Genomic DNA, 62880 nt, shown 5'->3' on the forward strand with positions numbered 1-62880 from the left:
AGCCTAGTGGTTAAAGCGTTCGCTCGTCACGCCGTAGACCCGGGTTCGATTCCCGACCTGGGTACAATGTATGAAGCCCATTTCTGGTGTCCCCCGCCGTGATATTGCTGGAATATTGCTAAAAGCAGCGTAAACTCACTCACTCACTCACTCACTCACTCACTCACTCACTCACTCACTCACTCACTCACTCACTCACTCACTCACTCACTCACTCACTCACTCACTCACTCACTCACTCACTCACTCACTCACTCACTCACTCACTCACTCACTCACTCACTCACTCACTCACTCACTCACTCACTCACTCACTCACTCACTCACTCACTCACTCACTCACTCACTCACTCACTCACTCACTCACTCACTCACTCACTCACTCACTCACTCACTCACTCACTCACTCACTCACTCACTCACTCACTCACTCACTCACTCACTCACTCACTCACTCACTCACTCACTCACTCACTCACTCACTCACTCACTCACTCACTCACTCACTCACTCACTCACTCACTCACTCACTCACTCACTCACTCACTCACTCACTCACTCACTCACTCACTCACTCACTCACTCACTCACTCACTCACTCACTCACTCACTCACTCACTCACTCACTCACTCACTCACTCACTCACTCACTCACTCACTCACTCACTCACTCACTCACTCACTCACTCACTCACTCACTCACTCACTCACTCACTCACTCACTCACTCACTCACTCACTCACTCACTCACTCACTCACTCACTCACTCACTCACTCACTCACTCACTCACTCACTCACTCACACCAGCGTGGTACTGTCAGAAGAAGAATCGCTGCAGCAGCCTATTCCACTGGGTGGCCACCCACATCTATTCCAGGTACATCATGCCATGTTAGAAGTAAAGACAACAGCTTCAGCTTTCAACTACATTTTAGAAGTGTGATTAATGATAACATATTGTTTCCTTCAGCAGATGGAAACAGTCAATGGATGTTTGCATTCACATCGAAATCGAAATCGAAATCAAGGGCTACCATTCCCCAGGATGTGATTCGCATACTCGTCTCTTCCATGGGCAGGAGATGTCAGGCAACTCCGATTCCAACGGCGGACACACGTGTTTTTGATGATAGCTGACATTCACCTTGGACTTTTCCTATGTACCGATAACTGAGATGACTACAATCACCAAGTGTTCTCTCCACAACATTTTGCTCCTTGTACGGCTCCTCACACAAATCTGGCTTTGCGTTTCTCTTTTTAAGAGTATATATAATGCTTTATTGTATCTCTGAATCAGAAAATGTACAATTGTGTAATACAATTTCTTCTTTTCGAACACTAGTACTACGATGTGGTAACATCATCTAGGACTACTGACGTTTTACTACGTTAAAGTTTTCATTAGACCAGAACAGACGTTGAGTGGCAAAAGATCTTGTGTACATAAAGGAGTTTAAAGCACAAATATCTGGACTCCTGAACTCCTGAATTGGACTCCTATGCTTATACACCTGAAGAAATCCATTGTTTATATATATATATATATATATATATATATATATATATATAAGAATGCATGAAGGCGTTTAAGCTTTTAGCGTTTGAAGGCAGAAAGCTATATATATATATATATATATATATAAGAATGCATGAAGGCGTTTAAGCTTTTAGCGTTTGAAGGCAGAAAACCAAGGTGACGCAGGCCGCCGATTTTTGTGAATCCCACAAGGACTTTGTGGTGCTGACACCGATTTTTGTGAATCCCACAAGGACTTTGTGGTGCTGACAACCAATAAGTGCACACGGAATGAATTTGGATTATTTTCCATACCCAGCCGAAGAGAAAATTGCCGCGCCTTGAAGAGTTCCATCTGACTAATAATCCAACAGAAAGGCCTGATATACAATAAATTACTTAAATTAAATGAAGTAGTGTGATTGAGTAACTGAATGTTGTTTTGTGAAGAAGACAGTATCACAATTACATCATTGCAGCTTGCAAATAATCGTTAGTGGGCCAGACAAGCTAATAGGCAATGAGCGACGAGGACGCAGAATAAGAGACATGTGCGGCTGTTCCTTCTTAAAGACGGTCATTGATTCGACTAAATGTCCTTTTAGGCTTGATAAATGATTTTAATCAGTGTGCATTTTAAATTATTGAACATTAATTTGGATTCCCGTATGACTTTGAACATCTGGGGTATCCGTTAAGACTTTGGTTTATTAGATGCATAAGCAACAAATACAGAATATAACAAATGTTAAATAGCAAACCATAGCATGACCAATCGGTTGCTCTGTAATGTCAAAATGTATCATGACCTCTTTACAAACGTATTAGCATTAGTAAAAGATCTCCAACTGGATATTAACATGCAACATACAACACTGTAAATGAGAATTTCTTATGTACGGGGCTGTTAGTTGTTGTAATCCTCTTGGATCTGAGATTTTCGGTTACTTTGGTGCTCAGGCATATAGGTAAAGGAACCCCTTCACCCCTCCTTGGGTATCAGTCTACACAACAGCATCCTCTACAACAGCAGCAGCAGCAGGTCTGGACCAAAGGGTAATTTTCCATATGATGTCTTCATACTGCACACTTGTCTGTTGTTGTCATGTTTACAATATGTCATCAATCATAAAGGCTTCAAATGTGTGCTGAATTTTGGGTTACAACACCGAAGGTTTGGTCATTTGTTTCTGTTTTTTTAAGAGTGTGTTTAATTGAGACACAAACATGTAAGAATATGTGAGAAGCCCATACCTGGTGTACCCCGCCGTGATATTGCTGGAATATTGCTAAAAGCGGCGTAAACCAAACTCACTTACTCACTCACTCACCTGCACCAGCGTGGTACTGTCAGAAGAAGAATCGCAAACGGAGCAAAGTGAATTGCAGCAGCCTATTCCACTGGGTGGCCACGCATATCTATTCCAGGTGCATCATGCCATGTTAGAAGTAAAGACAAAAGCTTCAGCTTTCAACTACAAAAGTGCAACTATTGATATTTATGCTATTTTCATATTATGGCGGCTAGGAATATTCTGGGAAAATATTTCCCCGAGGTTATAATGTAAAGTAAATTATTTTTCGTGAGGCCTTCTGAGTGTCCTACACAGAATATGCTGTGTTGGGCTCCTAACACATGCACATAAAGATGGTATGTCCAGAAGCAGTGACAGATTTAATACACTGCGTCTGACAAAATTCCCAGCCCCCACACACAATATGATGCGAGGTGAGGTGAAATGTGGTTTAACGTCGCGTCCAAGATTATTGCACTTATATAGCGACGTGCATGCACACGTGTGTGTGTGTGGCTGATTGTACTAGTCCGGACTAATGCCGATTTATAGTGCTAGCTCACTGAGATACCTTGCCGCAAATTAATATAAATACCCCACTCAGACGCAGTATACTGACTCGGAGCCGACCAGTCCTTGTTTTAGCCCCTTTATGCCGAGCGCGAGACAGGGTCACAACAAGTACCATCTTTTAACGTCTTTCTGGTATGACGCGGCCGGGGATCGAATCCCGGACCATCCGCTCTCCAGTCGGACGCACTACCACTAGACCACGGAGGCGGTCACACACAATATGAAATGGTCGGACCTTTAACAAGAAACACTGTGTGTTTGGTGGATGCAGATTATAGTCCCATTTAATCCCGTGTTCTGCGGTGTTCAGTGGCTTAGATGAGGAACGTAACTGCGAAAGCAGACTATCCGGCAACGAGGCAGATAACATATTCACGTCAAAAAGCCTGTAGATCCAATTATGCGACTATGTCGCTCAGGTCTTAAACTAAATAAATGATGCTAAACTTAATTATATCCAATATAAAGCCCTTAAATTAGCATTGTGAACTAGGCCTGGTACCTCCGCATTCTCTTTGGCATAATCTCCATCCGCCGCCGTCGGCACCAAGCACTCTAACTTACTGGGCTGGGGCCAAATACAAGTCCATCTACCAAGCAATACAAACCAAATATCAAAACATCAACAAATCCACACTTTTAAAAATCAACCTCAATCCAACACAATGAAAACGGTAATTTTTGCAATATCCCAGAAGACCTTCACCACATTTTTATCCTTTGCTCCCTATACTCTTCACAGAAACAAACTTTATACAACTCTCTACCTTCAAACCTAAAACACAATCTTTCACTCCTTTTCAACCCTCAAAATCCCCCGTCTGTCTTCTCAGCTATATTCAAATCATAAAGAGTGCAAACATACCACAAAGACTTTAGACCCTTCCAAACAAGGCCTTCTCAAACGACTTTGCGCATTTCGGATGGAGATCGAAATTCCCAGCTCGGATTGTCTTGTATATGCCCCTATTAACTATCAGCTTAACTGATATATTTTATTTATATGCCCCTATTAACTATCAGCTTAACTGATATACTTTATTTGTATGCCCCTATTTACTATCAGCTTAACTAATATATGTTATTTATATGTCCCTATTAACTATCAACTTAACTGATATACTTTATTTATATGCCCCTATTAACTATCAGCTTAACTGATATATTTTATTTATATGCCCTATTAACTATCACCTTAACTGATATACTTATCCCCCCTCAGCTAGATATTTTATATTTATTTGTAATAGACCACGTTTATTTAAAAACCCTTTTTTTGCCTCCAGAATGTATCTGTTATTTCTGTAATTATTCCTATCAGGTATTTTGGGGACAGGTTATTCTATATTATACCTACTTTATATTTTTAATAGTTCCATCTGCCCCCGTCCACGAAATTTGGAACACCAGATGTGGACGTAAAAACCCCAATTGATGATGATGATGATAATGATCAAGGATTGTTATTTGTAACATAATGTTGTGAAAGATGAGTATCAATTTTTGCTTGTTTGTAATTTTTACCAACATCTATGATGTAAATATATTCCACAAAATACCACCTTTTCCCGACATTACATAGGTTTGATATGTTAATGTCATCAAATAATGTACCCATAGAACAATCTTTAGCTTCCACTTATTAACGATTTTTGTATGTGAATTGATGTATTGTGAATGCTCTCTCTCTCACTCTCTCTGTCCCCTCTCTCTCTCTCTCTCTTTCTCTCCTATTCTTCCTCTATCACTCTCTCTTTCTCTCCAGCTATCTATCTCTCAATCGCTATGTTACTCTGTAAAGCACTATGACCCTGTGGCCTACACAACGAAATGAAAAAGGATTGATTGATTGATAGGTAAATTAAATGAATCCATGTACTATAAGAATGAAATGTGCCTTTTGACTGTTAGGTAGCTTCACCGAAATCATTTTGGCATTCATAAAAATACATTTGCAGTCCAATCACCTGTTTTCCTTCAAGTTTTCTTTTAAAAAAATTAGATTTACAAAACAAAAATAATGTTACCGTACGAGTGTGGCCTTGACTTTTAGCATGGCTTTAAGAATGTACTTTAAGAAAAAGGCAATAGCTTATAACGAAACCTTGCAATCGCCTACCTGTGTGTGACATCTGTTGTTCCACTGGTGGCCATGACATAATGTTGGTATAACACGTTTATTCTCCGTGATCTAGGGGAAAGAGTGTCGGCCTAGAGAACGGACGGTCGGTAGTTCGATCCCCGGCCGCGTCACTGTAAAAGACGTTGGAAGGTGGTACACCCACCCACCCACCCACACACACACCCACACACACACACACACACACACACACACACACACACACACACACACACACACACATACATCACACACATACATCACACACACATCACACACACACATCACACACACACACACACTCTTCCACCTACACTCACTCACACACACACACACACACACACACACACACTGCATACACACACCCATCCACCAAGAAAACGAGTTACGACCACACCTATAATGCGAGGCAACATTGCAATTCATTTAAGCTTGTTCGCTGCAGTACTGCATCTGTCGATCTCCTGATGTCAAGTGTGTGCTATTTTTAGATTCAATCATATTCCCCCAGTCATACAGCGCTGTGTCCCGCGCTGATGTCAACGCGCTTGGAAAAAGTGACTGTGACGCTTGTCTGCGGGAGGTGTGCCTTCTCTTCGAGGTTCATAACAGTGTAAGCATTTTCAAACAACACTGTCTGTAATCAGCAACGTCAAAACTTGGCAGTTAACGTTCATTACATGCATGCGGTCTCCCATGTCGCCACTCGTAATGGATGACTTCCGGCCGTGCCGTAAGGCAATAACACTGAATGTAATTGTATTAGTGCCAGTATTTCAAAACACTAGTCAGTCTCAAAGCACTAGTATGGTGCTAAAATGTAGTATGATCAAACATGAGAAGCTATGACAAATAGACCCCTGGGTCAATATTCCCTATTGTGAGTCCTCGGTAATGATTCCCCTGGCTTTCGCTTTCACTGGGGAATCCCCTTATTTCACCGCTGTATGCATTCGTGACCAGCTCGTGTTATTCCCGGTTACGGAAAGGGGCGAGTGGTGACGAAAGCGCTGTATGCATTCGTTTCTGCTCGCCTCTTTCCGTAACAGTATGAGCACCACGCCACAGGTGATTATGCTAGAAAAATACTTATGTAGGTAACCTCCCATTATTCATACGTCCAATTTGTCATACACCTTAAAACAACAAAGGTCAGGGCTGAATGCACTGATTGGTCTACCCTATTTTACCTAATTATTAGGATGGAGTGATCCATTCGAAAAGTGATCAATATGAGTGAACTTATTTACAAGGAATAAAAGATAATGTAGAAAAATAAAGATATAAATATATACAAATCCTTTATTAACACTGGTAGAAACATTAACAATGTATATCAATCTTTTTTAAGCACTATTTCAATAGCACTGTATGTCTAAGTTGTCTTTGTTTAGCACTATATCGATAGCACTGTATGTCTAAATTGTCTTTGTTTAGCACAATAGCAATAGCACTGTATGTCTAAATTGTCTTTGTTTAGTACAATATCGATAGCACTGTATGTTTGAATTGTCTCTGTCTTACTCCAATCCTGCATAGAAGCCTGCAGCACCCAGGAACTGGAGTGGGGTCTTGAGTCCCTGGTGAAGCTGATCTTTTAATCTCCTTAGACGGTTTTCAGACTCTCTGTATAGAATCTCTTGCGGTTGGGTGGGGCTGCGCCGAAATCCATCTTGGCCATCTTCGCGCGGTCAGCCCTCTTGTTGTGTTGTGTTGAGATCGCTAGAATTGTATTGTCTTCCCCGTCGCTGAATAGAAGGTAGGGCTGGCCGTCCATGGTCTTTGTCCAATCCTCAGTCAGATTCAGATTCGCACGGGTGGCACAGTCGTCTAAGGCGTCCCATGGGCACGCCAGAAACCTATGATTGTGCGTTCGAATCCCGGTTTGCCCCGATTATGTTTCTAGTTTTGTCAGCACCATACCAGTGCTCATGGGTTTCACCAAAATTGTAAACGTCTGTGACATGCATCACCTCGGGCTTTCATCCCACATCAATCGCTCACTATCTTATTAGGATGAAGACTTACCAGTGTGATGCCTTTTCATTTGACCTTCAGGTGTGACCTCCAACATGGCGTCGGCAGACTCGACTACAGACGTTGATGAAGACTCTACTGCCCCACCACATGGTAAGGAGTATGACGCCTTCATTTGCTTCAACATCGCTGATAAGAAGTTTGTTGATGATTTACTGAAGCATCTGGAGTCTCCTGAAATCGGACTAAAATGTGTGGACCACAGGAGGGACTTTCGCGGTGGCCAAACTATAGTGGGAAATGTTGATGAATTTATTGAGAAGGCCTTGAAACACGTGCTCATCATGTCACCCAACTTTGTAGAGAGTGAATGGTGCAAGTGGGAGACTGAGGTGATGGTGACGATGTCGGTGGAACAAAAGAGAGATAGCATTATTCCTGTACTACTCACACCCTGCAAGATCCCCCATTCACTGAATACACTGACCTACATTGACGTCCGTCCTACAGAAGGTTCTCGGTACAGATGGAGGGAGAGGCTCGTGAATTCCATCAAAAGAACAGGTAAATAAAAGCAACAGATCCATTTCATAATCGTATTATAAACAAATCTCTGCTTGAAGTCCATTGTATGATTCCGATTAGGTCATAACCATGGGAAAAGTATTTTTGAAAAGCAAAGGCACAGAAACGAACATGTGTGTGTGTTACATTATTTATAAAAGCTTCTAGTTTCAGATGAAGAAAAGTATTATAAATCTTGTCATCACTTATGATGAGTAGGTCTTTATGAATCACTGCCATATAGTGATGATACTAGGTGTTCGCGAAAAGGTGAGCGTATCCTGACCCACTGGTGGCTCCCCTCACTAACACATGCAAAGTGACGTGTTCACTTGAAAAATCATGGGAATATATGGTTCAGATCAAAATAGGGAATTGCATCGGACATTTGTTTTTGTCATTTATGTTTCAAATGCAACTTAAATGTCAAACTTTATTGGTTTTCAACAAAATGAATTGAACTTTCTTATAATTATTTCTAATCTGCCTTGAAAGGCATATACTTAATGTTTTAATGAGTGAGTGAGTAAGTTTGGTTTTACGCCGCTTTTAGCAATATTCCAGCAATACCACGGCGGGGCAATGTTTAATGAACAGCATGTATGTATACATTTATCTTTCCACATACCACTGAAGATAATTTAGCGGAACACACTGATAAAGTGAAGTGTTTCTGGTTATGAGTGAGAATGGGACTTACATATTTTTTCACCTAAGACTAATGCCGGTGCATGGTCAGGAATTAATGAAACTGTGAGAAAACGAAATACTTCAATATTGGTAGAGCGGAATACATATTTTTAATCCCTGCTTACACAAATAAACACTATTATTGTTTCAGATTTGAAAGGCAGCAAACACAAGGTAAGTCTATACTCAAACATATGTCCACACGAAACCAGTTTTTCTACATACTTAATAGGAAATGATGATTAATAATCAATTTGTGATGACCTTCTGAAAATTGTTTAACTAACTACCTCAACCATTACAGAACCGTGACATGGAAGGGGTTGTACAAAGGGCAGGAGACAAGAAAGACGTCTTCAAGACATGTGTCCAAAAGTATAAGCAAGATAAAGGAAAATTTGAGCTAGAGAAAAGGGCCCTTGAAAGCAGTGTCCGGATTGCATTTGATGCTGTCTCTAAACAGATATCAGCTACATTAGAACGTCAGAAAGAGGAGAAGATGGATGAGATTCAGAGACTAATGGATACACGTCAGACGCCTCTCGTCCAAAAGATGAAGGCTGCAGAAGACATATTGAAGTTGATGGAGAAAGATTTAAAAGATGACGTTCACGGTATCAAAAAACTTGCGGATCTTCTGGATGAGTATGAGAATCACGAACAGAAACTAAAACAACGGTCCTTCCTCGAGTTTGTGAAGTCTGACAGCCTGGTGCAGATTTTGACAGACCAGATGTCTAAGTTTGACGTGGGACATCTGAGAGGGATGGACATCCCACAGCTCAGATCACAGCAGGACAGGGACAACTTTCTCAAAGGTTTGATATCAGATTTCTGTAACTGACGCTAAAGGTTGAGTGAGGTATGCCTGGTAGTTTAAGATAGAATGATCCATGGAGAGTATTCCCATACGGAGGCGGGATGTAACATGTTCACAACTTTGTTTGTTACAGAAATACGCCCTTCCTTGGACATACTGCCTGAAACAACAGATCCCACTCCATGGAATGTCATTCGATGTAAGTACAAGCATGACTACGTGTCTGATAACGGTTCCACAGTCTTGTATTGGTGCTTGCTGCTACGTGGGAAAACAACTGGCTTCAGCTGAAGGTGATTCTACAGTCGGCCGATGGCATTGGATAACATTGCAACGTCACAACGTTACAACGTCAACTGTCACGTCATAAATAAACATCGCCACGTCTAAGGACTGCCGCTATTTAACGCCTAGTCAATGTCACTTTTAACAAAAGAAAGAAACCTATTTATTACCTCATGCAAGTACAATATTGAGGCACTACTTCCACATTCGTTTTGTACATGTTCGTGGAATTATTAGGCCGCACAGGTTTAAGTTGAATAATGAATTTTGATCCTGGATGCTGACGATCAAACATGTCCCTTCTCTACAACAGGCGTACATTGCCATACGCTTATGAAAGTATACGTGCGAGAATTGTGGCCGCACGACACTGGTTCTACCTCTTCCTTTAAAGTAACGCAGAGATTTTTATTGGTAAAATTCCTTTGTGTGTCTGTGTGGTGATGTTAATTGTATGAACAAACAGACTCTTACAATTTGAGTCAGTAATGTGTGCTCAATAATGGTCAGAAACCAAATTCCTCATTAAAACCCTCGGTGAACGAAACACCTAAATTAAAAAATGTCAAACTGAAAGCAGTAATGGCGAGGGAGTATATGCACTAATATCGTTGTTTGCACATTCAGGCCGTGACATCAAGTATGATGAGAAGACGGTGCATGGACGTCGCAGTATCCTGCCTGACGGAAGCCTGTTAAACCGCGAACCGCCGGAACCTCTCGCCAACCCCGACGGGAGACTCAAGAATTTTTTGGGAGCTGTAGGAACGACGACATTGACGGCAGGTGTTGTATACTACTGGGAGAATAAACTGGACGTCGATCTGGAGAAGGAATTGAGCAAAAGGAACTTTGTGTTTACCGTTGCTCTGTCCACAAATGGCGTGTTTGATGAAAGTCAGGTTGGAGATCAACTTCCTACAGCCATGAGTATAGCTGCACGTGCATGTGCAGACCATGAGGCAGTGTGTCTGTATGTAACTAAGTACACATCTATGGTATATCACAAAGTCCTCACAAAGAACCGATGTGGGAAGTGGCCGGCCATTGCACTAGGTTTCCTCCTTGACACCGTCAGACAGAGGCTGACCGTTTATGACGTCACAAAGAATGAGGAGATAACCAGTGTGGAAGAGATCGGGGACGTGGAAGAGTTCACTCCTCAGTTCGCTGTGTATGGTGGCCATGTTGGATCAGTGAAACTGTCATTGATCACTGGCGAGGATACGAAAATATCCCCTGAGATATTGCAGAACATTAGGAAAAGTATTGAGTAAAAAGATTAACGTTTTGAAATTTTATTGAAATTGTCTGAACGAATTGTATCAGTTATGCCTCTGTTTGAAAAAAAACATTTGAAGAATAGGTGTTGTAAAAATTTACAATTGTAGACGTGCTTTGATTACAATGAAAACAATTCAATGCTGATACACAAAAAATAAATATGACATAGATGCCAGTGGTAAATTGGATAATTCCTCCCTCGGACAGAACCTGGGCGAAATATAAACTTGAAGTTGCTGTTGTTTTTCTGTATATGAATTATTGTTTACCCATATATTGTGACGCTGTGCTAATTAGCGTCATTTATCTTCCATTTTTCGAAGTCAATAGTATATGTATTTGTACAGTTTGAAAGAGAAACAATTCAATGTATATGAATTATTGTTTACCCATATATTGTGACGCTGTGCTAATTAGCGTCATTTCTCTTCCAATTTTCTAAGTCAATATTATATGTATTTGTACAGTTTGAAAGAGAATTGTATTCTCTACCTTCATATGTATTTGCTTTTATTGTCACTTTTCAACTTTTTGTGTAATTCATGATTTTGTGTCACTGAACACATATTTTGCCCATGTGTATTCGCTGTTTATTGTCCCTACCAATTTCATTTGAATATTTATTGTTGTATATTTTATATCAGTGTATAGAACTTTTTATGACCTATACGCTCATAGTACATATGTGTATATACGCATAATATAATTTTAGTTATATTACAAGAGACCGTGTTCTAGAAACACACTCTCATTAACAAGACAGGGTTGTTTAGCTTTAGCCAACGTGAATAGGCTTATCTCCCACTGGTTAATTAATTAATTAAGTGGCCATATCAGTGATGGTCAATTAGGGGCTCTTTCCTTTAAAGGCCGACTCAAATCTTAAATAAATCAGTAGCGTCTCGGCGGACTAAGGTTACGCTGCTGGCTGTTCACTGCTGTCTTACTGCTGGACCGACCGAGGACTCTTTGACGGGATTTGATGAGATCCCTCGAACTTTCTCTGAACTGTAAATGTTTGGATAACTTTGTCATACCCACATTTGCTTATCTTACCCCTTATTATACCCTTTTTGTAAGTTCGTAGACTATTCTGCTTGCTCTTACATTTTATTATAGGGTTATTTGTACTTGTAGGTTCATAGAACTAGCTATTTGTATCTTACAGTACTTTGGGAAGATATTTTTGGGTAAAATCCTTATTTATGCTTAAAGCGTTGTAGTTCTTTTAAATCCACCTATTATCCCTTAGAGGTAATTATCCCCTGTCCTTTTGAATTCCCCGCTAATTGGTCCAATTGAGAGCTTATGTTAATTGGTCACAGCTCATTGTCACAAGGTGTGAATTCCTGTCAACAACAACAACAACAACAAACGTTTATTTCGCTTCAAGGTCATAGCTATGACATATTGAAGGTACAAATGGAGATTTATGGTGACACGAGGCAGGAGACGGACGTGCGTCAACTATACGTTTAACTGCAACAGACTCATAAATTTAATTAAACATCTTGAGGATTTCTTTTACAAACTGTGCTAGTTTTCTTTGTTCTAATACACTTTCAGTATTTAGTAGCATATCAAGTGTAATCGTACTAGGTTTTGTAAAGTACTTCTTTTGAATGTATTGCTTACGCAAGTTATGCAGAAAAGGACAAATTAGTAGATAGTGATATTCGTCAGCTAAGTCATGTTTATTACAGTGACTACAAATTCTGTCTCCTCGTGGTATATTTTCCCATCGCCCCTTTTCTATTGGTAATCTATGGTTTGTGGATCTTATTTTAGTAATCGGAATACTGAGTCTTAAGGGTAGCGACAGCAGATAATTTTCTAACTGGATTTTATGTTTAAATATTCGGTAAAATACTGCCTTGGGAGAGTTGTTTATCCAACTTGTCCAGGTCTTGCTGAACTGATCAAAGATACGTTGTTTAATAACACATTTTAATACGTTTATATTTGGCATGAATTGTTGGGTCCATATAAAACTAAGGCCTAATCCATCAAATAGTCCTTTAACATATTCGAGCCAGCTGTATTTATGGTTACCAGAGTCTGCAAATAATATATTATACATAACAGTACACAATTTCGTTGGTTTATTATAAATTATCTTAGACCAGTAAGTCAAAATTATTTGTTTAATTAAATCCGTTATAGGGGTTCTTCAAAGCTCTCCATATAAAAAATAGTGGGGTGTGCTTTTTTTTACCCTTAGTATATATTTTAAGAAGTCCGTGTGAACCTTTTCTATCATATCTAGTTTACCAAATCCCCAAATTTCGGAAGCATATGTTAATTTAGGCACGATTGTTTGATCAAATAATAATAGCTGGCAGTCTATTGGTAAGTCAAGGTTACGTATTCTAATATATAGTAAATGCATAGCTTTTCTAGCTTGAGCCACTAACGACATCTTGGCTGCTAGGAAGTTTCCAGTTCGTTTAAAAACCAGCCCCAAGTACTTATATTGATCTACTACTTCAACAACATTATCGCCTATCTTAAACACATCATTGTTTTTTCTTGATCCAAATACAACCACCTTAGTTTTATCAATATTAATATTCAACTTCCACTGTTTACAATATTCATAAAAAACATTCATGTTATTTTGAAGGTCATAGGCGTTATCTGCAAGTATAATAGTATCATCTGCATATAGCAAAACAATAATGTTTTTACAGATTCTGTCTACTTCAACTTCCGATATAACATCAATACCTTTACATATTTTCTGTTGTAGATATTCTTCAAGGTCATTTAAGTACAGGGCAAAGAGAATTGGCGATAGATTTTCCCCCTGTCTAACTCCGATATCACTAGAGAAAAACGATGAATTTTCACCATTAGCAACAATACACGACTTTATGCCTTGATACATGTTGAATATGATCTGGAAGCATTTACCTTGTACATTTGTTTTTATTAATTTTTGCCAGAGTCCAAAGCGCCAAACGTTATCGAAGGCCTTAGAGAAATCTATAAATGTACAATATAGTTTCTTTTTGTGTGCCTTAAGGTATTCAATGAGGGAGTGCAATACGAACATGTTATCAACAGTAGAATATCCGTGTCGAAATCCTCCTTGTGATTCTGATAACAAATTATTATTTTCTAGATAATTATTAATTCTTTCACTTAAAATAGAGGTAAACAATTTACCGATGCAGCTTAAAAGAGTAATAGGTCGGTAAGAGTTCGGATCTTTACGATCACCTTTTTTATAAATAGGTTTGATCAATCCGAGGAGCCATTCTTCTGGTACTATGCCTGTATCAAATATAATATTAAATAATTTATGATACACTAGGATAAACAAATCAATAGTATATTTCAAATATTCATTTAGGATTTCATCTCTTCCAGGCGATTTATTTGTCTTAAGATTCGAAACTGCCTTCGTAATTTCTGCTATTGTTTTTTCCTGGTTAAGGATATGGTCATCGTTTCCGTCAACTTGCAGTTCTATATCAGAGTCCATTTCTGGAGATGTATTAATGTCAGACGTAGACGTTGGCATATCTACTGTCTTGTCTAGCGTGAGATTGGTTAGCACAGCCTATTTAGTTGTGAGTTTGTCAATTAGCTCCATACTCATAGGTGTTTATCTATCAGGTCCTACATACCTGTTGTTGTAACCCCTACTTGAGTCAGTATCTTTGTTGTTATTGTTATCTCATAGTTAATTAGATTGATTGCCTATATAAATAAACTGTGAGTTTTAGATTACAAGCCACTTGTTTGTATTATTTTTTCTATCCTGACAACTGCTATTCACTGCCTGACATGCGGGTCTAAGTCGATTCCCCATGGCAGACTAGTGAGGCGATTTTGGTCACCGTATTAATATCTCACTTCTAACAGTTCATTATTTTCATGTGTTATGCATCCTCAGAAAACCTGTTTTTACTATAAGAATGCAATTTCTTTTCACTCTGTTTACTCGGAACATATGTGTAAATATACTAGTACATTACTATTTAATCCCTATCGAAAATGCAGAATGTTTTTTTTTGCGTTTCCTGAAAACATAGTTTCTGTTCCTTCGTGAATAATCTGTAAATAGTCCATCCCAAGAGTATGTGATTGATTACTGTTGAGGCTCGGGAAATATCCCCTTACATGGTTCAACACATTGGAAGGCACAATGATTGGGTGAGTGAGTGAGTGAGTGAGTTGAGTTTAACGCCGCTTTCACATGTATTCCAGTTATATCAGGGCGTGTCAGCTTAATGTGGGAGGAAAACCCCAAGTGATGCAGGTCTCAGACGTTTACCACTTCGGTGAAACCTACGAGCACGGGTATGGTGCTGACGAATCTAGAAACATAATAGGGGCGAACCGAGATTCGAACCCACAATCATATGTGTATGGCGTGCCAAGGGACTCAACTCTGCACAGCGAATCGCGGCGCCTTAGACGACTGGGCCACCCGTGCCCCCAGTTTCTTCAAATGATTTCAAATGCAGGCTGTGCGTCGGCCTTCAAATCGCTCATGGTTATAACATTTCAGTCAGTGTATATGCAAAGGATGCACAGCATATCGATATAAAGGTTTTACCTTCAACGTAAATAAAAGCAACAAAATCATTTCCATAAGCAGAGCAATAAAAAATATCCAGGGACATGCAGACCGTGCTTGCGCTGTTCCTTTCCACGGTTTGTCCCCCTACGTGTCATGTACACATTTCTATACAAAATTACATGAAAGTTTCTTAAAGAACTTCATCCGTCATGGGTCTTAAATTAAACAAAATTCAGATTTTGTTGGGTACAGGGTATTCATGGTCAAGTACCGTATTGATGTTTCATACACTTTTCTGGATTTCGAGTTATTTTGCAATTCATCGTTCTCATTTGGAGTCAAACGGACTGTAGTTATATGTTGAAATACGCTTTGTATCTGTTTGTTACTCTGGTATAGTTATGCTTCCTAGAGTAATGCTTTACTAACGTACATTGCATTGTTTAGTCTGTTGAGTAAAGGGGCCACCAGTCGATTATATAAATTAGAAATTGACATAGTTTTAACAACATGGAGCTAAACATGGATGAAATGAATACATTTACTTTTGCTTTAACTCTATATCTACATATATCATTATGTTGTACGTTTTGACGTCAGCGTGTGTGCATGGTTCACTGCAAAAAGTGTGTGCATCCCACTTTATGTGACAAGAACAAATAGGTCATTCCCAAACAAAACCCAGGACGCTTCAATGTGAATGTCACACACACGCACACGCACACGCACACGCACACACACACACACACACACGGATTGGTCGCTTGAGACGCACGCACGCACGCACGCACGCACGCACGCACGCACGCACACACACATAAGCGTTTTCCATAGTATGGGAACCCTGAGATCGCGTACATCTCTTAGAGGTATTCTTGTACTAAAATAGTTCCATGAGAAAGGCAAACATATTTGGGACGATATTCTTACTTATCATGCTATGATGTTAACAAGGACAAGCCTACAGCATCTCTCTTTTATAATTTCAAGATTCAAAGTGTACTGGAGGTTATTTGACTTCATGGTCTTTCTGAAGATGTCTTATCTTTAATTTCAAACTGGAATGACGCCTTACACCCTTGTATAGGTCATGGTGACATGTCTTGTAATGTCATTCCTCATCATACAGACTATGTAATATGTATATGCTCAAGATTTGGGTGTTGCTAAACTTTTGTTACTGAGTATACTTTCAAATTAGGTCAAGTTATGTCCCTTCTATGTCCCTTCTATTGACCAATCAAATTCCATCTCGCATATCACTTGCATTTGCTTCAGACCCGTTTTATTACAATATATATCTTGATTATCGATCTGATCGACTTCACTGGGCGCCGCCATTTTGTATGATTTGTTTGTTTGTTGTTTATTGCTGAGTGCGGCGTTAAACAACAAAAATCGAAGCCCTACTTTGCATGCTTTGGGAGCTAGCATTTTCTAAAACTGTAAATATGGTGTTTTGCGACTCCGAGCGAAAATTCCTGTTGAAATTTGTACCGCTGACTTACCTAATTTCTTGTTTATAATCAAAACACGCTAAATTGGTGGCGTCGATCAGCCCGCCCATCGTCACTTTTTTCATATAAGAATTTTTACATTCTTTACATAAACCTAATGGTATATTGAGTTTATCTACATTTGTTCCTCTCAGTCGATGGCACTGGTGGCTCAGTCGTCTGAGGTGCCGCAACTCGCCGTGTAATGTGGCATCCCTTTGGCACGCCACAAACGTATGATTTTGGCTTCGCATCACGGTTCGTCCCTATTTTGTTTCTAGGTTTTTCAGCATCACACCCGTGCTCCTGGATTTCACCAAAGTGGTAATCGTCGGAGACCTGCATCACTCCGGGTATTCCTTTGACCATAAGCTGACATGCCTTGATATAACTGGAATACTGTTCAAAGCGGCGTGAAACCCTACTTACTCCCTGGGCCCTCTGTCGTGTTCCGTTCGCCATTGACGACCTGAGCTTTGTTTGTTTGTTTTTTAACGCCGCAGTCAGCAAAATTCGAGCTATATGTCAGCGGTCTGTAAATAATCGAGTCTGGGCCAGACAATCCAGTGATTGATAACATGAGCATCGATCTTCGCAATTGGGATCGATGACATACATCAACCAAGTCAGCGAGCCTGACCACCCGATCCCGTTAGTCGCCTTTTACGGCAAGCATGGGTTGCTGAAGACCTATTCTACCCCGGATCTTCACGGGCCGAAGACCTTAGCAATAACATACGCCGCACACATATCATGCTTTATTGTATCTCTGATTCAAGATCTTTACATGGTTGTGTGCTCTGTGTGATACACTTTCGACATTTCGGACACAATGAGCACATGTTGTAGCATCATCTTGGACTACTAACATTTTACATCGAACGAAGGGGAGATGAGGTAACCAGAAAATGTAGTGTAACTGTTGGCTGCAGTCCCATGCAAATATGCAGTCCTTGCTGCTTCCACCCACACCTGGTCGACAGTCTTCAGATGAAGAATAGCGGAGTTCCCTGAAGCCGTGTGACGAGTTGGATAACAATAGGCGCTCGCTACTTTGTTGTGGTTGTGATGGAGCTGCAGGTATGCCTCTTTACCATATTGAGACATAACATGGAAATGAAATGCGTACACTCCACTCTGGGGACAATAAAATATGCCCATGGTCCTGTTATAGACGTTTCCAGTGTTGAGGAGGATCTGATCGTAGACAATGACTCGTCCTTGAGCAAAGGTAACATCGCGCCCAAAGCCTGCTGAAAAGGCAAGCTGGTAGAAGCTCTCACCACCCACAGCTGAAAGAAATGTGTTCATTGTTACTTATAGTCATCTAACAGGTGAATAGTTTTAATTTGGTAAACCCCTTCAACACCGTCACATATAAAGGAAAAAGACTATCGCTTCTGTCTTAAAAAAAACTAAATATTAAATTCTTTTTTTTATTCATGCGACATTGTCAGGAACGGATAAAGCGACATATCGTAAATAGAAATGACTTATGCATGTTCGTAGCACAATTTGAATTTGAGTTATATTTATCAGTAAGGACCGTCCACCAAATGGAGGTACAGAATCAGCTCATCTCCGTAAGTGTTACTTACAGGGATGTTTATACAGCACATAGGTGTCAGTGCAATATAGGATTATGGTAGGCGTGCATCTGGTTCTGCACGATTTAGGCATGCATTTCAAAATACAGGATCATAAATACATATGCTAAGATCTATTTTCATAGTCATAAATACATATGCCACGCACCCTGTCACATGTTGTGAAAATGATATTGGGGGTGAAAATAACAAGAGGAAGATTTTGATTCACATGAAATCCAAAGCTCAACCATACATACATGCATACAGACACACGCAAGCTATAACATATACTGAACAGCATTGAAAACACACCACCATGAAAATGGATGTATTTTTATCCGGGCTTAAGTCATATGTAAATATATAAGTGAATGAGTAACATACGACGTTCTGGACGAAACATAAAGAAGAACAGCTTGTCGAAACACATTCCTAAATATTTTGGTGACCGACATCGCCAAAACGCAACAAATTGCGTGCACATCATGGAAAACGTGTTTTGTTTCACGGGAAGCATGCAAAATAGGGCTATAAAAGACAGACTTTTAAAAGCCACATCACTTGTTGCTGCAGACGTAAAGGGTACTGACACAAGAAATGCTAAGATTAACAGCAGAGGAACGTGAACGTGAGTAGTATAGGTAATGATGGTTCTGCCGCAACTCCACTGGAGCAGGATTCATATACCTATACTGCTACCACAGGAGGAATTTTTTATGCCAAAATGATGATGCGATTTAATGATAGTCATAAGATTAAGTTAAATTGGCTCTAGCTCACCAATACCTGGGGCCAATCATTGCTTCTATTAGTATAAAAATGATGATGTGATTCAACGAAAGTCGTTTTAAAAGAAATATCAATATTAATTAATAATGGATAAAATTTACTATAGCCCACGAGGATATTGGAAAGGTGTAGGAGCAATAAAAAAATTAGCCACCGCGGCTAAGGTATCTAAAGATGTGGCCAAGGATTGGTTAAAGAAACAAGCGATGTGGCAGATATACTTACCGGCACCGCGTTATATACCGAGGAAGAAGTTTGATATTTTTACAACGAATGAAGTTCATCAGGCTGACCTCTTGTTTCTTCCCCACGATAAGGTAAAACGCAAAACGTATAAATACGCTTTAACCGTTGTGGATGTGGCTAGTCGATACAAAGAGGCTGAGCCATTAACATCGAAAGAATCAACAGAGGTAGCTAATGCACTGAGTCGAATATACAAACGCGGACCGCTAAAATGGCCTAAGCTATTTCAAGTAGATCCCGGTCGCGAGTTTATGGGATCGGTAACTAAACTGTTAACAAAGAACGATGTCAAAATCGTCCGTGGTGAAAGAGAGGCCCACCGCAGTCAAGCTATCGTCGAAAGATTTAACAGGACATTAGCGGAACGTTTGTTTGGCTATCAGTATGGGATCGAAATGAAATCCGAGCGATTGAGATCAACCGAATGGGTGACACGATTATCAGCCGTTGTATCAGCGCTGAATAATGAAGTGACGAGATTAATAGGGAAGAAACCATCCGATGCTATTAAAATGAAATCCGTGACTTCCGAATCTTCAGCACCGAGGAGAGGCAAAGAACGAAAACTTCCGGATAGAGTAAGGGTAAGATATTTATACCAGCCCGGTGAACTCGAAGGAGCCCTACGTCGCGCAACCGATCCCATATGGTCCCTTAAGACGTATAACATTAGTCGATTGGTTACGAAAGAAGGAGAGCCCATTCTTTATTATCTTCAAGATGGACCGGGTAGGGCATTTGTACGAGAAGAGTTGTTCATAGTTCCCGATGGTACGGTATTACCACCATAACCATAAGCATAGGTATTTACACCATCATTATCAATCCATCTCTTTGTATCTAAGGGGGATAATGATGTCTTGTTCATTCTTAATCCATATATCCTATGATCGTAACTTCTTAAAGAGTTCATCTCGTGTTTGAACGTTCTACCGTTGAATAATGATTCTTTATACTGTTCATGTTTGATATGCTTTTTTACAACATACTTCTTAACGCCCTTAGCTTTTCTTATCTCTCCATTATCAGACTTCTTTATAGAATACATCTTAGGTCTTAATCCCACATACTCCGCTATAGGGGTCCCAGCACATTCATCCTTCATCTTACCTAACACCTTTTTATTTACTACGCTGTGCAGTGGATTATCTTTAGGGTAATCGCTCGTGTCGTACATATCTATTTTTTCTGCCATATCTTTATACACATCCTCGGTTTGTATTTCCATCAACAAAGAATCTGTGTCGGTATATAACACCTCGCATCTATCACCGTATTGCTTCTTAAGTTCGTTGTAATAAAAGTCATACATTAAGTGTTTTGACAAGTCGAGAATACTCATACCGACATACACCGGTCTGTTGAATTTTATATTACTCTTCTGCATATGCAACACGGCTAAGTCGTTATCAAATATCTTGCTTCTGTTAAAAGCCGGACTGGCTATAAGTTTCCTGAGTCTTTCTTCCTCATTAGATCTGACTAATTTAACATCAACACGCTTCCTTAGATTCTCCATAGTTTTACCAAATACCGAGTTATTCATGAGCTTATATAGATTCTTTTCGAAATCGCTGGTAGCTATCTTTCTTAAATCTGTGTTCAACCTTATATAGGGCTCCATCCAAGGGCTTTGATCGAACTTTAGAACTCTGTGTATTTTCTTAAGTTTCATACCTAACGATAGATACAACTGGAGATTTCTGTAGTGAACTATATATTTTGTCTTATCCATCAAATTTGGTACGAGTTTTTCTACGTTAGCTAACCTACTATTACCCATCAAGGAGCGTTGATATTCCGACATCCAATCTTTATTAACCATTAATCTTTCGGGAGCTAGCGGATAACTGTTATGGTCTTTATGTAACGAACTTGGATATTCCAAGTCAACTTCTAGTATGTACCCTTTATTCACATCATTCACATTGATATTAATAACATTGATATTATCGATATCATCAACCCATTCAAAACCACCCGTGGGTAAAGGTTGACTCATAGCCCATCCGTACAAATTGTTAGCGTCGAGATATAATATGTGGGTGTCGGGTTTACTGGGATCGTATCCTTCCACTAATTTATTATTAGCCTTAGAATACCTTTTAGCTGCCATCGATATACCACCTCTTAATCCTTTCTCAATAAACAAGTGCATATCGTAATCTGTGAGTAGTTTTAGTTCTACACCGGTCTTCTTCAACAATGCATCCCACGATAGTCCGGGACTGGAATCGTACCATGCCGGGTCCAAGCCATATTGTTTGAAACACGTCTTTCTAAATATCTCGAATATATCGGCGAGTAACAGTACATCGGTTTTTAAGTACAGATCGTGATAATCGCCTAAATTCTTACAACCTAATTTATCCCAGACCGTCAGAGCGTGTTCATAATCGGCATCTGTTATTCTAGATTCTGTTAAGTTACTATAGAATGATTCGAGGGGTGGTAATTCAGTTTCTTCGAATCTAGACCAATCATCCATATATTCGTAAGGATATACACCTTTTCTCAGCAACAAATGACGAGTTATCTTATTGGTATATTTATTTGTTATCGCAAAGTTATCGGGATTGTTCGCATTAGCTAAATTGTCCAGGGAAGATAACAGAAACTGTACAGAGTCTATGAATCTAAGCCCATTACTTTGCTTTGTTCTAGATTTCCCATCCTTGTCCCTATAATGTATAGGTTTAGTCAACGAGAACGATATGTATTTTTCCATATTATTAGGAATGCACGTTAAACCGCCGTCGGTCTTCGAGATAGCTTGCATAATGAGATGTGAATCGTATCCCCTAAGGTTATGAAACACAACGGGGATGGGTATTGTTTGAGCATTCATTTTTAGTTTCAAGTTACACTCGTTATGAGCGGCTCCCCGATAATTACCCGTGACGTGACAATGATCTCTTACGGAATCCCCATCCAGGGGTTTATTACAAACGTGGCAACTCGTTGACTTCTTATGGGCCCTCCAATCATCCCTCGTCATACGCATGGGTATCTTACACGATAATTTTTCCCTGATTATTCTCTCTTCATTTTGTAGATATTCTAGGAACTTTCCCGCTGCATCGGGACCTCTGTAAATCACGGGCGGGTTTGTTTTCCCATCATACCTTACAACTATATATCCAAACCCACAAGGAATATGTTCTTGAGTTTTGTACGTAAAACTATTATCAGTATTGCTATGGTTGGTATTTTCTATGGGTTTGATAAGCGCTTCGAAGTCGGCGTAAATTACGTACGGTACTGGCATTTGATTACAATAATGTTCAAATTTTAATATATTTTTTCCTTCTTTAGGCATATCGATCCTGATAGCATTCTGTCCAACACCTCTACAGTCTTCTTTATGCGCTTCTAATAGATCTTGTCTGCTGTACCCATGCAGGCATCTTTCACAGAAATATTTCTTTCTAGCATGTTTTGTTTGATCGTATAGTAGCCTGTTTAAACTCTTTATCCACGTATAATGATATTTACCATCTTTTTCGATCAGAAATGAATTGATTCTGGGGATATTTTCCGCAGCGGAGCTTATCCTGTGTACAACAATTCCTTTAGAATGTCCGAAAACATTTATAGCTAAATTATTTTGCTTTTCTACCTTATCAATTTGTGATATTGGTGTAGGTTCGTCTATACCATCGAAGTTGAGTCCATCGTTTTGGAGATAGCTAGAAGGTCTATTTGCAATTTTAGAATCTACGGGGAACAATGCAGATCTTATCATCATTCTTAAACAGTCATCGGATTTATTTTTTACGTTAATTATGGCTTTTTTCTTCTTATAATACGGAGGTAAATCTATATAAGATCCACCTTTGAAAGGCATATAATTTGCTATATCTAAATATAAACTATCGATTTTATCAACACCCCAACCCGAACCTCTATTAGTCCAGCGTTCTAAAGTTTCCTGTATCCTCTGAATTGATGTATCTAATGATGAGTTTATAGTATCGGATTCGGTTATAACTTCTTGATTGCTACGGAAATATGGTTCGGTATATTCGGTGCTATCGTCTGTGTTACTTTTACTCAATGTCATTTTAATCGTCAGCTGGTATTTTATACTATGTAAATCATCTAATTCCTCGTTAATTTTACTCGATATGATGGGCTTAATATCGTTAACATCCATGTTGGAATTAATATCCATCTTCCAACCTCTTAGATATTTACCAACGCCGGCGGATGTGGGTACAAATATTAATTCTTGTTGTTGATTATCATCATCATTATTATGTTGAATATCATTATCAATAGGTTGATTATTATCTAGTAAAGCGATCAATTCAGCTCTTCTCATTCGAGAATAACCTCTCAGCCCACCGTTTCTCGCTCGAACTTTGAGTTCTCTAACAGTCTGGGGTCTGTTGTATTCCAAACCGAGTAAATCCATCAATTCAGCTTTTCTCATACGAGAATATCCACGCAGTCCACTTTGCTTTGCCATAGCTTTTAATTCTCTGACAAAAACCATTGTGGTTGAATGGTATATGCAAAATGAGACAAATGTCTAATTGGTTGTTTTCATATATCTAAATACATATTCTCCCCAACCTATTCCTCTCATTGATGTAATCTCTCTTCCTAGCATAAATAATCTGGTTCCTGACCCTATCAGCACCGTGTTCCTTACATAAACAATAACGACCTTTGACCCCTATCCCGCATACAGAACACGTATAGTTGATGTTTCCGCGCTTGATGTAATAGTTGTGTATCCCGCAGTAAAAAAAATCAACACATCGTCGGTTACATAGAGTTTTTTTACCCATGAGTGTAAACTTGCAGTTATTCATGGTATATACATCTATCATATCATTTGTCTAAATGCAAATCACAGCTACACTGCGAGATATTGATTATACATATCCACAGCTGTCACTCCGACTTATGCATGGTATAGCTGAAAATCAATACAGAAGTCAATCCCAACATGATAAATGTGATCTCTCGGTTCTTTTGTTCCTCTGACGGTGTATAAAACTGACTCATTGTTGGTCTTGGTATTGGGTCTAGTTTTTTCCCATAAACGAGGAAGTATTCGTGCATGGCAGATTCAACATCCTTAAACGTTTGAATTGAATGTCCTTCCTTAATCAGTTGTTCATGAATAAAGTCTAATCTCTTCATTCTCTGCTGTGTATATTGTAACTGGGCTGCTTGGTATTGTTCTAAAGCTTTATTATGTCTTTTCTGCTCCGAACCTCTCATACTAGAAAATAAAAAATTACTCCCCGAAAAAGCTAGAGCATTAACAATAGCTCCACCGACCATCATCGCAATTGATGCCATATGTATAATAATATAAAATATTCAAATGTTTATATGAATATAAATATTCAAATGTTTAATTACTTCATTATGTCTTCCGGGATAAGTCCTTGTTTGATGAGCATATCCTTCGTTGCCATAGCTAATCCAATATCCAGAACCATCATTGGTATGTCATATCCATTAAAATCTAGCTTGGGAGGTGTGGCTTTAGTAATCATTTTAGCCATACGGGCATATCCAATGGCCAAGCCGGTGACCACCGCTGAATGATACGTCGCGTTTACCAACATTTTACCGTCTGTAGCTGGAGTAGTCATGCTTCTTATAGCATTATATGAGGACTAACCTCTAATTGAACTTGTTGTTGCGGCGGGGGTGACGATTTCTCTCCTCCGGTCTTATAAAAGAACCATACAACCGCTATACCAGCAACTCCTACTAGTGCCCATGTTTTAATCGGATTAATATTTGAATTATTTATTAATTTTGCTTTGCGCGCCAGCCCACCCTTTCTTCCTGCAGCTATTTTCAAAGGATTCTTAGTAACTCTGGGTTGTTTTTTTGTTTTCACATTCACTGGTGGTGGTTCCTCATTCACTTGTTGTTCCGCAATCTGTTGCGTTTCCACAATCTGTGGTTCCTCGTTCACAATCTGTGGTGTCACCTGTTGTGATTGTGTTTCCGCAATCTGTTGTGTCTCCATTTATATTATTAAGTGGGCACGTATGTTTAAATTGACAATACCTAGCCGTTATTAAAGCTGTGGTGAACGGAGCTAAGAACATTCCGAATCTATGATAAAACTCACAGCTCACTGCGCTTATAGCGTGTTCGATGAATGGGTCTTTCTCGAGAGATTCTCATAAATACATGCGATGTTCTGCCGGGATGGGGAGAAACGTACTAGCTACGACTGTGTATAGTTGTAATATAGAAGACCCTATCGTTTTAGTCATGGTAGCTCCCAGTCTAGACTCGTAACGAGCGTACAGTTTTTTAATCTCTTCGTCGGTCATGTTATCAATTTTTTCGATGGTATAATTTTCCTCCAAATATTGGGAACATTTTCCACCGGCTACCAAAGCGGCAAGTCTTTCTCTATGTTTATCTAAAGATTTATCTAAAGATTTATCAACATCAGATTCTTTGAGCATTTGTTCGATGAGTTCGTCGCATTCCATAATGTAATACCTAAGGAGATATTTAAGTCTAACATAATATAATATGACATATCCAATACAACCCGTAATAATGAACTGTTGCGAAAGAATGAGGATTTCGAACCACATTTTTATGTAATATTAACCGCTAATGTTCAATTTGCTACATTTTGCTATAATTTGCTACATTTTGCTACAATTTTGCTATAATTTGCTAAGCAATTGCATAAGCAGCTGGTTGATCGGTTTTTAATACGAGTTTACAGTGCTTCGTTGCCGCTAACACTTTTCTGACTTTGTCTCGTTCGCCCTTGGTATAAATGACATCATTTTCGCGTAAACATTCCTCGAATGAATCTCGATCTTTGCAATGAAAAAGCGCTACCCATTTGGTCTGCTCTCTGAGATCTTTCAGTACAGAGTTGTATTTTTGAGTAAGTACCCAAACGCTATGTTGAGTATGCTGACCGGAGAATGCTAAATACGAAAGCATATCTTTCTTTTTTGTGAGTTCTTTACTCGCACTACAGGAGTCTATTACGAAAAGGGTCGATTCTCCTTTGTATTTTTCGTGACATACTCGGAGGCAGTCTTGTAAACGATCGCCCGGATCGACTCTGTGTACCCCGTCGTCATTCATTACCCAATATCTCGATAAGTAGGTTTTATTAACGCTTATAGTCGGGCACAGAATAATAATATGATCGAAAACGTCCCGATAATGACTTTCTAAAATATCTAGAATAAAAGCTGTTTTTCCGCAGCCCGTTTGTCCGCATATGATAGCGCAGTGCGGATCTTAAGGTAAAAGATTATCAATAGATTGCTTGCACGAATCTCCCATTCTGTATATTAAGTTGCGCATCCATAATCACGTACAAATATATGTTTAATTTACCAGCCGCTTCCTGAAGCTTCGTTATCTGTATGGTGGCACCCTCGCTAGCATTTTCTATTCTCCTCCCACTGCCGTGTAATTGGTCATCGTCCGTTGTTCGCATGTCGAGCCATAGCGCGTACTTCGTGGTGAGGTATTCACCCATCGATACACTCCCGAGAGACAGATCTTTCACGACCGCGTTAACTTCCGGGGAGCGTTTTATAGAAGGAAGTTTTTTAATCTCATCCCACTGGTGATAAGCTAGCATTCCTTGGCTATATAGTTGATTAGGAACGCCCTCGATAGTCAATTCTACTTTTGTAATCTTGGGATTGTAAAACTTCTCGGTATTTCTTTTAAACGCATCGGAGGGGTCCTCGAACAACATTAAAATACCCTTCAACGACCTCGTGGGAACGTTTAGATTGATATTCCACATCGTATCTTTTTTGTCCCTCGTGATCTTTCGGTGTCGAAGCACGCGATCGTACAAAATGGCTAAACTTCCGGTATACTGGTTACGAATTTGTCTGGCTAATTCGGGATCCGTTATCATATCGTACTCCAGCGATATATTGTCAATGGAATAGCTAGCATCATCATTAGCAGATCTGATTACTCTACCGTAGTCATTAAAAGTGAGTTCGTATTCTAACCTATCGCCTAGGGATGCTTGATAAAAGGGCATGTGGGAATCTAGTAATTCAAAGTCTAAGGGAACATAGAATCTGTTACCTAATGCGTCGGCAACGGCCTTATCTTTTTCGTTGGTATCAACACCATTTTCAGCACCCACGCGCAGTCTCAATGTGTTCTTATTACAAATACCTTTGGTACTGTAAGTTTTCCCGCTCTTTATCCGTTCTCCAGAGATCCATGTAGCAATAGTATACATCGCTATCGTCGATACTCAAAACCTCATTACCGCTAATTTTAATCGCGATTTTCTTAACGATAGCACAACCTATGTTCTGAACGGGCTCTCTGTTAACGTCTGTAGAAGTCAAACTAATCGTAAATGCTAGTCGGACAGTTCCCGGAACTAACACATCGTGTGCGCCGAGATTAGGAAAGCGAACCAGAAGCGTTTGATTCTGATCTATGGTACTAGGGTTATTAGTTATAGTTACAGACTGACGAATTGCCTTGACCCCTAATGGATCTCGAAGTCTACGTTGTGGGTTTAACTTGCGTCCGTATTGCGAAGACATTGTTTATATTGAAATTATGTACCCTATGTTTAATATAAAAATGGCTAATTTTGAACATAATGACTTAGATCTAAGTACATTTGATAACTTTGATAACCCAAACGTAGAGGGTACTGATGAAACCAACTTTGGTGGCACGAATCTTAACGATGAAATTTTACAATCAACCGTCAATGATTATTACGATGCCTTAAAAGATGATAAAAATTATGTTATCCCAATAGGTCGTGAGTATTCAAAGTTTATGCTAGATAGTAAAGGAATATTGCGACTGCGTGACTCTCCGCATATTGATCTTATGCATTATAGTACTCGTAAGCCCCTAGCCTTGTCTACTATAGCTGGTAAACATAGTCGCGAGTTTGTTCGTGATAAATTAGGTTTTGTAGAATACGGACGAGCAAAACTTCCCGCGAAGACTACTAAGGTTCTTCGAACCGTGCGTACTGAACTCGGTAATACAGATGATTTGGAAGAAGCCTCTAACGTGGCCTCGAACGGACTCGGAGAAATCTTAGATACCTATTACGATAATTCCACGGTCAGTGTATCACCATATTCAGAGTTCAGTATTAGGGAATTACGAGGTCTTGACAAGGCAATGTGAACAATGCGGGGAGAACTCATCAATAATATAGCCAAGATATCCGAAATCGACAAGCATATAGCTCAAGAGAAAACAAAACTCGAACAGGTGGGTGATGAGTTCAGTAGACGCCGCGTAGCAGAAAGATTACGTAACTTAGAAGACGAAAGATCAGCCCGCCTCGAAGCAGCTTCCAGTAATAGAAAGGCACTTCGTTCGCAAATCAGTCGTATTCGAGAAACTATCGATCAAGTTCTCAACGATGACACTACACTGGCCGATAAAATTAAAACATTGTTCAGAGAACAGGGAATAACCATTGCCAGTATTTTAACCGCGTTGGGATTTATTATATCGACTTTGACTCTCTCATTAACAGGTGGTAGTACAGGTGGAGGTACACCGCCTAGCGATAAAAATGGTATTAAAGAGTGGATAAAAAAGCATTTAAAAGCATTAGGTTCAGCACTGGGAAAGCTCGCTGAGAAAGCCGCGGCCGCACTTCCCGGTATAATAGGGAGTGTTGCTCCTGGCTATTGAATTTATTAGCTAAGACCACCACTTGGCTTAGTCAAAACTTGTGGGGGTTGATCGTAGCAATTGCAGGGCTGTTGTACGTGTTCGCTAAGAACTATTTAACCAAATCATGAGTAAGCCAACCGAGACTCCACCCACTACAAGCGCTGTTTTTTCATCGATATGTTGTTGATTTTTAGCCTCAATATGCGGTGGTACTTGTGCGTGAGTAGATGGTTGATCGATAAAAGATGGTTGAGCGATAGTTGGTGTTTTCGGCTTGACTATTCCTTTTTCGCCCGTGATCGTTTGCGTTATTAATTCGACGTTAATATCTGAATTTATACCTGGTTTTTGTTGATCGGTAGCGATAACAATTTTATTATTATAGCCTATCACTTGACCGATCTTAAGTTCCATATTACTCGGAGACATGTATAGTCCCGGCGCATAAACGAAGTCCACTTTGGATTGAGCGTACTGTAATGCATCTTGAAAACGCTTTATAGACGATGGTATGTCAACTGGTGAATTAATGGCGTCCTCCACGTTTGCGACAAACTGTTTTTGTGCATCGAGCGCCGTCCCAGTACCGATAATGGATGTTCGTGTTTGCGATTGTGCACCGAGAATTGCCCATACATAAGTTCTTATCGATTCATTAAATCTTACAAATCCTGGGTTAGTAAAATTATTTTCCGTTTTATCATTAAGAAATTCATTCCAAGCGTTTGCGGTATCGTTCATTTGTATAAATTTTGTAACAATATAAGCCAAACCACCCTTAAAACTCATAAGGGAACCTCTCCAATCGTTACTCGAAAGTTCCCAGCCATGATTAAGATTATGCAATCTTACAAAAAGATTGTCTTTCTGTAAGAATTTAAATGGATCGAATGGTCGATGAGTTTTTTTAACTAAATCATCGCTGACTTCTTTAACAGTTCTTTGTCCGCTGTACGGAACACCTAGACCATGGTTTGCTCCTTTAATACGTCAATCTTTACTCGTAGAAATATTAAATTCCTGACAAATACGCTCATACGCGGACCTATCATAATTATTATTTGTGGAATTCCACGCTCGATCCTGCGGTAATGGAGCACTAATTTCTTTAAGTATACGTCTAATCTGATAATACACGTGAAATAATAAAACAGACTTATTTAGCATAAATCCTGGGGCATTAACAGATACACCACATCCCGTTGTGGCACACCATATGGCAAAGTTTAACTGATTCTGCCAAAATTGCATCGGGTTGTGAAACCAATCGTGCACCATTTTATCGCTAGTTGCCGTGACCCTGTAATTTTCAAAGATATCTGGGAATTTAACGAAAAATTCAGCACCAGAGGCAGTTACTATAATCGATTGATTAGTAATGTATCTCGATTTCATATTTAAGTTATGATATAGTATCATTGTATATTTAATATGTATGTTACACTACCTGGAATAACAAATGGTCAGTCTATTGAACTGCTTCATACTATCGATAACTCGGATGGACAACTCGAAGTCGCTCTATGTGATGTAACGTATTACCAACGGTGGACCAATATAAGTGCTGCGAGAAAAAATAATGAGATATTTATAATAGATGACCAAAATAGAATTAATAGAATTTTTAATATACCTGATGGGTATTACAGCATAAGCTCACTCAATGATTATTTTAAGGATGATATGGAATTTTTATTTTTAAATACTATTAAATTTAGTATCACACAAAATGAGTCGAATTGGACAATGAAAATCATCAATGGAAACGAAAAAATACTTATTGGTGAGAACTTAGCATACACACTTGGATTGGGAAGAGAAACAACATTATCTCCTGACGTAAGAATGTTTGTACCTAGTGCATTACCCGATTTAGTTCCCTATAAAGAGTTGTTCATTCATCTTGATCAAATAAGCACGACGGATAATATTCAACAAGAAAGTCCTTCAACTCTTCTCAGAAGTGTTCCAGTGAAAAATGAAAAATATAATAGCGGTAGAACGGAATCTTTCTCGTTATTACAATATAAAAAATTAAAGCGGGGTATTATTTCAGACCTTAAAATTTCTGTATTAGATGTAAAACACCAACCAGTACATATAGGATACTTAAGTGTAACACTCCATATTATATAATGGTTGATTCCATATTTAAGTTATGATATAGTATCATTGTATATTTAATATGTATGTTACACTCCCGGGAATAACAAATGGCCAGTCTATTGAACTGCTTCATACTATCGATAACTCGGATGGACAACTCGAAATCGCTCTATGCGACGTAACATATTACCCACTGTGGACCAATATAAGTGCTGCGAGAGGTAATAATAAGATATGGATATTAGATGAACAAAATATTATTGAAAAATTCATTATTATACCTGATGGGTATTACAGCGTATGCTCACTCAATGATGAAATTTTTAAGTCTAATAGAATTAGTCTAACACAAAATGAGTCCAATGGAATGTTGAAATTCGACACTGGAGAAAAAGGTGTACGGATTGTAGGGAACTTATCAGCTACACTTGGATTTACACGCGGAATTTTATCAATATTCAAGGCAACATTTGATGGAGAGACATTGTCCGATTTAGTTCCCTATAAAGAGTTGTGTATCCATCTTGATCAAATCAGTACGACAAATAATATTCAACTAGAAAGTCCTTCAACTTTGCTCAGAAGTGTTCCAGTGAAAAATGAAAAATATAATAGCGGTAGAATGGAATCTTTCTCATCATTACAATATAAAAAATTGAAGTGTGGTATTATTTCAGACCTCAAAATTTCTGTATTAGATATAAAACATCAACCTGTACATATAGGATACTTAAGTGTAACACTCCATATTAAAAATAATGGTTGATGCATCAGGCCCTGGAACAGTAAGACAATGTAATACAATTGCGCTTTCTGATCTCGGAGACACAGAAGGATTTGATAAACCTGGTTACAATGGTAAGTTATACGCTTTACACTTACACGATAATGTATACAAGCGGAAAGAAGTCACATTCACGGGTAATCTAGAAGATTTAAGCGATGTCGACGTTAGTAGACTCATTAAAAACACTTCGTACAATATTACTCACAACGACGATAATAAATGGACTATGGTTGAAGCAAACATCGAGTGGCTACTGAATATCGTCATTACCCCACCTTATGTGATGATGGGTAAGGGACATAATTTAACTAAGATAATAAATAGTGGCATCGTACTCGCGGCTTATATCCCATCAAAACGAAAAAGTGTGTTAGTTACCCCCCTGCCAGAAAACCCAGGTCATATGATATATAGTCGTCCGGCCTTAAAAAATGTTACTTTAAATTTGGTTACTGAATTCGAAGATATTAAAGATAACTTGAGTGCAATACCTAATCTTTCTACGCTTATTATTGAAGTCTTGTTCGGAGATGCACCGGAAGATGCCTTCGAAATATTACCAGGTCTATCGATTAAATGGCTAAAGAAACACCAACGTCAACGTTGCAGTATTATTCATATCGGAGCATCGCCCGTTGCAACCCTCGAGGGGGTCCAAATTATTAAAAGTGACAGTATTTCTCTTTCTAAGATATTCTTGCCGTATAATATACATTTGATAAGGTTGATGTATAGTCTCAAAACATTTAAGCAAGACCAATTAAAGACTATTATATGATCGTTATATACACTATGAGTTTATATCCGGCGCTCAATGAAGCATTTGAAAAGATGGATACCGTTGATGGATTTCGATTACATCAAATAAGCGACATAAAACATCGAATAGGGAAGGAGAGGGAGTTGAGACTTGGATTGTATAAAAAGTATCGCAGAGCCGTGAATGCTCTGGACGGAGTTGACACCGCTCTTGTAGCGGCTAGCATGGGACTCGGTGTAGCGGGTATCGGTTTACTATCAACTATAATCGCCGCGCCTATCGTGCTCGGCATGGAAATAACCGCTGGAGTCTCGGGACTGGCAGGAATAGCGATAAAATTCATTTCTCGTAGGTTACAAAAGAAAGCATTAAAACACGATAGTATTCGGATACTCGCCGAAGCAAAGTTGAACAGCATCGAGGATCATATTTCGACAGCAATGGCCGATTGTAAGATATCCGAGGATGAGTTTCGTTTAGTGCTGTCGGAACTCAACAAATACAATAAAATGAAGCAGGAGATTCGATCAAAATCTCGTAAGACCAGTGGTATTAGCGAAGACGAGAAAAAAAAGTTCATAGAAGAGGGGAGGCAACAAGCGCGTCAATTATTCCGTGCCAAAACCAAAGAACTGGTTGGAGATTAAAAATAGATTGTTTACTATCGTGTGATTACATTTAGACAAATGCTAACATAAATATATAATAATGGAGAAAGCTATTCAATGGAAAGAATTACCACAAGGTTTTTATTATATCAGTGATGTCAAACCAACCAAATACGGTTATCGATTGTTTCTTATCAATTTACAAAAAGAGTGTAGTTATATAGTCTGGTCTCCTAGTAAAATGAACGAAGAACTTAATAAAAATGTTGAATATCGCTTTATCGATAAAAATAATAAAGAATATTTTTATTACCATTTAGACTCATCTAAAGCAATGATTGGCCCCAGGTATTGGTAGTGGTCCAGAACCATCATTACCTATAAAAATTTATATAATTGACTCCACCTAGAGCCAATTTAACTTAATCTTATGACTATCATTAAATCGCATCATCATTTTGGCATAAAAAATTCCTCCTGTAGTAGCAGTATAGGTATATGAATCCTGCTCCAGTGGAGTTGCGGCAGAACCATCATTACCTATACTACTAACGTGTCTTGGGCATGCTTCAAGTTGGTACGCCAAGTAGAGTCGTTGCACAACGATTTCAATGTCATCATTCAACAGTCCTCATGCTACTGAGCATATACCAACAGACAAGAACCACCAGAGATTGACCACGTCCGGGTCAACGTCGTGTAACTACACCACGTCAAGATCGCCATATTGTTCGTCGGCATCTTCGTGATCGTACACTTCCGGCTACCAGGACTGCAGCAACCCTACAAGGCCGACGGGGTTTGATCAGCGCTGACACCGTACGTCGACGTCTCCGCTCAGAAGGGCTACGTGCTCGACGTCCATATGTTGGACCCATACTCACTGATCGACATCAAAATGAACGTCTGCGTTGGGCAAAAAGGCATCGTCATTGGAGATTGCGGCAGTGGCATGGTGTGCTGTTCTCTGATGAGTCCCATTTGACGGTCGACTGCGAGTGTGGCGTCGACGTGGAGAACGTTACCACAATGACTGCGTTGAACAGACAGATTGATGGTGGGGAGGGAGTGTCATGCTGTGGGGCGGCATCAGCCATAACCATCGAACAGAGTTCAGTGTTTGTCGTGGAAGAGTTAATGCCCTTTACTAGAGGAATAACATATTGGCAAATCACGTCATCCCATTCTCTCAACAGCACCAGGATATGCACACCTTCCAGCAAGATAATGCGAAAGCGCACACAACATGTGTTTCAACACAATACCTATCGAACAATAATGTGCCTCTGCTTCCTTGGCCAGCCCTGTCACCCGAGGTGAGGTGAGGTGAAATGGGGTTAAACGTCGCGTCCAAGATTATTGCACTTATATAGCGACTTGTGTGTGTGTGTGTGTGTGTGTGTGTGTGTGTGTGTGTGTGTGTGTGTGTGTGTGTGTGTGTGTGTGTGTGTGTGTGTGTGTGTGTGTGTGTGTGTGTGTGTGTGTGTGTGTGTGTGTGTGCTTGTACTAGTCCGGACTGATGCCGATATATAGTGCTAGCCCACTGAGGTTGAAATGGGGTTAAACGTCGCGTCCAAGATTATTGCACTTATATAGCGACTTGTGTGTGTGTGTGTGTGTGTGTGTGTGTGTGTGTGTGTGTGTGTGTGTGTGTGTGTGTGTGTGTGTGTGTGTGTGTGCTTGTACTAGTCCGGACTGATGCCGATATATAGTGCTAGCCCACTGAGATACCATGCCGCAGTTTAACATGAATACCCCACTCAGACACAGTATACTGACTCCGAGCCGACCAGTCCTTGTTTTAGCCCCTTAATGCCAAGCGCCAGACAGGGTAACAACAAGTTCCATCTTTTAACGTCTTTTGGTATGATGCGACAACTGTTTTCTATTCCTGTTTCCTTTGTCGTCTTTCTTAATAATCCGTCTATGTCTGTTCTAATTAAAATCGGTCATTGCTCAAGTTGTTTTTGTACTATTTAAAGATTTATTGCTGGTGCGTTTTTAATGCTGTTCAGTTTATGTACAGCGAACTGCAAATAGGACATACATGGGCAAAAAAGGAAAAAAAACGAGACTAAAACTAAACCAAAAAATGTAGCGCTATTACGGAATAATACACTTGACGGACATGAATGTCATCTTTATTCATGGTTGGTAGAAGCGTATCTTCATTTTTCCGGTGGTCGTTGAGAAAGTGTGATGTCTGATGTGACAGGTGTTTCCCGCAACTGACGCACAGAGGAGGCAACAATCACGAAGCACACTTGATGGCAATGAAGTACACACGCGGCTATCACGCACTGATAGATAACGATGACTCCTTATCTTCAGACAACACGACTGTGTAACATATGCGCTGTCGATTTGAGGAGGGAGGGGACAGGAGTAATAATGTTAAAGTACCCTGTGAACAATATATATATATAGGCGACAAACAACAGCAGTATGTGTGACGTCATAATGCCTATGACGTAACAGTGACAATAGAGTGGTACATTATGGTGTGAGAGCACAAATACACATTGATCTTCATGGGGAGGTTTTGAAAATTATACTTTTGAATTAAGTTTAGGTTTCTAATGAACATCTATTCTTTTTTCCATTTGGAAATGTTTGGCATTGTTAAACAATTTATAAAACGGAAAGACACTAAAATTGCCACTCCCGCATTCATCAATTTGTTTGCTTACATTTATACAACGTACATTTGGATCACGAATTGCTGTCTGTGTACATACCAGTTTGTCCAATATAATGCTCACCACATCCCGCACATGTTAAAACATATATAACACCTTTATTGCGGCAGTTCATGTTGTTTTGGACAGTAAATAGTTTACATGTATCTTCGCAAAATTGAAATTTTCTGTCTTGAATTATTATTGAGCAAGTTTCACATCGAGGTGTGTGACATTTTGTTACACTGATGGTACTTGTATTTTGTAAGCATTTGGATGAGATTTTAGGCTGTTTAGCGCTTCGTATAAGTTACTCTTGAGTATAACTGTGACGTCATAGGCATTATGACGCCACACATACTGCTGCTGTGCGTCGCCTAAGACTACGTTTACGTTTTCCATACACCTGAAGAGCTGTTGAGCGGCGAAAGATCTTGTGTGCATAAAGGGGTTTTGACAAGCACAAGAATCTGAGCTGTTTTTGTATCTTTAATGCTTATGCACCTGAAAAAATCACTTGTTTATATAGCTTATACAAACGAAGAAAACCAATGTATATTTAAATGAAGGTATGAAGCGTTTTAGCTTTTAGTGTTTGAAGGCAGAAAGCCAAGGTGACGCACGCTGCCGATTTTTGTGAATCCCACAAGGACTTTGTGGTGCTGACAACCAATAAGTGCACACGGAATGAATTTGGATTATTTCCCATACCCAGCCGAACAGGAAATGTCGCGCCTTGAAAAGTTCCACCTGACTTCTAATCCAACAGAAAGGCCTGATCAACAATAAATTACTTAAATTAAATGAAGTAGGGCGATTGGGTAATTGAATGTTTTTTTCGAAAAAGGTTATATCATAATTACCTCAGGACGGCTTGCCGTACAGAATGTATTGTGAAAATAGATTGTCGGCTCCTCTTACCTTGGACATGGTGGATGACCTGTAAGAATGTGTTATGAAAATACATTTCACGGCTCATTTCAGAGAAGAAAGTTTCGAAGCAATGACCATTCACCTCAACCCCTCTAGCCCAGAGGCTTAGATCAGCAAAGAAATTGTGAAATGATGTAATATTATACTTACCAACAAGAGTCACCAGCAAAATGAAGATAGAGCATCGAGTCATCTCTAGAGTGTTACCTACTGCGTCATACACTGGGGCTTATATTGAGTATGGGTGTCAAATGTAATTCAAGACTGCACTTCAGACTGTGTCGTTCACACCTCGGCTCCACGTTTCACAATCGCTGCAACATATGGCGGGTAAAGGTAACATGAGTAGTCAGTTTTATTTGAAACACGCGGTCGTATTGGGATACTGAAAAACAAGCCAGTCTAACTGTTGTTCTATTGTTGTATCACGTCTCTGCGTATCACTAAGATAAGAATGTACACGGCAGTTCTTGAAATTTCGAAATATCTGCCGAGCCTTAGATGTAAGGTATATTGTTTTTGTTTGTCTAGAAACATAAAGTAACATCACAACAACAATGACAACTTTTTTGCAGGGAAACCTCGTTAAACTATACTTGACTGAATGTTACTGACAAACCAGGAAACAGAAATACGCCTTCTGTGAAACGCCTTGACCTTTCATATCATTTCAAACTTTTTTCTATCATGGTCCGACGATTAATATATTGTACTGTATATGAACTGTACTGTACTGTATTGACATTGTAATGACTCCTTTTTACTTTTGATAAAATTTGATTACTGTTTTGAATTTAATAGAAACGGTTAATTTGTTATTTTTGATGCAATGATTAAACTTGCTCCCAGATGTAGTGCTAAAGATCTGAATAAAAACAGATTTGATGAGCATATGATAATCATATTGTTTAGAGGATATCTGATATTATATTTGATGGATGCATGGTACTTTATCATGTCGTATGATCGCCTGTTAAGATGAAATGCATACCTCCTCTAATATAACATGCTGACAACAGAGTCTGTTCACACGATCTGACAAAAAAGAACCGTCATCCACGCACATACATATGGGGCTAGTATACTGTATCTGTTGCGGCAGAGCTTCACATGAGGCACGGATGGCCCAGTCGTCTGATACGTCGCAATTCGATGTGCAGAGTTGCGTCCCTTTGGCACGGCAGAAACATATGATTGTGGGTTCGAATCCCGGCTGTTCCTAGGTTTGTCAGCACCATACCCGTGCTCGTGGGTTTCACCGAAGTGGTAAACGTCTGAGACCTGCATCACTTAGGGCTTTCCTCCCACATTAAGCTGACACGCCGTGATATAACTGAAATACTGTTAAAAGCGGCGTTAAACCCAACTCACTCACTCACTCACTCCTGAAGGACAAATCCTTACATATGATCATACCTTCGCGGCGCCTTTGACGACTGGGCCACCCGTGCCCCCTGTCCTTCGGGAAGTTGGTTTGTCAGAGCAGTCGAGAAGGTTATAGCTGTAAGTATATGTTTAGTGTACAGCTGTTGTGGTCTAATCCAGAAATGTGGAAGCAGTTATATTGGAATAACGAAAAGCAAGCCAGTGGAACTATTGCCATTATTGTATTTTAATTGTTTGTGTCATACTATTTTAATCTTGCTCACGACCCTTCTTCAAATTAGGAAATATCTGTCAAACCTGAGTTTACAATTTCTTACTTCCGATGTGAGGGACGATATTGTTATTTCTCACATTAGAAACAAAAATTAACATAAAATATAAATGATTTCATGTGTGTAGGAAAACCTGGATAAACTACACCTGGCTGAGTGTTTCTGATAAAAAATAGAAATAATATAAATAGGCTGAATTCAGCATACGACTGACTTATTATTATGGGTTTTGTAATGTGAAGACAAACGTAATGCATTTCTTCAAGTATAAGTGAATGATTTAAATTTTAACTTCGCATCGGTGTGGTCCGTCACATACCGTCGCTTCTTCATGTAAAATGTGTTTAATCGTGTTACTTAAATATTTAAGTTTTACTTCTAATACATGCAACCAGAGGCAATATTTTTATATTAAACAGTCCGAAAACACTTCCGAATGTGACGATGGGACAGGATACATTTACCTTATCGCGAACACCTGTTATCATTACTATTTGATAGAGATTCGTAAACACATGCTCATGATATAGTGGGAATCGCACAATCGACTCTGCTTTATGCAGAGATTTCTATTGGACATGGTAAGGGTTTTGTCGCTTTGTTATCAGGATAAGAATATTGCATTTGCATCCGTGTGTACTTCTTGATGTCATCTGTATCAGAAAGGAATATCGTTCATGGAATGGTTTTGAAATGACAGTTCAATACGCATCGCACTGATAAAACAGTGGTAGTGTAAATATTCAGCTTTAAAGCTCGTCACAACAACACCTAGTTCGCTTCCTCACATGAGACCCGGCCTCAGACTAGTTGAAAAGGCAAGATAGTATACAGGTTTACCTGTATCGAAAACAAGAACATTTACCGCTCCTTGGCACAGTAGCTGGTGACTCGCGAAAAATCAATACTGTTTGTAGCGAGTGAGTAGCGATGACTTCACGTTTCGTCAGTCTTCATGCTTCAATTCAAACACACATTTCACTCTAACAATAGACACAAGAGTCTCTGTAAAGATTTAAAACTGAAACGATGAACTGAGGCGTGAAACAAAGGTGGGCAACTCCCGCCATTTCATGTCACAGACAAGGAGACAGTCTCAAACTATTTTGTAAATTATGTTTCCGATTTTGAAAGTTAAAATTTATATGTTTTACCCATCGTCGCGTGGTCATGCTTGGTGATGCTGATCACTAGATTGTCTGGTCCAGACTCGATTGTTTTTAAGCCGCTGCCCTGTGGCTGGACATCGCGGCGTGGACAGCAGACAACAAACGATCAGCTTTTTTAAAATGAACATTTGTGTGGGTGGTGGATGTTACAAGTAACAGGACAGGACAGGACAGGACAGCAGGACATACTGTTTTCACCAACACATGCAGACATGACTGATTTCCAGTGATGAATGTAATCTTCATCACTATTTTGCCATTTACGCCCAATGAAACTGTTACTCTGACGTTAACGTTTAAAATTTACGCAAAATCTCACGAATTCGGTTTAATTACTCACAGCATGCGGATGGTGTCAAAGATACCATTTTTCTGTATCGCAGAAAACGCGTAGGGTTTAGCAGAAGTTTGCTTAGACTTTTATGATATATTTATAGTATTTAAGGTAAAGTCAAATCAAGATATATCATGATCAGTGTTAGCATGCAATAACTAAAAAAGAAAAAATATGAGCGACATGAACCCATTCTGTCATAACACCTAAACACATAGTTTGCACATGCGTTGGGTGTCATTCCTTTTTTTGACACTTTCAAGGGATGTCATTTAATCTCACTGGACAATATTGATTCTGCATGTCATACCATTGTGATTTACTTGATTTCATTCATTCTTTGTGTATGTATAATAAAAACTTTAACGTAGTCATAGGCGACGAACAACAGCAGTATTTATGGCGTCATAATGCCTATGACGTAACAGTGACAATAGAGTGATACATTATGGTGTGAGAGCACAAATACACATTGGTCTTCATGGGGAGGTTTTGAAAATTATACTTTTGAATTAAGTTTAGGTTTCAAATGAACATCTATTCTTTTTCCATTTGGAAATGTTTGGGATTGTTAAACAATTCATAAAACGGAAGGACAGTAAAATTGCTACTCCCGCAATCATCAAATTGTTTGCTTACATTTATACAACGTGCATTTGGATCACGAACTGCTGTCTGTGTACATACCAGTTTGTCCAATATAATGCTCACCACATCCCGCACATGTTAAAACATATATAACACCTTTACTGCGGCAGTTCATGTTGTTTTGGACAGTAAATAATTTACATGTATCTTCGCAAAATTGAAATTCTCAGTTTTCAATTATTATTGGACAAGTTTCACATCGAGGTGTGTGACATTTTGTTACACTGATGGTACTTGTATTTTGTAAGCATTTGGATGAGATTTTAGGCTGTTTAGTGCTTCGTATAAGTTACTCTTGAGTATAACTTTGACGTCATAGGCATTATGACGCCACAGATACTGCTGCTGTGCGTCGCCTATGACTACGTTTACGTTTTCCCTAAACTGAAGAGCTGTTGAGCGGCGAAAGATCTTGTGTGCATAAAGTAGTTTTGACAAGCACGGATATCTGGACTGTTTTTGTATATTTAATGCTTATGCACCTGAAAAAATCCCTTGTTTATATAGCTTATACAAACGAAGATATATATATATATCAGTTTTCTCTTCGGCTGGGTATGGAAAATAATATACGAAGGTATGAAGCGTTTTAGCTTTCAGCGTTTAGAGGCAGAAAGCCAAGGTGACGCAGGCCGCCGATTTTTGTGAATCCCACAAGGACTTTGTGTTGCTGACAACCAATAAGTGCACACGGAATGAATTTGGATTATTTCCCATACCCAGCCGAAGAGAAAATTGCCGCGCCCTCTGACATCCAACAGAAAGGCCTGAGCACCAATAAATTTCTTAAATTAAATGAAGTAGGGAGATTGGGTAACTGAATGTTATATCATAATTACATCAGGACAGCTTGCCGTACACAATGTATTGTGAAAACAGATTGCTTGTCTCCTTTCAAGTCCTGCAAAACTCCCTTCAGCCACCCACTTTCCTTCGTCCCACCCCTGGGGCGGTCGGGTAGCCTAGTGGTTAAAGCGTTCGCTCGTCACGCCGAAGACCCGAGTTCGATTCCCGACATGGGTACAATGTGTGAAGCCCATTTCTGGTGTCCCCCGCTGTGATATTGCTGGAATATTGCTAAAATGTGAGGTAAAACCATACTCACTTGTCCCACCCCTATATCAATTGCTCAGTCCCAGAACATTCAAAACAGGTTTTTTGTGGGGGTAGATCATGTATTAATCTTTGGGTATCAATCTACTACTAATAATAGAAACGCATGGTTTATGAAAGAAATTAGTAAATAAAGAAACGTGAAGCAAGCATAAACACATTAATAATGTCGATGTTGGAAACACCAAAACGAAGCAAAGACAAATTGTATAGCCCCAACGGAACAATAAAGAAAATTAGTAACATGAGAAGAACGGATACACATTTATGTCTAGATGGTGTGTGGGTCACAGTGAACCCTACTCCCCCAGTAATGTAACTATTATTACACGACGTGATACAACTGGAATACTGTGCCAAACTGTTCCAGTTTCCCCCCGATTATAGTAAAAAAGTAACTCGTTGTAAGTTGGACATACTGGATGTCCTGTAAGAATGTGTTATGAAAATACATTTGACGGTTCATTGCAGAGAAAAAAATGTGTTTCGAAGCAGTGACCATTCACCTCAACCCCTCTAACCCAGATCAGCAAAGAAATTGTGAAATGATGTAACATTATACTTACCAACAAGGGTCACCAGCAAAATGAAGATAGAGCATCGAGTCATCTCTAGAGTGTTACCTACTGCGTCATACACTGGGGCTTATATTGAGTATGGGTGTCAAATGTAATTCAAGACTGCACTTCACACTGTGTCGTTCACACCTCGGCCCCACGTTTCACAATCGCTGCAACATTAGCGAGTAAAGGTAACATGAGTAGTCAGTTTTATTTGAAACACGCGGTCGTATTGGGATACTTAAAAACAAGCCAGTCTAACTGTTGTTCTATTGTTGTATAACGTCTCTGCGTATCACTAAGATCAGAATGTACACGGCAGTTCTTCAAATTTGAAAATATCTGCCAAGCCTTAGATGTAAGGTATATTGGTTTTGTTTTTTTTAGAAACATAAAGTAACATCACAACAACAATGACAACTTTTTTTGTATGGAGACCTGGCTAAACTATGCCTGACTGATTGTTACTGACAAACCAGGAAACAGAAATACGCCTTCTGAGAAACGCCTTGACCTTTCATATCATTTCAATCTTTTTTCTGTCATGGTCCGACGATTAATATATTGTACTGTATATTGAAACATGACACTGTAATGACTCTCTTTTACTTTTAATAAAATTTGATTACTGTTTTAAATTTGATAGAAACGGTTAATTTGTTTTTTTTAATGCAATGATTAAACCTGCTTCCAGATGTAGTGCTAAAGATCTGAATAAAAACAGATTTGATGAGCATATGATAATCATATTGTTTAGAGGATATCTGACATTATATTTGATGGATGCATGGTACTTTATCATGTCGTATGATCGCCTGTTAAGATGAAATGCATACCTCTTATAATATAACATGCTGACAACAGAGTGTGTTCACACGATCTGACATGGGAACCGTCATCCATGCACACATACATATGCAGGTATACTGTATCTGTTGCGGCAGAGCTTCACATGAGGCACGGGTGGCCAAGTCGTCTGATACGTCGCCATTCGCTGAGCAGAGTTGCGTCCCTTTGGCGCACCAGAAACATCTGATTGTGGGTTCGAATCCCGGTTCACCCCGACTGTTCCTAGATTTGTCAGCACCATACCCGTGCTGGTTGGTGTCACCAAGTGGTAAACGTCTGAGACCTGCATCACTTTGGGCTTTCCTCACATTAAGCTAACACGCCGAAATATAACTGGAATACTGTTAAGTGCGGCGTTAAACCCAACTGACTCACTCACTCACTCAGAGCGTCACAGAAGATGCTACTGACTAACGAATATCGATATCTGTTCTTGAATATGTTGCGCGCAAAGAATAGCGAAATATCCTGACCACGACACACGAATATCGTCATGTCATTTTCTTCTTCTGATTAAAATGCAGATGCAAAAACAGATATAAGTCCAACCAGAAGACCCATGACTGTATTAAAGTGATTGTTTGAGTGAGTGAGAAAAATTAACATAAACATAAAAATCACTTTGCGTGTGAAGGAAAACCTGGATAAACTACCCTTGGCTAAGTGTTTCTGATAAAAAATGGAAACTATATAAATATGCTGAATTCAGTATACGGCTGACTTGTTTTTATGGGTTTTCCAATGTGAAGACAAACGTAATGCATTTCTTCAAGTATGAGTGAATGAATTAAATTTTAACGTCCCATCGTTATATTCCGCCCAATACGGTCGTTTTTTCATGTAAATTGTGTTTAATCGTGTTACGTAAATATTAATGTTTTACTTCTAATACCTGAAACCAGAGGCAATATTTGTATCTTTAAAAGTCCGAAAACACTTCCGTGTGTAACGGGTGACACCGATGGGGCAGGATACGCTCACCTTTTCGCGAACACCTGGTATCAGTACTATTTCATAGAGATTCATAAACACATGCTCATGATATAGTCGTCTATTTATGCAGAGATTCCTATTAGAAATGGTAAGGGTTTTGTCGCTTTATAATCAGGATAAGAATATTGCATTTGCATCCGTGTGTACTTCTTGATGTCACCTGTATCGGAAAGGAATGTCGTTCATGGAGTGGTTTTTAAATGACAGTTCAATACGCATCGCACTGATAAACAGTCGTAGTGTAAATATTCAGCTTTAAAGCTCGTCACAACAACACCTAGTTCGCTTCCTCACATGAGACCAAGTCAGTCACTAAATCAGTCATCATCTGACGGGAACGAGTGTAGTATTTTGTAAATACACGTCAACACGTTAGTGATGAAATATAAAAGACAGCTTGGATGTAGCACATGTTACATATCAGTTCAAAAACATAGCACCCATAATAATTTGTTCACAGGTCCATAGAATATGAGATAGCATCAGTTGCCGTTCACACTGCACATATGTAAAGCACACCAACAGTGTACGCGTATGTGACAAACCCATTACCACTGATGCACTTTATTGATTTCGAACTTTACTGCGCAATACACACGTACGGTGCACGAAATAACCTGACAACGAAGCATATTATATTCCTCATCTGCTTTTTGTTCCTGCTTGTTAAAGGTCGTACGTTTTGTAAACGATTTTATAGAGCGAAAGTTGGTACTTCAATGCATAGAATTATCCTCACTTACCTATAATTCTTTTGACACGTGATCAGTTAGTTCATGAACAAGTAGTCCAATCTAATGTCAAGTTTAATATTCACGTGGTGGCAGGGGTCTTAGTTACTATATATGTTCATAGTACAGAATGTACTTGGTAGAAGTTACATTATTTCAGTGGAATCAGTTGTTCTGTTGGTGTATATTTAAAATTCAACGTTTTCGTTTCCATGTAACCATTTAAGATGTTGGAAAGTGGCAAACCCATGGATGGCTGTATTTTGTATGGCTGATCATGGATTCATTCACCATTTACGTTGTTCATGTTTGTTTGTTTGTTGTTTAACGCCAGTTATTCCAGTTATATGACGGTGGTCTGTACATAATCGACTCTTGACAAGACATTACATGATCATCGATCCACGCAATTGGGATACGATAACATGCACCAAGTAAGTCAGCGAGTCTGACACCCGATCCTGCTAGTCGCCTCTTTCGACTGGAATGGGTTTCTGAAGATCAATTCTAATCGGGATCTTATAAATATAAGTGTGTTATAGATATAGGTTGAGAGCAATTGTAGTCCATCTTTTACATAAACAACAAGTAAATGCAAGGGCTTGAGTTATATTATTGTATTACACCCTTATGCCACGCAGTATCTGACAAAGTTCACTGTAGATCTGGGGGCGGTCGGGTAGCCAAGTCGTTAAAGCGTTCGCTCGTCACGCCGAAGACCCGGGTTCGATTCCCGACATGTGTACAATGTGTGAAGCCCATTTCTGGTGTCCCCCGCCGTGATATTGCTGGAATATTGCTAAAAGCGGCGTAAAACCATAATACTCACTCACTCACTGTAGATCTGAGAACGATGGCGCAATGAGAAACTTCTTTACCATTCTGAGACAGAGCGTGGACTTGGAAGATGTTGATCCCACACTGAGGACATTTAAATATCCCCGTGTCTGTGTTATATGCGTTGCCAACGTTCAGGAAGATGTTGCTGTTCCGAAGGACTTGGTGACGGGAAAGCGTCATGCCTCAGACCAGTTGAAAAGGCAAGCTGGTATACAGGTTTACCTCTCACAGATGAAACCAACATATGGTTTACTTTACCATAGATGTATGTGGAAATGCGTATTATATGACCCGAGTAAGGGAATGGCCTCTATTCCCCTCGTTTTAGGGGAATTCAACACATCCACTCTGTTTGAAATGATGATTAAACGTAAAATATTCAATTAAGTTATGTTATGTTACTATTTTGTCTGTATCGAAAACAAGAACATTTATCGCTCCTCGGCACAGTAGCTGGTGACTCGCGAAAAATCAATACTGTTTGTAGCGAGTGAGTTGCGATGTTTCGTCAGTCTTCATGCTTCAATTCAAACACAAATTTCACTTTAACAATAGTCACAAGTTTCTCTGTAAAGATGTAAAACTGAAACACTGAACTGATCGATTCGTGAAACAAAGGTGAGCAACTCCCGCCATTTCATGTCACAGACAAAGAGACAGTCTCAAACTATTTTGTAAATTATGTTTCCGACTTTGAAAGTTAAAATATGTTTTACCCATCGTCGCGTGGTCATGCTTGGTGATGCTGATCACTAGATTGTCTGGTCCAGACTCGATTGCTTTTAAGCCGCTGCCCTATGGCTGGACATCGCGGTGTGGACAACAGACAACAAACGATTACCCTTTTTGAAATGAACATTTTTGTGGGTGCCGTATGCTACCAGTAGAGCACGACATACTGTTTTCACCAACATGTGCTGTCATGACTGACTTTCAGTGATCGATGTCATTTTCATCACTATTTTGCCATTTACGCCCGATGAAAACTTTGAAATTTACACAAAATCACACGAATTCGATAGTAATTCTTCACAGCATGCGGGTGGTGTTACAGGTACTATTTTTCTGTATCTCAGAAAACGCGTAGGATTTAGCAGAAGTTTGCTTAAACTTTTATGATACGTATACAGTCTTTAAGGTTAAGTCAAATCAAGATGTGGTAGTGTTAGTATGCAAAAACTAAAAAGAAAAAATATGAGTGACATAAACCTTTATTCCTTTATTATCCCCCGCCCAACAAAGTTGGCGTGGGATATAGAAACGGGCTCCGTCCGTCCGTCCGTCCGTCCGTCCGTCCGTCCGTCTGTCACGTTTCGTTTCCGGAGCATAACTCAGAAACCGTTCAATATTTTTTCATCAAACTTTGAAAGTCTGTCAGGTACATGCTGAACTTGTGCCTTTTGCTATTTAACAATTTTAAATACAGCCACGTTAGTGGCAAACTCTTGTTTTGACACTTTCAAGGGAGGTCATTTAATCTCACTGGACAATTATTTCTGTCAAGCTTATTGATTCTGCTTGTCATACCATTGTGATTTACTTGATTTCATTCATTCTTTGTGTATGAAACCCGCGGAGCGTCTTTGGGCTATTGGCACGATGTTTGTTTGTTTGTTGTTTTACGCCGCACTCCAATTCCAGCTACATGACGGCGGTCTGTAAATAATCGAGTCTGGACCAGACCATCCAGTGATTGATATCATGAGCATCGATTCACGCGATTGGGATCGATGATATGTATCAATCAAGTCAGAGAGCCTGACCACCCGATCCCGTTAGTTGCCTCCTATGACAAGCATAGTGGCCTTTTACGGCAAGCATGGGTTGCTTAAGACCTATTCTATCCCGGATCTTTACGATGCAAACTGAAATACGACAGCGTGCAGTGGCCAATACGTTCAATGTTTCACAGTCTGGGATTAGGAGACTGTGGAACAGGTACCAAAAAAGAGAAATATTGTCCATCGACCCCGCCCAAGGCGTCAAAGGTTACACGAGAAAAGTACAGGATCAATATATCCGAAACCAGGGTCTACGAAAATGAACTCAAAGAATTAAATAGCTTCAAACTTTCATCAGGGTTCAGGACTTTTAGTTACGGGGTTGACGATTAGAAATCGTCTACATGCAGGTCAACTCCTTGAGCGTGTTGTGCCGCCCCTTAGTAATCGTCATATTGCCAACAGATGTCAATGATGTACACACTGTCGAGACATATGTCATGCTTCCAGATGAGCCCCGATACACTTGATAGGCGTGGTCGGTCGTGTCTGGCGACGTGGAAATGAACGTCAAGTCAATGTCAACCTGTGGCATCATAACCGAGTTGGCGTTGGATCGATTAAGGTATGATGTGGCATCACTATGAATGATGGAACCCCACTCCATATTGTGCAACAAAGGTCACTGGACGGTGCTTTTGGTACAACATACTGACATTCTTCCTTGTCCTTTGTCTTTCAGGGTGACAACGCCCATGCACGAATCTTCAATGCTCTAGCAGCACAACATCCGTACAATGCCATGGTCAGCAATGAGCCCAGACATTTCCCCCATTGAACACGTCTGGGACATGATAGAGAGACGTGTGCGTGAACGTCATACGCCGCTGACCACATTGTCTGAACTTGGCCAGGCGCTGAAAACGGAGAGGGACAGACTCCCTCAAATCGTCACTGGGAGACTCGTGCGCATTATATGCCTCGTCGAGTGAATAAAGGTTTGACAAATCGTGATGGTATTACGCATTGCTGGTCCAAAAACGTCAACTTTCAAATTTCCCATCGCTGGCGGTCATAACATCTCCTGTCATACTTACAGATCAGTCGTTATGTGTTCCCATTTACTATTGCTACAAACTAATATTTCTTACTATTTTTGAAATTTAAAGTTATTCCCGAGTATCTCCTTCTTATTTGAAAAGTATGTGTAAGCATCAATTAATTGTAATAATATAACATATGAAGCCAGCGTGTTAGATGAGAAAGAAATCCGCCCCAACCATCAGTACTATCAACGCTTGGCTTGACTCCGACACCTGACGACATATCCATTCCTATTTTATCCTGCATTCCGAAAGCTCCAAACATCATTTCGATTTCATTCCTTAATTCATTTGACATTTATCATTCAGCGTGGCAATCAAAGTTATATATTCAAAGTTCAGGAAAATTTGTCAAAGATGAAAGCAAGTATCATCTGAATTTTACTGAGAAAACAATATGTGAAATGCTGGAAAGTTCTGTACAATCTACATGACATTTGAATTGATCGGCAGAAGCACATCACATTGACAGCTCTCCTGGTCGTTTCAAAGATGGGAGAACCTGATATGGTGGATTTTATTTCCAAATGCAACGAAGCAGTACAAAGTGTAACACAGAGGTGGGAGCAGCAGGCACACCCCTACACAGCTGGAGTAAACACGGATCTGTCATCATGTTACAACACAGTCTGCTCCACTGACTGTTCTCACCTTGTGTATCATGGCTTTAACACCTTGGCGAAGTGACATTCACGTTTGAAATGAAAATGAAACAATATTGTTTCAAGACACGTTACTGTTTTAACGACCTTTTACTACTACTACTACTACCACTACTATTACTACTACTACTACTACTAATAGGCAGTCCAGTGATTGACATCACGAGCACCGATCTATGCAATTGGGATACAATGACATGCATCAACCATGTCAGAGAACCAGATTCGATTAACTATCAACGTTTGTCTTGACTCTAAAACCCAAATACATGTTCGTTCCTCGTTTGCACTGGATTCCAAAGCTACAAAAACACCTTACAAAGAGTAAAAGATCGCCGGGTCCATCAAATGTACCACTGATCTATGCAATTGGGATAGGATGACTTGCATCAACCATGTCAGAGAGCCAGATTCAATTATTTTCAGACCATATAGCTTGAATATGAATAACGGTGACGCTCCTGAATAGGGGTGTGGTCCTGGCCCAGAGCATCCTTCCGCACCAATCCTTAACAATCCCTTAGCAGATGAGTGTTTACTCACACATAACCTGAAAGTTCTATCCTGGAATATTAACGGGATATCATCTAAACTCGATGATTGTGATTTTCTGAAATATTTATCAGAATTTGACATTGTGTATTTACTGGAAACGTTCAGCGATGAATTATTATCAATTCCACATTTATCAGAAAATACCCCTTATTTAGCAAAGGCACATACAACTGCCCGTCATGGACGACTGTCAGGCGGTATTTATGTGTTTGTCAGTAAGTCATTAGATGCATTGTGCACACAGGTAATGCTTGGTATTGACAATTCTGTTGATCTAGGAATATCCAAACGGGTACTGCAAAGCAAAAAGGATATGTTCTTGATAGGTATGTACGTACCACCAGAGGGGTCAACATACTATACATCAAGTGGAAAAGGTAATGGTATTGAACTCCTTGAACAGTGGCTGGTTAAAAACCATGATATCTTAGCTGACTGTTACGTGATTATCACCGGTGATCTGAACGCCAGAGTTGGACAAAGTAACAATCCGCCTGCGAATTTATCTGACTTTACCGGTAACGTTTTTCCTCAAGAAGAACCGGTCCCACTTGAAAATCGCAAGTCAAGTGACAATGTTACCAATAGATTTGGAAGAATATTGCTTAACTTGTGTTATACTTTTAATATATATATATTCTTAACGGTCGAGTGTCTTGGGACGCCGACGGAGAATTTACCTTTATATCTGAGCAGGGTTCAAGTGTAAATTATTATTTTATCGCTGGAGTTTTTCAGCCAGTGGAGTCATTGTATGTAAACGACAGGGTTGAATTGGATCATATGCTATTAGAAATGTCTCTCATACATCAAGAAAAGCGATTGAAAATGTATAACCAGCAACATTCAGATGTACGTAGTGATAATTACAAATACGCCTTGAATCCACCTCTAGCTAATGCATATATTGAAAATATCCACTGTGCCTCCCAATCATCTTTTTAGCAGCAACTCAGCTCGTGGATATAAGCATCGATCGCGCCCTCGAATCATATATCCAGGCCGTTTTAAAAGCAGCCGAATGTATGAGAAAGCGTAAATTTACAGGAACTTCTAGTGGCTTTTTTTTTATATATTCACTGTAAGCGAGCAAAGTATCGAACTCGCAAGACTTTAAGACACTTTCGGAAAAGCAAATCTGTTCAAAATAAGCGTCTTTATTGTGTTGAAATAAATAAATACAAGAGCATTTGTAGGCAGACAAAACAAGCTGCTAGATTTTGGAGGGTACTTAGGGGTGTATCTACACTACCCCGTCATTTTAACACTATCAGTCAGAATATGTGGTTTACATATTTCAGTGAAATGTTTCAGTCCAACAGTATAAACCTTAAGGACAATCAGATTAATATTGAAGACCCGCCTTTAGATGAAAGAAGAAAGGAAGAAATAGAAAAGGGTCTTCATCATATACAAAATGGCAAAACCGCGGGTATAAATGAGATTTTGATTGAGATGTTAAAAAGTACATCAGACAGTTTTATGCCATTTTTTTTGCCTCTTTAATAAGATCTATAACTCTGGTATATTTCCTTCAGTTTGGACCCAGTCTATTATGGTACCGCTACATAAGAAGGGAGATACGAAGATTCCAGACAACTACAGGGGAATTCCACTATTTAGTGTTATAAGCAAGGTATATACGGGTGTTCTCAATAATAGACTTTCCAATTGGGTAGATCTAAAGGACAAAATACTAGAGTCGTAGGCAGGTTTTAGATCTGGGTATTCCACCATCGATCATATTTTTTACTTTACACTCTATTATAGAAAAGTGTTTGATTAAAAAGAGGAAAAAACTACATGTTGCATTTATAGATTTTAAGAAAGCATTCGACTATGTAAAAAGAAATAAACTATGGTACTGTTTGCAATGTAATGGCCTGGGTGGAAAAATGTTATCAGCCCTAAAAGCCATTTACTCTTCTGTTAAATCTTGTGTTCGACAAACTTCCTCATGTACCGATTTCTTTGACTGTCCAAATGGTGTACGCCAAGGTTGCATACTTAGCCCTTTGCTATTTTCTGTATTTATAGGGGAACTTTCAAAAGCTATAAATGAAAACGGTAAACATGGCATACAATTATTTCCAGATATGTATGAAATTTTATGACTGTTATTTGCAGATGACGTCATCCTTGTCTCGGAATCTATTGTGGGTTTACAGACTCAGCTTAACATCCTTGGGGCGGGAGGTTACAGATACATGGGGATTAACTGTTAATATACAAAAACAACTTTAAAGATGAAGAAAGTGTATTGCTGATCTAGCAAATCGTGGAAAACGGGCTTTGATGGAAATAAATATAAATTTGAATAAAATAGGAATGATTGATCCAAAAGTATATTTCAAAATATTTGATACACGCCAAATGCCATTGTCAATGGTGAATGTTGTCGCTACCCGCCAATGCGCAGGTCCGCATTATAAAGTATTGGTTAAAATCAACCCGAATGCATGAAGGGCGTATCCCAAGAAAAGTATATAACATGTTGATGTATTTCGACAACATTGGTCGTAATACTTGGGTAGCATCTGTTCATAACAAAAACATTTCGCATGGTTTGGGATGTGCATGGTTAAACCAGTCTGTTGGGGACAATAAAGCTTTCATTGGGGTTCTTAAAACACGTCTTGTAGATGAATTTCGTCAAAACTGGATGTCAACACTCAACAGTAGTACCCGATATATGATGTATAAAGAATATAAAACACTGTTTGAACCTGAGAGATATTTGAGCATTTGCAATGGCAAACATGTACGCAGTGTTTTTATTAAATTAAAATATAACGTTTTACCTTTACGACAGAACGAGGGTAGATGGCAATCTAATGAATCATGTTTACGTATGTGTCCTGTTTGCAATATGTCTGTTGCAGATGAAAATCATTTCGTATTGATCTGTAAACATTATACTCAGCTTCATAAAGTTTATTTTCCGAGAATTGTATTGGAAGTTTCCAACTATATATAAATTCAAAAAAATATTGTGTACAACTCAGGATGAGTTATTAAAACGTCTGCAATATTATGTATATTATGCGTATAAAGACATAAAATCGTAAAATCTATGTAATGTGCTTCACATTGTATTATTGGCACTGCATTTTCTTGTATATGGGCCAAAGGCCTACACACAAATAAACTAATTTTGACTTTGACTTGACTTTGAATATTGCTGAGTGTGGCTTTACACAGCAAACACATTTACTGTTAACGCTTGTAATAGAGATGCTTCTCCTTCTGTGCTCTCTGGACTAGAACAGACGCCTATACACTTCATATTTTAACAGCGTTTTCTGCCTCAATGTTTTTAGGCCGAACTAAGTGTTACAGTTTATCAATTTCAACTTGGGTTTTGAAATCCTGAAAGATTCGGAGGTGTGATCAGATTAAAGAGTGTGTGATTACAGGCACTAAAACTGCCAACAGGAGTGGCCACACATATAAATCATTTATCTCACGATTTTCTCACTTCCGTTTCTTTCTTTACTCTCATGCGATCACCGTGGTTATGCTGGAACATTGCTAACTGCGGCCTTAAAATAATTTACTCATTTCAGTTAGAATACTTATGTCAGCCCAGGGAGGATAGCTCGAAGTGATGGATGTATTAGACGTTTACCACTTTAGTGAAACCCATAATCATCTTTGACAATATGTTGTCTACAAACTACAATTTCTGATGTTTTAGTTCCTTTTTATATGGTCTAGTCTCATTTTCATGCTGGTGGGAACAGTACTTCAACTGAACAAGTGCAGTCCTATATTTTCAAATGGATAGGTTTTGCAATTAATTTACACAGATAATTAAATATGAACACATTACAATGTGTTTGAACAAATAAAAACATGTGTCATACTGCATGATATTACCCAGTTAGATCTGGATGGTTATTTCATACTGATCGTATTCGGTTGTTGCCCAAGTCCGTTATCCTAACGTAGACCTTTCTGTCTGTCTGCCTTGTTTAACGCCACACTCAGCAATGTTTCTGCGTTCCTACTTCAACTTTCCAACAGTCAACTTTCCCTTCATGTCGAGCAATATTCCAGCAGTTCAAGCCTTTGGTGTTTACATGTCACAACTATTGAGATACAGTCGAGCGTGCTCTTTCTACCAAGATTTCAAAGAGCGTCATACGACTCTTGCTCAGAAGTTGTTTGATCAAGGTTACAGCAGTCAAGGCCTCAGTAAAGCTTTACAAATTTGACGCATTAGTGACAAAAATCATGCCCAATGCAATTCCCTATTTTGACTTGTACCATATGTTCCCCTGTCTTTTTAGGTGAAATGTTGACTTGTCTTTGCATGTGTTTGTGACTGGTGCCACCGGTGGGGAAGCATACGCTCACCTTTTCGCGAACACCTGGTATCATTACTGTTTGATAGTGATTTAAAAACACATGTTCATGATATAGTCGTAATCGTCAATCGACTCTGCTTAATCCAGAGATTTCTATTGGATATAGAAAGAGTTTTGTCGCTTTATTCCAATCCAAGACTGACGGTGATTCTGTTCATTTCAAGATTGGATGGATGGATGGATGGATGGATGGATGGATGGATTATTGATAAATATAATGATAGTTACGTTTGCATGTGTGTATATGTCGACTTTGAGATGACTAATAACAGAATATATGAATCACTTCATTCAGTTGCATTGCGGTGTGACTGTTGCGGGTTCTAAGGACCCTTTTACGTCCGCTTCGAGCAGTCGATATCTCAAGTTTACGTGTATCAATCTCGGTAATTTAAAGCTTAAGGAAATGATAAACAGATGATTCGCACGTACAATATTCATATCCTAACCGTCCTAATGACAATGAAAAATAAGTAAACAAGGTCGCTTTTAACAGTATACATACTATATCATGCAACCCACCTGCACCAGGGGCGGTCGGGTAGCCTAGTGGTTAAAGCGTTCGCTCGTCACGCCGAAGACCCGGGTTCGATTCCCGACATGGATACAATGTGTGAAGCCCATTTCTGATGTCCCCAGCTGTGATATTGCTGGAATATTGCTAAAAGCGGCGTAAAACCAAACTCACTCACTCACTCACTCACCTGCACCAGCGTGGTACTGTCAGACGAAGAATCGCAAACGGAGCACAGTGAATTGAAGCAGCCTATTCCACTGGGTGGCCACGCATATCTATTCCAGGTGCATCATGCCATGTTAGAAATAAAGACAAAAGCTTCAGCTTTCAACTACAAAAGTGCAACTATTGATATTTATGTTATTTTCATATTATGGGGGCTAGGAATATTCTGGGAAAATATTTCACCGAGGTTATAATGTAAAGTAAATTATTTTTAGTGAGGCCTTCTGAGTGTCCTACACAGAATGTGCTGTGTTGGGCTCCTAACACAGATAAAGATGCTGTGTCCAGAAGCAGTGACAGATTTAATACACTGCGTCTGACAAAATTCCCAGCCCCCACACACAATATGAGGCGAGGTGGGGTGAAATGTGGTTTAACGTCGCGTCCAATATTATTGCACTTATATAGCGACGTGCATGCACACGTGTGTGTGTGTGGCTGCTTGTACTAGTCTGGACTAATGCCGATTTAAAGTGCTAGCTCACTGAGATACCATGCCGCAGTTTAACATGAATACCCCACTCAGACGCAGTATACTGACTCGGAGCCGACCAGTCCTTGTTTTAGCCCCTTTATGCCGAGCGCGAGACAGGGTCACAACAAGTACCATCTTTTAACGTCTTTTGGTATGACACGGCCGGGGATCGAACCCCGGACCTTCCGCTCTCCGGGCGGACGCACTACCACTAGACCACGAAGGCGGTCACACACAATATGAAATGGTCGGACCTTTAACAAGAAACACTGTGTGTTTGGTGGATGCAGATTATAATCACATTTATACTCAAAAACCCTTAGACCCGAGAACGTCCAGTTCATTTGTTGCAAAAATTACAGACACTGAAAATTGTTGTTTAGGCCCGCACAAAAGGCGGACAAATTTATTACAAGGTATATACGCCTGAGCGTACAATTCATCAATCCGAAATTGTATGAAATAAGCCACAAAGGTGGGGGAAACAACGCATACACGCACATGACTAAGAAAAAGGAACCTAAATAGCGATATAGAGAGGAGGAGGCTTGGGAGGAGGTGGTTTTAAGTTGCTAAAATGAGACAGGGCAAAACACGTCCGGAGCGGGCGGCTATCCAGGCGGAGATGCGCGTTAATCAGAAAGCTGACGTGGATGACGCTAACGTGGATGACGTCACCGTTACGTCATATCTTTTAAGTGACGTATTGATTCCCGCCATGAGGTGTACCCGGGCAGCGCGCATGAAGCGCAACTGGGTTTTTTCCCATAAAACAATTTTTTGAAAAATTTTGCATTTATACTCAAAAACCCTTAGACCCGAGAACGTCCAGTTCATTTGTGGCAAAAATTACAGACACTGAAAATTGTTGTTTAGGCCCGCACAAAAGGCGGACAAATTTATTACAAGGTATATACGCCTGAGAGTACAATTCATCAATCCGAAATTGTATGAAATAAGCCACAAAGGTGGGGGAAACAACGCCACAATAGTGGAACACTATGCCCCCACCCGACGACGGTCTCGGGACGAGTTTATAGAAAAGTATCAATAAAATTTAAAGCAGCTTCCTCCTCCCTAATTCTATGCACGAAATATGATATATGCAATCTGCATTGATTGAGTATCTTTGATACAAACACACAAACATAGCACAGAGTTCCAGGTCCATAGGAAGTGTTATGTATTGACCGGTTGGCCCGAGTCTCTTTCTTCACTTCCACCTGGGGATTCGTCTTCGGTAACGTCTGTTGCCTGCAAAAGTGAATCCTGGTGGCAGTATCTCTTATCTAGCTTATCATAAAATATTTTGTTTCATGACGTACTAATAGTCTATATAGGCCTACATTTCGTAAACAATGTAATCTAAAACAGTTGTAGTTAATTATTGGTGCGGACCAATACTTGAGATAGCCCGCACGAAATGGAAATCGTAAAAGATTCCTTGATGGAACATGAAATTATTAACATTAATCATTATTAGAATTAAATAATGAAACTCATTGAGCAAATTGCCTGACCATGAGGCATAGTGCCTGCTCATGCTCTTTATTATAAGGGTAAGGTATAAAATGCAACCATACAACACTCAACTCTACTATGTAATTCATAAAGGCCCCTAGTTGGGACGTGTAAATATTTACATGTAGCTACTAATTGAACAAACTCGCCTGACCATGAAGCATAGTGTCTGCCCATGCGAAACACCACACTCCCTGTCTTGGCATAATGAACCATAACAAGTTAACACACATTATAATATAGTAAGTGATACATTGAACAACAGACTCTACTCTGTATGAGTAGATCAATAGCAATCGCATTTTCCCTACATTTAAGTGATAAATAAAACTCTAGATTGCCAAACTTCTAATTGGTCCTATTCAGCAAATAGGCTCTTTTTCCGCTGAGCTACGTTACCGACAACAACCCTTATTCTCTACAGCTGAACACGAATGTATGCTTTAAATGCATCTGAATTCCACCGGCCCCTTTGCCGAATTTTTGCGTCCGACCAGCCTTTCTTTGCTGCCGAGCATGCTGCACCTATACGGAAACTGTGTCCTTTGTATCTAGTAGAATCTAACCTTAAGAAGTTAAATACAACTCTGAGTGCCTCGTTAAAGGAGGATCTTGCTACCGGTTTAAAGCATCTGTCACAAAACAGAGGGCCTGGGAAGAGAGACCTTTGTCGTAGGTAACGTTTGAGCGCAGCAACTGGACATAGGGTACTGTCTAACTTGTCTAGTGTGACGATCTTGCTAGCTTTACCGCTGTTGTGTTTATACATCGATATATTAAGATAGGCCGCGGAGCTGGAAAGTGAAACGTCCTGCACCTGCAAGGCCGCTTCCTCATCCGAACTACGCACCGTCAGTTCACCAATCCGAAAAAATCCGTGAAAGGCAACTAAAAACATTGTCTCATAAAGTAGTCTGATTGAAGGGTTGGAAAACACCACAGGTAATGAGTCAATCATCCTGCCCAGTATGTCCTCTGTGATTGGTAGACGCTGGTCTACTGAAGAGTTTAGACACTTAGCCCCATGTAACAACTTCTGAACTCGAAAAGAATTTGATTTGTCCTCTAAACCGCGAATTTTATGAATGTAACCTAACGCTGAAATGTAGGTCCTCATTGTTGAAGGTGCTAACTTTAAATGGAACATATACGCCAAAAATAGTGCCCAGTTAGGTGTTGCTATCGGTAGCGCCGGCGAAATACCTAGACAATCCCGGGAGAATTCATTGTACAATTCCCACGCTCTGGTATAAGTAGCCTGACTATTCTTATATAGAGCTGCCCCTAATAAAGTATCTAAGTGAATAGATAATTCTCGGGTTGTAGGGGCGGAGGAATCCGCGTTTCCTGCTTGTCTGCCCATGGTGCCTGACTGACAAATTTTGATATCTGTAAACGAGAAAGTAGGTCTGCCGACTTATTATGTCTTCCCGGTATGTGTTCCGCTCTGAAAATTATATCCCGTTTCAAACACGAAAGAACAAGGTCCCTCACCAAGGACATCAACTTGACTTCTTTAGACGTTTGCTTGTTGATAACGGACACTAAAGCTATGTTGTCTGTATGAAACAGAATACATTTTCGTCTTAGCTCTTCAGCCCATAATCTAACTGCCAACACAATGGGGAAAAACTCTAAGACAGCTATGTTAAACAACTTCCAACAGCCTGGCCAAACTCCATACGCCCATTTGCTTCTAAAAACAATTCCATACCCTAACGACGCTGCAGCGTCGGTAAAGAGATGAAGCGCACTATTCGACAACCACGCCTGTTTCCGCAATACGGATATCCCGTTATACTGACCCAGAAATTGCAGCCACAATTTAAGATCCTCCCGAGCTTGCTTATTTAACCGTATCCGATGATGGGGTCTCTGGGTCCCGACAGTTAAATCATACAATCTCCTAAGAAAAGCCCTACCTGGTACCACAACTTTACAAGTGAAATTAAGGTAGCCTAATAAGGATTGCAGCTCACTAAGTCTAACTTTCTTCTTCTTGCACATCTCAGCGGTCAAGCTTCTAGCCTTAACTAATTTGTCTGAAGGTAACCTGGCTTCCATGGCAATAGTATCTATTTCGATTCCTAGAAACTGGAGACAGTTGGCAGGCCCTACTGTTTTTTCAGGCGCAAAAGGAACACCAATATCTCCGCATATGTTTAAAAATGCTTCAAGTTCTCCCCGACACTTGCCCCTGCCCTGAGAAATAATGAGGAAGTCGTCTAAAATATGCAGCATGTGTCCTATCCCGAGTTTGTTAATTGCAATCCAGTTCAACGCAGTGCTAAACGTCTCGAAAATTTTGCATGCTGACGAACAACCCATTGGCAAGCACTTATCGAAATAATATTCTCCTTTCCAGGTGAAACCAAGTAGGTGATAATCGTGAGGGTGAATAGGTACAATTCTGAAAGCTGATTCAATGTCGCACTTCGCCATATAAGACCCCGAGCCCATCCTAACAATAATGTCAATTGCTTCATCTAAGGAAGCATAATGTACATTGCTCGCCTTTTCAGGTATACCATCGTTGACAGAGTTACCGTAAGGATAAGAAAGGTGATGGATCATTCTAAATTGACCTGGGACTTTTTTGGGGCATACCCCTAGGGGAGATATAAGAAAATCCTTTAGTGGAAACCTTTTATAGGGGCCTGATATCCTACCTAGTCTTAATTCTTTGCTTATTTTGTTTTGCACCACGTCTATGTTATCTGAAGGACTTTTTAAGTTGTGACAATCTCCTGATATTAAATTACCCTCGTATCCAATGCGAAACCCAAACTTGAAACCCTCTAATAGATAATCAGTGATTTCTTTATCATAACCTTCAAGCCAATGTTCTAGCTTATGCACGTTTATAGGGGTTGGGAGGTTGGTTCGCTCGGTTTGGTCTACCAAATTCTTTCCTCTGCCCACATTTACTGTAGCCATGGTCACCTCCGCATTGGGGACAATAGTGACTGTATCTACAAGGTTTGGCATTGCATTCCCGTCCGAGATGAAAGCTGAAGCAGAAACCGTTTGGGATGGCAGCTTTGGCAGACCCTGATGTCTTTGCCTTAAATGGCTTTTGGTTTGAGGGACGAAAATTCTGCAAATTTGAAGTAATTGCACCAAACCATAATTCCCAGTGTACTGTTCCCCAATCCAAATTGTTTTCTGACCTCAACTTCCGAAATTTAGTATCATAGGCATACCAGTTACCCCCTTTCTGGGATAGCTCTCTGATTGTACTAACATACTTTAACATAGCCTGAACATCCTCAGGATATTTCTGAATGTGAACCGACATAAAAATGTGGAATGCAGAAACCCATTTGTCAATAGACAAAAACCTTTTCTTTGATGAATCGGAGACATTGACAGCTTGACCATTTACATTAATTGTAAGATTTTGGTCGTGAGTATCACCTGATAAAAGTGAGGATATTTCAACGAATTCGTTTTGCCAAATTTTAGCTTTAAGTTTGTCTCCTACCCCAAAGCCTAAGGGTATGGACGTAGATTTGAATTCTTGCATTTCAGTCTGGTTTATACTATTGAACGCAAAAGGATTAAGGACCGCCTCACCCTGTCCAATATTGATGTCATTGATAGCTAAGGTATTAGTCCTTTCTTCCGGATGCTCGGTCATCTCCGCCCGCCCGCTCCGCCGCTGACGATTAGATGGTCTCTTGGACGAACTGGCGCCTGCAAGCTCATCCTGGCAGAGGTCCACGTCGCCGACCGTGTTGTTCGGGGCCTGACTGGAACGTTTCCGACTTCTAGCGGATAGGGGCATCTCAGACCGGAATGGACCTTGGAACGAAGTACAAAAACCAGCAAAGGTTTGCACAAAGGAACTAATACTGTGAGTTACTTTATTAACTCACTATTATAAAGAGAACGCTTAGCTATCGCCCACAACAAAGTAACTCTGACTTATTGTAACTTCAGACCTTTTAACTAATTATGTTTTACAACGTAAATGTGATCAAAGGCATTTAAGAATTGCTACCCTGTATATTACAATTTAGCAAAACCCTTGAAAGACAACGTAAACATGTAGACTGAAGTAGGAAACTAGAATAATATTGCCACCACAGGGCAGAAAATTGCATCAACTGCAGAGTAGCATTCTAGCGAAGGACAACACTTCTGCTACCCCCCGCGAACCTAAATAGATTGTCATTCAACACTCTCGACCGCGAGAGCAAAAATATACCCACTGCCACTACAGTACAAATTAAAAAACAACAACAAAACAATGCCACCACAGGGCAGAAAAATGCATCAACCGCAGAGTAGCATTAGCGAAGGACAACACTTGTGCTATCCCCCACGAACACTAAATAGATTGTCATTCAACAATATAACCGCGAGAGCAAACATATACACACTGCCACTACAGGACAGATTAAAAAACAATGCCACTACAGGGCAGAAAATGCATAACCGCAGAGTAGCGTTCTAGCGAAGGACAACACTTCTGTTATCCCCCGCGAACACTAAATATATTGTCATTCAACAATCTAATCGCGAGAGCAAACATATACACACTGCCACTACAGGACAGATTAAAAAACTCTCCGGTAGCATAACACTCAAGTACTGGTTAAATTGCAGGCGTTTTCTCTCATACCCAACTCCGACAGCGTTATCGGAAGACCTAGGGAATTCTTCGCAGATGACAAGCTTGGTGATTTTATATTTTGATTTTATCTCTTGAAAAAAATCCTCAAACTCCCTAGCGAGTCTTAGAGGGTCAACATCCGAACGACACAAATCATTGCCACCCAGTTGAATTACAAGAATTTCTGGGTTGTAGTGATACAATCGCTCCTCGAAATCACGCAAATAAATGGTTTTCAGACGATTCAGTGTCAATCCCCCGATCCCAAACCAATACACATTACTTTGCCCTGTCAATCCAAAATCATATCTAAAACGATCATGTCCCCAAGCAATATGCTTTTTCAGTCTAGCAATGAAAGAATGTCCTACAATCAAAATACGTCCTGACACAGGCATTTTTTACAATTCAGAAAATTTTCACAAATGATAACAATCCAACAGACTAAGATGCTAGAAAGGATCGTACTTTTTTACAATTCAGAAAATTTTCACAAATGATAACAATCCAACAGACTAAGATGCTAGAAAGGATCGTACTTACGATTTGATTTGAAAAGTTAAGCTGATTTTAAGTTGCTAAAATGAGACAGGGCAAAACACGTCCGGAGCGGGCGGCTATCCAGGCGGAGATGCGCGTTAATCAGAAAGCTGACGTGGATGACGCTAACGTGGATGACGTCACCGTTACGTCATATCTTTTAAGTGACGTATTGATTCCCGCCATGAGGTGTACCCGGGCAGCGCGCATGAAGCGCAACTGGGTTTTTTCCCATAAAACAATTTTTTGAAAAATTTTGCATTTAATCCCGTGTTCTGCGGTGTTCAGTGGTTTAGATGAGGAACGTAATTGCGAAAGCAGACTATCCGGCAACCAGGCAGATGACATCTTCATGTCAAAAAGCCTGTAGA

At 39.7% G+C, this 62880-nt stretch overlaps 2 protein-coding genes across 4 annotated transcripts; one reads left to right on the top strand and one right to left on the bottom strand.

The window, feature by feature from the left end:
- The first annotated feature begins 6006 nt into the window (after nucleotides 1-6006).
- Nucleotides 6007-12721, top strand: LOC124151334. Its single transcript, XM_046523741.2, has 6 exons — nucleotides 6007-6120; nucleotides 7566-8048; nucleotides 8890-8912; nucleotides 9043-9556; nucleotides 9692-9757; nucleotides 10471-12721. Exons 2-6 carry the CDS (start codon nucleotides 7580-7582, stop codon nucleotides 11118-11120), a joined length of 1722 nt encoding a protein of 573 aa, XP_046379697.2. The 5' UTR covers nucleotides 6007-6120; nucleotides 7566-7579; the 3' UTR covers nucleotides 11121-12721.
- A 5178-nt stretch (nucleotides 12722-17899) lies between these two features.
- LOC125374784 (complement C1q-like protein 4) lies at nucleotides 17900-42898 on the bottom strand. Of its 3 annotated transcripts, none has more exons than XM_048386373.1 (3): nucleotides 42796-42846; nucleotides 37458-37621; nucleotides 17900-18446 (listed from the first exon to the last, which is right to left on the bottom strand). In XM_048386373.1, exons 2-3 carry the CDS (start codon nucleotides 37498-37500, stop codon nucleotides 18019-18021), a joined length of 471 nt encoding a protein of 156 aa, XP_048242330.1. In that variant the 5' UTR covers nucleotides 37501-37621; nucleotides 42796-42846; the 3' UTR covers nucleotides 17900-18018. The 3 variants fall into 3 exon arrangements, with proteins under 3 accessions (XP_048242330.1, XP_048242331.1, XP_048242329.1); XM_048386374.1 differs by lacking the exon at nucleotides 42796-42846 and adding an exon at nucleotides 38724-38739; XM_048386372.1 differs by lacking the exon at nucleotides 37458-37621 and having other exon boundaries at nucleotides 42796-42898.
- Nucleotides 42899-62880: the final 19982 nt, after the last annotated feature.

The sequence above is a fragment of the Haliotis rufescens genome, unplaced genomic scaffold, assembly GCF_023055435.1.
Source record: "Haliotis rufescens isolate VD_foot unplaced genomic scaffold, xgHalRufe1.0.p SCAF_6, whole genome shotgun sequence".
In the NCBI taxonomy this organism is placed as follows: domain Eukaryota; kingdom Metazoa; phylum Mollusca; class Gastropoda; order Lepetellida; family Haliotidae; genus Haliotis; species Haliotis rufescens.

Bases quoted from the DNA above. Each gene is read 5' to 3' on its own strand.
- LOC124151334 (XM_046523741.2), top strand. From the start codon at position 7,580: ATGGCGTCGGCAGACTCGACTACAGACGTTGATGAAGACTCTACTGCC. The intron at 8,049-8,889 runs GTAAATAAAAGC...TTATTGTTTCAG, and splicing joins GAATTCCATCAAAAGAACAG to ATTTGAAAGGCAGCAAACAC. The intron at 9,758-10,470 runs GTAAGTACAAGC...TTGCACATTCAG, and splicing joins TCCATGGAATGTCATTCGAT to GCCGTGACATCAAGTATGAT.
- LOC125374784 (XM_048386372.1), bottom strand. From the start codon at position 42,838: ATGACTCGATGCTCTATCTTCATTTTGCTGGTGACCCTTGTTG. The intron at 18,447-42,795 runs GTAAGTATAATG...CATTTCTTTCAG, and splicing joins TTTGCTGGTGACCCTTGTTG to CTGTGGGTGGTGAGAGCTTC.